Source organism: Rattus norvegicus, chromosome 6 (assembly GCF_036323735.1).
Source record: "Rattus norvegicus strain BN/NHsdMcwi chromosome 6, GRCr8, whole genome shotgun sequence".
Taxonomy (NCBI): Eukaryota; Metazoa; Chordata; class Mammalia; order Rodentia; family Muridae; genus Rattus; species Rattus norvegicus.
This window is the reverse complement of record NC_086024.1, coordinates 116911463-116983551: the sequence shown is the minus strand read 5'-3', so window position 1 is coordinate 116983551 and position 72089 is coordinate 116911463.

Sequence of the window (72089 nt, the reverse complement as noted above, 5' to 3'; positions counted from 1 at the left end):
ATTTCTGGGACCTTTTCAATACAGAGACTATATAAAATTTGTGAAACACACCACAAGTTTTATTTCTGTTTACATTTGGATTCATTTTTTGTGTGCCTCGTTGCCTTACTTCATACTGATGTGCTTCATAACTTTTTCTAAGTATTCTTCCTTTGGAATATCACCCAAATTTTTCAAATATTTTAAGCTGCCATTTTTAATAGAATATAACGAGCCTTTGGGAATATTTTATGTCATCGCTAGAATGTGTTTCGTACTAAATATGAAATTTTCAAAAACTCACTATTTTTTCCAGAGAAAAGACTCCAGTCCAGTAATTTTTGTCTAAAGAAAATTGTACGTGAAATAATTAGAACTTCTCGAATCAAGATATGAGGTAGAAAAATAAAATACAAGTAATTAGCTAGAAAAAATAAGCAGTCTCATTGGTAACATACCAGAAATATAAGCATCTAAACCCCATCTTGCCTAACACATGTACATAGGCATCCATAAATATAAGAGGAAAATACTTATGTTGATTCTTATAGTTGTAATTCACCTTTGAGCTGATCAAGTACCATTATCAGACCTCAGTGGACAACAAACACCACTTTTAGAAAACAAACGTGCTATTCTGCAGCACCTATTTCAGTTAGTTATCAGACATTGACCAAAATTCTTCTCCTCAGACAAGCACAACTCTGAGTGTGTAGCTAATGACAGGAAGAGAAAAGGGATAAGGCCTTTCTTTGCCTGTGACAGAAGGCTTTGTAGTAGATGGGAATCCACAGTGATGTGTGTGCAGAGGCACACTGAAGCCCCTTCAGAGCGTTCAGTCTAGGCTGCATTACTCAGCTCTCCCACAGTTCTGTGAGCTACTCAGCACACTGGACAGAAACTCCCTTTTTACTTTGGGATTTGGTGCTCTTTGGTTGCAGTGAAGAGTTATAAATTAATTCCTTGCTGCCTTTGGTCCACATTTGCTACCTTCCAAGCAGGACGTCATCACCTAGCTCATTATGCATCTTCGAATTCAATCTTCCCTTGTAAAGCAACTAATAATATTCGGCTTAACATCATCTACAAAATGGTTGTGCCAAATCAAAACTGTCAATTCACCAAAGACAGAAAAAAAGGGGAATATAATTCTCTGGGCTCTCTTTGTCATGTCTCCCATGGGGACCTTTCTTTTCAACCTAACGGAACTGCAGGGCAGGTGAATAAAATGAGGTTAACCCAACCTACATCCCCAGTTTTGCCACAGAGCAGGACAGTACACATAAATACACACAAAAAGCCACATGTTCCTCCAGTTCCAACACTGTCCTGTACCAGAGTGAGGCAAGGGCATGCTCATCACTTGGAGCCACCACACTAAGTAGTGCTTAACAGTTTTCCTTAGAGTTTTCAAAATAAAAGTAAATGCTTGATAGGAAACTAACACAATACATTATTTCTAGAATGGTGATATCTGTGGGACACCAGCAAAATTTTCTAAAACCAGGAAGTTAATCAATGGCCACACCATAGAAAACAGAAAGAAGAAGTCCCAGACAGAAACATCCTAATAAAATCAAACTTAGCACAAAGGATGAGTTTAATGATTAGCTTAAATACAACAGATATTAAGTCAAGAATCTGAGAAGTAATCGGTGAAAGGTTTATATGATCTGATGACAATGGGGGTGGGGGCTGGAAATTATTGCAGGACATCTCTGGGACTAGCTGTGGACCTCAGAACAGTGAGTCCCCCAAGACTCTACTGGGTGATCCTAGTTGAGACTCCTAGCACCTGGGGATATGGAAACTGAAGTAGCCAGGCAGGACTTACAGTGGAGGAAGGGAGACATCAACCAACTCACAAAACCTTCTACCCAAAATTTGTCCTACCTACAAGATGCATGGGGATAAAGATGGACAGAGACTGATAGAAAGGGCAACCAATGGCTGGCCCAACCTGAGACCCATCCCATTGAAAAAGCCAACCACTGACACTATACTGATACTATATGATACTCTGCTATGATTGCAGACCAGAACCTGGAATAACTGTCTCCTGAGAGACTTCATCCAGCAAAGGATGGAAACAGATACAAAGACCCATAGTCAAACATCAGGTGGAGCTCAGGAAGTCTTGTAGAAGAGTGGGAAATAGGATTGGGCAGGTTGGTACCCATTGAAGGCTTCCCCTTCTTTGAGAAGGGAAAGGGTTAATGGGCTGAGGAATTGGTGAGGGTGGGACTAGTGGGAACGAAGGGGGTACTGCAATCAGGATGCAAATTGAATAAATAAATAAAAAGAATCTGAGAAGTAAAGGGACTTTTGGAAGGTATTTATCAGTATCTTCTGAATAAATTATATTTGAAATATTCTGTGGCAGATAAATAGATCATCTCTCCCTCTACCTTGAAATTCTACCACCACTTCTGTCTCTTCAAACTTGTAATCACACCCTCTTTTCTTCCCACCCCCAAATATGGAGCAGACACCTTCCAGAAGGTAGAGTCTGTTATGCTGTATTTGAAATGCTTCATTCTAGCATTGCTCTACAATTTAAACAATAGCACTCAGTGTCTCTCCAGTGGCGTTCTCAAGAGTGGAACAGTAGCAAGAGTTCTAAAAGAGGGATTCTGCAAGGCTCTGCTGTGTGAACCAATGAGCTCAAAGCAGAGAGAGCAAACTCCACTTCCCACAGTCAACTGAACAATGATAAATGCTGTATTTTCTTTTCCGAAGCATCATCCTTCAAGAAAGCAGCCAAAGAAGTAAAGATAGGGTATCTCAGCATAAATAATACTGGAGCTCCACCTGTCACTGATACTCACTGCTGACAAATTGGTATAAATATTTGAGATGCTAAAAAAAAGAAGTGTTGAAGTCATTGTGCTCAAACAAGCTAATTCATTTTTGAGAATTTAGTTTTAACCTAGGGAAAGACATACTGATACAAAGATTGACAGTAGGACAATTTCTATAATTCTAACCTTCATCAGAAAAAGAGACAGAGGGCAATTACACACACACACACACACACACACACACACACACACACACACACACACTGGAAACAGGATGATTATTCAGAAGAAGAAAGAGTGATGGTTTTGTCTTCTCCCTAGAACAGCTTTCTTCCAAATTATTTATTTGAATAAATTTTTATATTATCTCCAAAACTGACATAATTTTGATTTAGTCTAGCCACAAAAGGTGCAACCTTCAATATTAGTTAAAGAGTAAGAGCCTTATGCCTTGTTGGGTAATTAATGAATGCCTTTGATGTTCTCAAGTTAGATAAAAGGAATAAGAAGCTAACAGTAATAAGAAGAGTTGTAGGAACAAAACTGAAAGAGGCGTCCCTTGTAGGATCTCCACAGTATTACAATCTCTTTCAGCATCTTTCTTCTCTTGAGGTTAATATCATGAATTTACACTCGCCTACCTGGGTAAGTGATATTTTTTTCACTTAGTAACATTTTTTGGCAAGAATATATTAGCAAATAAAAGAACCCAGGCATTCGAAAGACCTTCATTTTCACACTTAGATAAAGAGGTCACTCCTGGACTCAGTTCCCTCATCTGACAGGCGTCACATATTACCTGCTGTAAATGTAATTTCAGAAACATAGAGAAAGGCTTAAAAATGTTCAATTTTAGCAGTATCTCTCTCATTCCTCCTAAACTATGACAGCCTGTCCCAGGGTCAGTGTGATACTGCTTCAAGATCTGAGTCATCAACAGTGTGACTCAAAGTCAGCTACATTTCCCAAATTAACCATGTTATATAATTACTATCTCTTGATGTATGTATCTGAGGTATTTTTCCCATAATTATCTTTTCCTTTCTTCAACAACTACCACCCACATAGTTTTCAAATTATAGCCTTTATAGCCCTAGTTTATTCAACTACTCAAGTGTACCACCTTTTTTTATTCTTTTCTCTATCTAACCTTCGCAGTAGATATGACTGCAGTCCATCAAAAATATGCATATATCTTTAAAAATGCAACTCTACTCTTCAATCACAAAGGTCCAACTCAGGGCAAAGGGGGAAAGAACCACACTGGCCCTTGCTTTGCGACACCGTGGAATGTCCTATTTCCCTCCACATGCCTAGCAGCTGACTCAACTGCCCTCATTCAGGACTGTAGAGATTGTGAAATCTACCAAGTCATCATGACCTTTGACCTAAGTAAAGAGAGACACTATGATTCCAAGCCAATAACAACTCCCTAGCTTCATGAACACGGAGGACCCAGGGACTCTGCCATACTTACAAACAAATTTCAGTTATAAGGCATGAGATGCCAGACGATTCAGAAATAAATATAGCTTTCTCTCTCTCCTGTGACTATATGGACTTGGCCAAATTCATCAGCGGATATAAAGCATAAAGGGAACCAAAGAGAACTTTTCTTCATGTCACGAATTTACACATTTTTTAATTCCTTTTGATTATTTTTAACTACACGTACTTTGTCATCTCAATCCTTTAGATTTTGAATGACCATCAACACGGATGAAATCACTAATTTACGAATGCCAAAATTCCCTTCCCCATGCAGCTACTTTGTAAAGCACTGAAGGGTCACAACTGCCTAAAATTGGAAATTTTTAAGTGTTCCAGTTTTAATAAATTAAAATATTTTTTGCAAAACTCTTAATGGACACTTGAGCATACTAACTGGGACTGACTAATAATGGCAAAGTAATTTCACTCAATGAGCCCAGGATCCTGAGGAAAGTGTAAACTACTTTCTTCGTTCTTTAGCTGAGGTATCTGAGTTGTAACAGGTCCCAGTGTCCAGCAGTATTTTCCAGAATAAATAGAGAGACTCATCGGGTTCGATTCTCAATCCCTCTATTTAAGCACTGGGTTTGGCTTATTGTCAGCTAAGAGAGTATATCAGTACAAATCACTGACTAATATTTCTAAGGCTGAAACAGCCCGGCAGGAATTAATGTAGAAAGAAAATGATGGAATTGTGAAAAAATAACATCAGACAAGGATGAAGTCTATATATCAACTGCCTTGATCCCCTTTCAGTGTGAAAAATACCCACGCTGAGAACAGAATAAAAGACTCCTTGTTTCCATATGCACAAGACAAAACACAGGCATCTGAGGCTGAGTACTGTAGCTGCCACCCTCTTCCTGGTTCCCCGCTTGAGGGTCCAATTAAAATAGAAAAAGGATGGAGTTTGTGTTTATCTGTTACCAAGAGCTCTATATTATTCCCTTTGATTTCTCTAGGCATAAAGAGAGTTGGGCTCGTAGGAGGAACGAAGCAAAGACCAGTGACAGCCATCTGCTCAGATCATAAAGGGCAGCCTGTCAACAGCATGCTTAATAAAGCCATTTCTTCCCAGGAACGCTTATCAACTGGAGAGGTGGAAGGTCACTGAGCCCTATGCAGTCGAGACAGCCAGAGTTTCAGTGATATACTTTTACATACTGCCTCATCCACGGCTGTCAGAGTCACGGCCACCAGTGTTATGCACTAGGCATCAGGCACCTCTCTTATTAAAAGCAGTTTCCTAGAACAACGGGAAACAGTGAGGTTTCTACAGGCTAAATGAATAGGCAAATAAGCCAGCCTTTGCGTCTTGCACTGATTATGCTCTGCTTGTCAAATGAAGGATGTTGTAAGGCACAGCTTGCTCTAACAGACACTGTAGTACTGAGCCTCTCTGGAGAAGTTGCTTTTGTTGAGTCTTCACATAGTGTAGACTTCAAATGTGTCCTCACGCCTCTCAAAGCAACAGCTTGAACTCAAATTGTTTTCCTTCTAAGTCTAGCCGGTTTTCCATTATATAAGAGCCACAGAGGTTCGGGATTTTGTTGTTAGGTAAATGCCAAAACAATAACAACAAAAAAAAGACAAAAAAAACCATAATTGTGATTATGGTTTGTATAAGCCAGTTTCATGGACACAGATGTCTAGTTTTAGGCTATTATTCAAATAAATATAGCAGTAATTGGCCTGGAAAGATGGGTCAGTGATTCAGAATGCTTGAGGACCAGAGTTAGTATCCCAACACTTGCATAACAAGCCTCCAGTCACAAGGGATTCCATAACCTTTTCTAGCCTCTGAGCATACAGGTGTGTGTGTGTGTGTGTGTGTGTGTGTGTGTGTGTGTGTACACTCACAAAAATAAATGAATGAAAGATAAATAAATTCACTTGTATCAGCATAGCTGTGAACACTAACATACATACAAAGTACTCATGGTGACTTTGTGTTTGTGGTTTGTTTGGTTTTTTTTATTCTACCTGGACAAGAATTTTTTCATATCTGCATAGAGCCAACTTCTTAAAGCACCATATCCTCTTAATACTCTAATGAAAAAAAATCTGAACTAGAAGAACATATTTGATATCTCTGAAAGCCACTGTCTCATTCTCTTCAGCCACAGTCTTGACTCTGTTGCTCTGTCTTTATGTTTTAATCTCACTGTATTAAAAACTGTCTACATTCTGTGTACATTATTAAATCCAAGGCCTCTTGTCTACCTTGTCTTTCCAGGTGAGAATTGACACCTCTGAAATTGGAACCACCGAAATGCCAAAGCCAGACCTGCCTTTCTTTCCAAATGACTCGCGTATGTTCCGAACTGTTGGTGATCTGGTGCTGAGTGGCTCTTGGATGTCCTTGTGTGGTTAGCCACCACTCACAGCTATTGACTTATGGGCAATATGGTGTGAAGCTTACTTTTCCAATTGGAGGGTTTTCCTCAATCCCAACCTTAGCCAGTGCTGATGGAATGTCATCACCTATAGATTGATTTTTTTGAACCTACAACCTCACAAAAAGAAAAGAATTTTCATCTCAAACTTTTTCCAAGGAGGTGACCGTCTAGTCTGAAAACCCACTACCAGCAGCATGTTCCATCAATCAATATGTGCAACGGTTTCTTTTTAAATTTGAAAGAAATCCAAATTCTTCCAATCCCAAAGCCAAGTGCAGATGCATGGAAAATATTACTCATCCTTCCCTGACAATTGGCTCTATTTCAAGCATACTTTGTTAAGACTACATTTTCAGACAAGGTACACACAGTGATTTCATTTGGTAGCAACCAAAACCCAGATGAAAACAAAAAGGCACTGGCTAGATTCTCCTTTCCTTATAAAGATACGTTGGATCCTGATGATTCTAGAGTCTGGGCCAGAGGCACCCAGCATTAGTGAAATTTAGTCAACTGCTAGGAAAAGAGGTTACAACACAAGTAAACTGGATAATTGATCTGTAGTAAGGGGTGTCTGCCTTTAGAACAACGATTATTAACCAAACTACAAATCTGTGGACCCAAGACCACAGAGAGGAGCAGCTAGAAAGGGAAGTTTGCTCTTTACAAGTTTATTTCCAAGACAGGGCTGTTCAAATAGATGTAATCCTAACTGACACAGCAACTCTACAGTGTCTCCAGAGAAGGAAGGAGTTTTTATCATGCTATCTATTTTGTGGATTTCTGCATTTGAAACACAGTTTTGGTTCAGTTAATTGTTTCAACTAATTTGGTTCATAAATATTGATTGAAGATAATTGTAGAATGAGAGCAGAAATTAAACATTTTATTTACCTATGAAGATAATAACAATTCCTGAATAATCTTTTATAAAAGCTCAGGTCTTTTTGTTGGTGTTCATTATTTGGGATGGTTTTGGGTTTTTCAAGCTTGTACAATGCTATATAACATAGGCTAGTCCAAAATTCACAGTCCTTCTACTTCAGCCTGTGTAAATTGGGAATATAGGAATATACCACCATGCATGATTAGCATGCATAAAACCACATACATTATGCCTTCCAAGGCATTCCAATCTAATTTTCTCAATGGAAATAATCAGAACTTAAAAATTTTACACAGCAATTGCAATGAAACATCCTTCTAGGTATCTCTTTTCCTCCAGGCTCACAAAAGCCTAATTTGACTTTAAAATTTATTTTAATCCTAATTTTGATTTTACTTGTTTTTTAATAATTTATGTCTTTTATAAAATGTCCAACTTAGTTTTATAGAAGCATCTGTTTACTAACTTCCATAACATCAAGTATATCACATGATTAGAATAATGGGTACAAGTGACAAGGAACTGTAGGTAAAACAACGAGTGGCCAAGAAGACCAGGGAAAGCCAACCAAACATGTTTGTGCATGCACTTGTTACAATGCTGCTAGGATGCCATTGGATAAAGAAAGTCATATGGCCAAATCTAACCCCGTGCACATGGAACATAATAGAACATTCCCCTCACAATGTGACCATGTCAAGGATGTAGCAGATGAATTCATAGCATGAAAATAGTAAGAAGAGTAACTCTACTGAAGTTTTTAAATGCAAAGAAAAATTAAGATATCCCATGCAAGGATAGAATGATATCAAGAGGTATTGAATTATACTTGGGTTAATGTAGGATAAGTGGGGTCCTGGCGTCTGCTCCGTCACAGGGGTCGGCCACGCGGGAAACTGGATGTGGGAAACTTGACCCTGTTTACCCCAAGCTGCCATCCGGTGATGTTGGGCTTTGAAGAGAAGCTAACGACACTTCTCAGAAGTGGGAAAGTGCAGTCTGAGCTGGCTGGTGCTCCCTGGGCCTGTAAGGAGGCCAGGACCATCCGTTCTCAGGCTCTTGGGCATCCAGGCACCACTGGGATTCCCCAGAATTGCTGAGAACGGAGTGGGGGCCTTCGGGGCTGGTCCCACAGTGAGTAGTCCTTGGCTGGTCGGCCATGGGCTCGAGGCTTGGAGGCAGAGGTTCTGGGAGCGTAGAGAGGCTTTCTTCAGGACATTAGACAGCGGCTCTGTAGGCGAAGGCCTTCTCTGTGGCTCTCCGTGGTGGATTTCATGAAAAGAGGCAGTCCACGGTTTCAAGACGTTTATTGTCGCGGCAGAAAGTGGATGAGTAAAACCGTACCCCACTTCTCAGAGTGGGCCTGAGATTAAATACCTTTTGCTGGGAGGAGTGTCTGAGAAGGAAAGCTTCATTAGCTAAGCCTCCAGGCCTGTAGGTACCTCATTATAATGGAGAAATGTCTTGAGCCTATGTGACCTGTGGTCACTTTCCCTACCTGAGGAAGGACTTGGGGCTTTGCCCTTAAGTGTGTGACTGGTGGCCACGAATCTATGGAGGGCTGCGGCCTAGTGATTGGCCTGGTTTCCTGGGAGTCAGACAAAGCACCGAACATCCCTTCAGGGTCTCCGGAGTTCAAACCTCCTCAACCAGAACCAGGGTGTCTTTCACTGCCCCACAGGTTAAAATAAAGTCAGGTATATAATGAACTGCGAATTCATTTCTCCTATAGTTCATTCACTAAGCAGGTAAATCATCAAGGCAAATGGTTTGTTTTATGTGTCCAGTACTCTGAAGATTTCTTGTGAAAACATTTAATCAAACATTCTTTATTCTTGACTGTTCAACACATTTCCAGTGCTGAAGAGTGAAGAAGAATGTTTTAATGGAGGAACCCATGACTCCAGCCGCATATGTAGAATAGGTTGGCATTGACAGGCATCAGAGTGGGAAGAAAGGCCCTTGGTTCTATGGAGGCTTGATGCCCCAGCATAAGGGAATGCTAGGATGGTGAGGTGGGAGTGAGTGGATCGGGGAGCACCCTTATAAAAGCAGGGGGCAGGAGGTAGGGCGATTGTGGGGAGGGGAAACTGGGAAGGGGGACAATAATTGAAATGTAAATAAATAAAGTAACCAATAAAAATAAATTTAAGAAAATTACAAACATCTTTGCTAAAAACACAATAAACTTATATAAGTTTACTAAATACAGCTCTTTATGAATATATTATATTATCAATGAAATGTTTTGATTTTGTTAACAGCAAATAGTAAAACTTCTCTATATTCTTTTGCTTGTATTCCTTTATTATCATAGCAGATACATTAAGTATGAGAAACTTAAAGAAAGGCAATGTACTAAGAGACTAAGACACTCTGATGCTTTCTTCAGGGAGGACATCAAATGGACAACTTACTATTTGAGCTACCACCTCATAATTGTGGCAATGCACCCAAGAGACTAGCTTCAGGAGGTAAGATGCATTTTGGCTTATGGCTCCTGAAGTTTCACTCCGTGGCTAGTTTGATCAATTGTCTTGGACCTCTGGCAAGAAAGAAAGAACGATAGCAGAAAGGCAGCCAGGAAGCAGAAAAAGAAAGAAAGGAAGGTAATAGAGATAAGATATATCCTTCAAAGAAAAGTCCCTATTTCCTAAGAGTTCATTCAGGTACGAACTCATCAATAGATTGAGTCATTGGTAAAATTAATAATCCAATGTGTGATGGTTTGTATATGCTTGGCCCAGGGAGCTAAACTATTAGGAGATGTGACCTTGCTGTAGTAGGTGTGTCACTGTGGACATGGGATTAAGACCCTCATCCTACCTGCCTGGAAGTCATTACTCTGCTAGCAGCCTTCAGATGAAGATGTAGAACTCTCAGCTCCTCCTGCACCATGCCTGCCTGGATGCTGCCGTGCTCCCACCTTGATGTGGGATAATGGACTGAACCTCTGAACCAGTAAGCCAGAGTCAATTAAATGGTGTCCTCTATAAGACTTGCCTTGGTCACAGTATCTGTTCACAGCAATAAAACCCTAATAAGACACCATGATATAATGACTACTACATCACTACCAAGGTAGGGTAGTTGGGGAATAAGACTTCAACACGTGAGTCTTTGAGGTCATATTATATCTAAATCATAAAAATATGCATTTAAAATGGAAAGTTTTAATCTGGTCTCATAGGAGTTCACAGAGGCTTAACTGCCAACCAGGGACCATGCATGCACCTGATCTAAGCCCTCTGAGCATACATAACAGTTGTGTAGTTTGGTCTTCTTGTGCTACTCCTAACCACAGAAGCAGGGCCTTCTCTGACTCTGTTGCGTAATTTGGGGAACCTTTTCTCCTACTGTGTTGTCATATCTAGCATTTATAGGAAAGGACCTATTCTTATTGCAACTTGATATCCACAGCTGGTTGATAACCATGAGAGGACCACCCTTTTCCCTTTTCTGAAGAGAAACAGAGTTATAGTGGATGTAGAGAGGAAGGGAAGTAGGGGAAAGAGAGAATGTGTGTGTGTGTGTGTGTGTGTGTGTGTGTGTGTGATCACATTTGAATATTTAAAACACTGATTACAGATAGGGTTATAGAAGGTAAGTGAAAAAAATTAAAAAGAAAAGTTAAATGGAAAGTTTTGGCAATACAAGAAGAACACAATTAATGACTGTCTGGAAATATTTACATGTACCTTACTACCAATAGCCCAAAGCAAAGAATATACAGACAGTTTATGTTGGATAAAAGAAAGAATAATGTGTCATCGCATGTTCTTCTATTGTGTTTGTTTTCTATCCTAATTGTTTAAAGTGAAATGAGAACTTAGCCCCTCAAGAGAGAGTCTGACCATGAAATCATAGAGCTGACTCTGGTACTAGCTAGTGATGTGCTGTTGGGCAAATCACTCAACACCCCTAATCATTGCTTCTCTATAAAAGCATCCCTACTTTTCTTTCCCAAGGTTTGAATGCATGTGACCCCCTGGTTCTTTTTTTTTTTCATCTTTAACCTATAGCTATTACTTTGTCTAGTAAATTATGCTATAATTCCTAGGTTTATATTTATCCCTTGTTCTGCTAAGATAGTTGAGATTAGATTCAATATTTTTGATCTTTGGTGGAATAAATCTAGCAAAGAAAATAAAACTTTTGATGTTTGGTGTACAATACATCTACAGGCTGTAGGCTTCTATAGGCTTCTCTACAATTGTAGGAGAAACAGTTATATTCACTTTAGCTGAGGAAAGTTCTACAGTTTCCCTAAGCACAAGCTCTTTTCAGATCCCTTTAAAGTGTGATAATGTCTACTGTGAGACCTGAATCTAAATTCAACATAGCACTTGGTACTTTCACATTAAACTTAAATCCTCTCCTAGTTATATGACTCTGAGACCAGAATGGAAAGCCTTTGATGTGGAATCTTTTGCCCATTAACAAATAATAAAATTCACAAAGATGAAATCTTTGAGATTTCCTTGATTCAGAATACCTTTATGAATATATCAACCTTGAAAGAAGTCACCGGGATGTCCTAGAGAAAACAGTTGAGGCTTCATCTAGTCTCAGAATCTATGTTTTTCAATAGAGCTATTTGAGATCTTACATATGTGCAGACCAACCCATGTATGCTCTTTGATTAGTGCCTTAGTCTCTGGGAGCTCCCAAGGCTCCAGGTTAGTTGATACTGCTGGTTGATATTATGGGGTTGCCATCCCTTTAGGAGAGAAGGCCAAAGGGACTGAAGAACGAATGGAAAAATAGGTTGGGAGTGGGTGGGAACCTCTAGAATGTCCCAGAGACCTGGGATGTGAGAGGCTCCCTGGCCTCAATAGGGATGACCTTAGCTGAAATGCCCAAAAGTGGGGCGATGGGACCTGAAGAGACCACCCCAAGTAAATAGACAGGGACAGGGCCCCTGGTAGAGGGATAAGATCACCAACTACCTTCAAAATTTTTGACCCAGAATTGTTCATGTCTAAAAGAAATGCAGAGACAAAAATGGAGCAGAGAATGAAGGAAATGTCATCTAATGATAGGCCCAACTTAGGCACCAAACCCTGACATTATTACTGATGCCATGTTGTACTTGTAGACAGGAGCCTCTGAGACAGCAGCTGACTGAGGCAAATGCAGATACTTACAGCCAACCATTGGAGTAAGGTTGGAGCTCCCGATAGATGAGTTAAGGGAAGGATTAAAGGAAACATTTTTCTTATTAGGACATTTCCCAGAAGAAAAATCACCTCTCAAATTCAAGATCACATTGCAGTGGTGCATTTCTCACAAGCTTGTGGTGGTCAAGGAAATCTGGACTCAATCTGAATGTATTTTCTTTTAGATCCCTGCATTTTCTGTTTAAACAAAGTACAAAGCTCTTCTCGTTTCTGTCTTCTAACTCCTGGTTCAAAACTAAACATGCCTTTGAGGAACCACCATAAACTGCTCACTCACGAAGACCTATTTCATACCTCAACTTCTGAGCAATCATATTTTCTAAGCTATTATCCCACAGAGGGTTAAAGTAAGTATTTTACATGGCACTAACAGTCTTTCGCAAAGACCAGAAATCATTTCATGCAATGAGAAAATAATGGAGGACGCTCTGGAACTAAGCCACTAAAAGCCATCTTTTGAGGCTAACATGTGCAAATGGCTTGGCTGGGATCTACTGCTTTTAAGGCATAGCAATTTAGAAGCTTGTTTAAATCCTTTTAACTGCATTGGTATTTAAACTGCATTTGTATATCTGAAGACCAGAGGCCCTATTACAAATCTCTTAGAAACTTACTGCTAATTTATTAAATAAGAGGTAATAAGTGTAGTGGCTGTGAGCATTCGCGACATATATGAGACTGAGAACAAACTAGGAAAATCGCCAGACGACTAGAGCAGCCTATGACGGGCCATTTCCACTGTGTGAGCTATTAAAATAAACAATCATCCCAGGAAGCAAATGCTTCTGCTCCTTAAAGAGATCAACAGTATCACCTACTCATCTCTCTAAAGTTCTTCCTTTCCAAGTCCTCTTTTATCTAATCTGAAACCAGGTTAAGCCCTCTGGGTTATATACAATCTGCAGTGCAACCTGACAACAACTTAATATACACTCATCACCCAAAAGTCCTCGCAATTATCTTGCTCGCTTCTCCAAAGCTCCACCATCCACATGGACAGGTGTTTCCTAACCCTTCGCTGTTTATTACTCCTTCCCAGTATTAAAATATAAAAGCATCCAAAAGGGATGCTTTCCTGGCGATGATAGCTCATTTGAAATGCACTCTATAATTAACAACTTTCAAAGCAAAGAGGTAAATTTTGTCACATGTATTATTAAAGCAGATTTAAGTCCCCCAGGACCAAATTAAGCACTTGATTAAAAATGTCCATGTTAAAAGAAACAAGTAGATAGGGAGTTGGGCTCTCAGCAATTCCAAATTAGTGCACTGATTGAAGAGCCTGTTAAGACATGTAGAAAGACACAGATCGTGGACTGCCTTCCCGATGAGGACTCAAGTGCCCCAACATGAATGCCAGTCAGCCAGAGTCGAGTTTAATGCGGGTCCCTTGAAAGGATCAAGCATAAAGGATTGTAATGAAAAATCTAACGGGCAGATAATCCTAATGAAATAGAAAAATAATAACTGGAAACTCATAAACTTGGAATCATTCATTCTTAAATTATTTAATTTTATTTTCAAACAGTGGGTTATACACTAGATCATAGGTTTGCAATTTCTTTATCTGCCTCATTCCTAACACCCTTGGTCTTCACTTGGGATATGTCTGTTTCCATTTGTGTGAATTGAAAGGATAGAAGGATCACAAAAGAAACTCACATGACTCTAGGAAAAATTTGAAGACAAACTGCGGCCACACAACTTTCATTATGGTATATAGAAAAGGCTATTTCTCTTTTAAAGTATGCAAAATGTTTTTTGCATACATAGTAATACCGTTTAAGAATTTAACACATGAATATAATATATTTGGGTCAACTTCACCCCTTATTCTCTCCCCTTCTCCTCCTCCTTTATCCCCTCCCCACAACTATTTCCTCCCATTTTCATGTGAACTTTTTGGGTCACAAAGTCCCAGTCCTAGTTGGGTGAGAATGGCAATTGGTGGCTGCTGGAGGAGAGAAGATTAATTTCCATTAAGGCTAAGGATAAGGCCGCCATATCTAGTATATTTCCCTACACTCATGGCACACATTGGTAGTATTAAGTGCACTCAGTGGGTTTTTTAAAAAAATGAACAAATTGATTTTATACAGTCTTTTAAGTCTATTTCTTGCCAAACTTCTATAAATATTTGCAATTGTCTCTAAGAAGTATTATATATCCATCAACAGTCAAGCTGTCATGATGTTGTAGGAATGAGTCAGGGTGTAGAAGATACTCTCTGTAATTTCCAAGTCCTTGTGCCTTAAGGGGAAATAAAACAAAAAAGGAACTAAACCAAGGATACATGGAAAATGGTAGAAATAGAGACCATTTATTAGGAGAACACTTCCAAATTTGGATATAGTCCAGAGAGCTAGAAAGGTTAGGGGTTCAAAGGCCCTGGACCAAGATAGTCGTGACCCTTTTATTGGTTATTAACATAGCACTGTCTTGTACCACATTTGCATATCATGTATGTTCTGTTATTTAAATGATAGCCTCGTCTGTTGAATGATAGTCTTCCTGCAAACTGGCATTTCCCTTATGTTAGCCCTGAGGCCTCTCTCTCTACCTTATCACCAAGCCACAGTAGAACAGTTAGATAATGCCACCGTGTGTGTGTGTGTGTGTGTGTGTGTGTGTGTGTGTGTGTGTGTGTGTTTTAACAACATCACAAAAAATAGTGAAGTGATAGATATAATAGACAAGGATTCATGAAGAACAGCCTTAACTTGGTGATTGCAGGAAACAGGAGAAAAATTACCAAGCATGGTGAAGTAGCTCAAAATGATTCCATTAAGAAACATGAGACATGATGTCAGTTACTTTGCATTTCTTACTTTTCTTCTAAGCCAGTATCTTTGGTTGGGAGAAAAAGTTCTTCCCTCAATATATGCAACTACAAAGCTTATACACAATCTAAAATTCAATTATATTCTTTAAAGCTAAAAACAGAATGCATACATGCTAATGAATTATTCTACAAATTCTGTCAGAATGACAATGTGGACTGTGGCCAGAACAAAAACTGTTGGGTGAATCATAACTAAATTTCTTGCTTTGTTTAAAAAGTCCCCCAGGGCAGAACAACCACAGAGATCTTTTATATGCTAGAATTGTATTCTTTCGGAGAGTAAAAAACAATCTACCTAGATGCCCTACCTGGAAGAGAATTAGTAGTCCTTGACTATGTTGCTTTATCCTTCTGAATCTCCTCACTGCCATGATGGGTTTCATTTCTCTTAGCCCCATTATAGCACTGACATATGACTATTTTATGTTACACATGTGTGACCCAGCAATTAAGTATTGTAATAAAATCACATAAGAAGGAAAGGGATACTAGAGCCCTTAGAAAAGACACTTCATCTGTCCTTCAAATGTCAAACAATAAATTGTTTTCTTTGGCTAAATGCATTTTTAGTGGTCAATACCTACTACTGCTTCTCCTGTAGGATTTTGAAATAAAATAAAAGCAGTTTTAAGTCATCCAAATTCTAGCAATGACTTGAAATCCAGAAGGTTGAAATTTGCTCATGAATAAAAGTTAAAAAATGTTTATACGTTTAAAAATGTAGGTGCTGGGGGCTGGAGAGGTGGCTCAGTAGTTAAGAGCACTAGTTGCTTTTTCCAGGGGATCCATGTTCAATTAATTCCCGGCATTCACATAGCAGCTTACAACTGCCTGTAACTCTAGTTCCAGGAGATCCAACAGAAACATATATAGGAAAAGCACTAATAAACATAAAAATAACAATAAATTTTAAAAATTCAGGTTCTGTAGATGCAAAACAAGAAGGTTCACCTCAAAGATGATGAGATAGCTTATTCTGGAGCCAAATATGAATTATGCATAACCTTAGGACACAGATTTGGGATACTGTGAATTCCATGTTCCAACATGGAAGCAATTTCATAAAGTTTATATAGTATTAGAACAAAGAAAGACACTGTACAAGTACATTTGTGGAAACATCAAAGAGGTGGTTCCAGCAAAGTGGATAAGAAGCTTCTACTGTAGGCTTCAGACGCTATCTGATGCCATTGGAAGATAGTACATTCCAAATGAAAACTGACTGGGCATGAAAATAGGAAGGATGAGTTTGGGGGAGGAGTGGTGGAGGGAGAGAGTACAGGGACACAACTGTAAGTGAGGGCATTTGGGAGGTGATGTGGAAACCTTGTACAGTGGAAGCTTCCTAGAATCAATGAATGTGACCCAGCAAGGACACCTAGTAATGGAGGATAGGAACCTAAACCATCCATCTTCTGTGATTCAGGCTCCCAATGGTTGGGCTGGAACATTAACCAAGCCACAAAACCTTCGGCCTACAATCCGTCCTGCATGAAAGATGTGCTAGGACAGTGGTGGTGCAAAAGTTGTAGGAGTGGCCAACTAATGACTGGTTTAATTTGAGACCTGGAGAGGTAGCCCAGACCAGGCACTGCCTAAATAACCAGGAGCCAGAGGATAGATAGACCAGAGACCTAGGATACAATCAAACATTACAGTCCAAAAAAAAAAAGTCAATGAAATGATTCATAATGATGTTCTGCTATACTCATAGATCAGGGCCTAGTCCAGTCATCATCAAAGACGCTGTGTCTGGCAGCTGATGGGAGCAGATGCATTGACCCACAGCCAAACACTAGGTGAAAAGAGGGCTCTGGCCAGAGGTCTCCATCAGGTCCCTCCACACAGAAAAAATGTGGTAGCCAGAGGGGTTAAGGACACCATGAAAGCCCATGGAATCAAGTAAGGGGACTCACGGGGCTCAAAGGGATGGAAGCAGCAATCACAGGGCCTTCGTGGCTCTTTGCTAAGAACCCTCTGCATAGATGTTACAGTTGTTGGATGAGTATTTTGCAGACTCCTGACAGAGGGAGTGGCGTTGTCTCTGACTCTTTTGCCTGCTTTTAAGACCCTTTTCCTCCTGCTGGGTTGCCTTCGCCAGCTTGGAAGTGAGGGTTTGAGCCTGATGTTATACCTTGTGCTGTGTTCAGTGGATGTTTTCGGGAGGACGGCCTTTTTCTGCAGGAAGATGGGGATGGAGGGGTAGTGATACCAAGGAAAGGAGAGATGGAGGGGACTGGGAAGAGGACAGAAGGGAAGCTGTAGTCCAGTTGCATTGTATGAGACAATAAATTTAAAACTTTAAGTAGAAAACCAGGACTCCACTTCTACATTCCAAATGGTTTACATAATAATAGCAAAACTTTTAGGTCTAGCACAGAGAATAGCCATGATGGCTATGATGAGCAGTAATGATGCTCTAAAACAGTCTGGCTTGAACTGCAACATTCGCTGATGTTCCGATTGGTTAACGAGCATTGTGGGAGGTTCAGCTTCTTTCTAGGAACTTCTGTTCATACTCCTACTGTAATTCTATGACTTTTAGATTTCTTATTGAAAAGGATGGCACATTGCAGTCTTCTTCTCACATGGCAACCTATGCTTATTCAGTGAGGGAAGCCCTGCAGCATAAGTTAGGCTTTGATGTCCCAAATTATACACAAACACCTCCCTCCATGGGAAGAAAGTCTGTTGGTTTCTCTTCTGTCTTTTTAATTAGTATGTTTTCCTTCTCACACTTACAAACAAACTTTGTCCACGTGATTCAAATGGAGCCACAATAAAAACAAGGGAAAAAAACCAGGAGAAACAAAAGAGATAAAAAGAGAGTATGGGGAAGACCTAGAACAGAAACGTTCGTGCAAGGCAGTGAAAAGGAGAAGCCCTGAGAAACGCCAGTTTCGTAGTCATTAATGTGGACCGTGATCTTGAATAAATCAGGAGACCTCGCTGATCTTTGAAGCTTCATCTATAGGACGACTTGGCTGGATTACTAATGATTATTAATGGTGTTTACCTTCTCTTCTAACTAAACATGTTATGACTGTAAGCACTTGTAATTAGAAAATACTTACAAGCTGAACACCCAAATGGGAATGCAGAACATATTAAAGTCCCAATTTGCTATCTCATGATGATCAAAAAAGTTAGAGTTGGTTTGGGGAGATTAATGGTGACCTACTTGTTTTAACCTGTCGGCTCAAAGGTAGCATTTTACCATTAGCACCTCTCCAAAATTCTGAATACATAAGATACCTACCGGTCATTGACGTGCTCCCTTCCTTCCTCTGGGACCACCAAACTATTATTCAAGTGTTTTCACTTAGGTTCAACTGAAGCAGTTCTGGAAGAGCTAACAGGTTGCCTATAAAGCTCTGTGAACCTGGATGGAGGGGTAATAGGAGCCGTTGAAATGCAGATAACAAGGAGAGGACTGTTTGGAGCACTTAGAACGTCTAAAATGAAAAGAATTACATTAGTGCTAATGACTAGTATTCTATAAAAATTCCCTTTGTGTGGATGAGAAGGAGCTGAACCCTTCAAATAAAGCACTTAATTCACACCTGACAGTGATTTTCAGACTATGTAACAAGCAATGTTAGTCATTCCATTCTTAGCCCAGGGAAAGATTGTGCCGAGGAATTCAGTGCAATAAAATAAATCTCGGTGGCTCTTGAAATAGCAAAACTCTGAAGAGAAAGACCCCCTGGCTAAAAAGAAAAAGGAAAAAGGAAAAAATGTGAGCTTCCTCTTGCCACTCTAAATTCCTCGATTTTCAAATAGCCAGTTAACAGTACCTAGAGTTATTTCTGCATTAGTCATACCCACACCCTTGCACAAGCATGGTGTTGAATCTTGCTATTTACACCCTGGGCATTCTTGCTGACTATTCTATTATGAAGCACTTTCTGAAAATCTTTAAACCTATGTGACAGTTTTCTAAGACTCCAGCAAGAATAAAGCTGAGGTGGGAAAAGGGGATGCACTCGGTGTCTGCTTCTCAGGGTGTCTTCCCTATGCTTTGCTCCTCTGTCTGTTTGCATTAAAATCTATGAATCAGAGTGGAGAGTGGCCTGCCAAGCAGCAAAGCCCTATAAACAGCTGATTGACTCACAGACTTGGAATGCTGGGAACTTGCTGGACCCTGGAACTGAAGCTGGACCTTCAGATCCCTTCTGCCACCAAATGTCATATGAAGCAGATGGCATAGGCCAGGGGAGTTTTGGTATATCTTTGAAAGGCTGGAGAGATGCTTCAAGAGCATTTGCTGTTCTTACAGAGAACTGGGGTTCATTTCTGAACATCCATACCAAATCCAGTGGTTCACAACTGCAAATATATATATATTTTTTTTCAAGAATATATATATATATTTCAAGAATATATATATATATTCCAAGACATGTTGTGTCTGGGGTCCATAAGTAAAACCCACACATGCGTGTGAATACACACACAGAGGCACACTCATACAGAAAAATATAAATAAGTTAATTAGCTAATTAAATCAGAATATCTTTATTTATCAGCACATTAAAGATGAGCCCAGACATGGCCCTTGGCAGCAGTAGGGACTCAGACATCCCATGGCCTGAGATGGCACTGCCGACAGCTCACACCAGCCTGGTCCTAACTACTGTCAAGTCTCTAGTTCTACCTCATAGCACAGTATGGCTCTTTTTTGCTATCTTTGCAATCTCTTCCTCACAATTTGTTCATCATATCTGTGCCTGCCACCCATGCCTCAAGGTGGGGCAGCCTTATCAATAAATATATGAAGCTTTTCCTGTGTCTCCAGGATCCTAAGCCTGAAGAATGAGTAAATGCACGTTACAGCCCATAAAAACCCCACACATAGCTTGTTTAAGTAAGGAGCTGACGACAGGAGCCGGATGTAGATCGCTCCTGAGAGACACAGCCAGAATACAGCAAATACAGAGGCGAATGCCAGCAGCAAACCACTGAACTGAGAATAGGACCCCCATTGAAGGAATCAGAGAAAGAACTGGAAGAGCTTGAAGGGGCTCGAGACCCCATATGTACAACAATGCCAAGCAACCAGAGCTTCCAGGGACTAAGCCACTACCTAAAGACTATACATGGACTGACCCTGAACTCTGACCTCATAGGTAGCAATGAATATCCTAGTAAGAGCACCAGTGGAAGGGGAAGCCCTGGGTCCTGCTAAGACTGAACCCCCAGTGAACTAGATTGTTGGGGGGAGGGCGGCAATGGGGGGAGGATGGGGAGGGGAACACCCATAAAGAAGGGGAGGGGAGGGATTAGGGGGATGTTTGCCTGGAAACCGGGAAAGGGAATAACACTCGAAATGTATATAAGAAATACTCAAGTTAATAAAAAAAAGTAAGGAGCTGAATGAATTTTTTTTCTTATTGTCATAATGATTAGGTTTATCACATTTAATGACAACAGTCTTACCTAGGAGAAGAGAAAGCAATTCTTCATTTGCACCATTACCTACGAAAGACAGAACTTTAAAAAAAAAAAAAAAACACCCCCAAGCAAGTAATCCAAGCAAGTGATCCTATGTTTTTGAAATTCATACTGTACAAAACATTGGACCAAAGAGAAATTCACCCAATAAACAATTGCTTGACTGGCCAACACAGCTGGACTTACTTAGCTAAGGAAGCTAAAGCTTCAGGGTGCATAACTTACAAAACCTTCTTCCAGAGCTCTGGGAGGAGTCTCACAATGTAGTCACGTAATATGTGCTTGCAAAATTTGCTGAAAGGAGAAATGTTATCACAATTAGTTAAAACTCTATCTTCTTCTCTTCTACATCCACTATTGGAACTCAATAGTTGCTGACAAAGTCTGTATGTTCTACAATTTGGCTAAGCAGAAGTTCATTCAAGAATGTGTTGAGCTTTGATTTATGTACTATTTGTTGTTCTCGGTAACTCCTGCCTAGTGTAAGCCATAGACAGGAGGAACCTCTTGCCACCAGCAGTGCAAACTCAGCCAATGCAGAGGTGATGGACCAAAGCATTTAAGATGGGCATCAAGTTCTGGTGAGCATCAGCTAGGACTCCCAAGTTCTTACGCCCCTGGACAGTCCCAGAAGAAGGCAAAATTTATTAAGAGAAAGAAGCACTCTCTAGATTCAAAGTGGTCAAGAACTGGAAAAAACCCAAAGGCCCAGTGGTGCTCAGCAGATGGGACATTTGAACAGAAAACATTTCCTTATTCTGTACATAGCATTACATGGCAGCCTTGAAGGGAAGGAGTTTCAAGGCTGACTTACATACTGATTATAGTAGTGTTCTCATCATTATTTTATGTGCATCTGTGAACACACTTGAGTGCAGGTATCCTCTTAGGCAGGAGGGATCAGATGTCCCTGGAACTAGAGTTACACATGGTTGTGAGCCTGTGAGCTGCTAAATGTGGATGTTGAACTAAACCCATGTCTTCTGCAAAAGAAGTACACTTTCTTAAGAGCTGGTCAGTCTCTTTAGCCCCTTCTGTTCACAAGCTTTAGATATCCCTCTCTGGCTTACCCTCCTGCCTCAAAAGTGCTATTGTGATGTGAACGTGTGGTACTCAACAGTACTAATAACAGGAATAAAGGGAGAAACATACAGGCTTTTAAATGGCTGGATCGAGAAGCTAATATGTGCAATGATGTGCGCATCCCATGGGTAAAATTTTAAGTAGATTCAGTTCTTAAAGATGCATAAGTTCTTAAAGATGCACTTTTCTTTACCTTCAGTAAAGGTATAAGATACAATAACATCATTATGTCTTTACATTTTAAATGGAAATTGTACAAAAGTGAACAGAATTATGACGGTTAAAGGTTCTATGAATAACTTTATTTACAATATCAAAAAAAACAAAAAAATCTTTCCAAAAGACAATTATACTCATATTCAGTCAATAAAAATACTGTTCAAATGTTGTTATAGAAGCCATCAACATTGTATTCAGAAAGAATTACAAAGTGTCAGGCTACCAAATAAGATGAAAATCATATTTTCTGCATTCTTCTTATATTTACGGTTGTGTTATCTTTTTTAAAATGTGTATTTGCAACCTCAATGTTTAAGAGACATAGTCAAAAAGACCACTGTGAAAAAGTGGCCAACCTATACTACATAAAGATTTATAGACCAACCTGGGCTAAACACAAAGATCTTGTCACCAAAAATAAATAAATAAATAAAAATTAATTAATTAAGGAAAGTGGACACAGGTAATGTGACAAGTGTAATCTGTCCAAAACTGCAAATTTAATAACTCAAGTTTCCTAAGACTATCACCTAGCACTTGTCACCCAGAAAGGGGCTTTCATTAAAATCGATAGTCCTCATCCACAACCATTTGCTAACTGAAAAGAAGTCAGTGGATTGCTCCATACAGTGACTTCTGGAACATTCCTCTGTATTATGGAAACAGTGTAACCCAAAGCACATCCGTACATTGACTGCACTTCCTGAGATTCCCCAGCTGTTTCTTCTTAAATTCGATTATCTTTCCAAATTGCTGATACACCAACCCCTTGATTATCTCACTTGTAGCCTACCTCCTGCAATCTACAAACTCTTTTGTTTCACTTTTTTTTTCTTTATTAACTTGAGTATTTCTTATTTACATTTCAATTATTATTCCCCTTCCCGGTTTCCGGACCAACATCCCCCTAACCCCTCCCCCTCTCCTTCTATATGGGATTCCCCTCCCCATCCTCCCCCCATTACCACCCTCCCCCCAACACTCACATTCACTGGGGTTTCAGTCTTGGCAAGACCAAGAGCTTCCCCTTCCACTGGTGCTCTTACTAGGCTATTCATTGCTACCTATGAGGTCAGAGTCCAGGGTCAGTCCATGTATAGTCTTTGGGTAGCTTAGTCCCTGGAAGCTCTGGTTGGTTGACATTGTTGTTCATATGAGGTCTCGAGCCCCTTCAAGCTCTTCCAGACTTTTCTCTGATTCCTTCAACAGGGGTCCCGATCTCAGTTCAGTGGTTTGCTGCTGGCATTCGCCTCTGGATTTGCTGTATTCTGGGTGTGTCTCTCAGGAGATATCTACATCCAGTTCCTGTCAGCCGGCACTTCTTTGCTTCATCCGTCTCATCTAATTGGGTGGCTGTATATGTATAGGCCACATGTGGGGCAGGCTCTGAATGGGTGTTCTTTCTGCCTCTGTTCTAAACTTTGCCTCCCTATTCCCTGCCAAGGGTTTTCTTGTTCCACTTTTAAAGAAAGAGTGGAGCATTCGCATTTTGCTCATCCTTCTTGAGTTTCATGTGTTTTGTGCATCTAGGGTAATTCAAGCATTTGGGCTAATAGCCACTTATCAGTGAGTGCATACCATGTGTGTTTACTCTTTTGTTCCTCCATTTCTTCCCATTCAGCTATGACAGACTCCACTGACTTTATCTAAATGGATTAGCAAGAATGTGTTTTACCCAATACAAATGCAGATATTCAAAGCCAACCATTGGTTGAGCCCTGGGTACCCCAATGGAAGAGCTAGGGTAAGTACTCAAGGACATGAAGGGATTGCAACCCATAGGAAGAACAATATCAACCACCCAGAGTTCCCAGATACTAAGCCACCAAACAAAGATTATGCATAGAGGAATCCATGGCTCCAAATACATATGTAGCAGAAAATGGTCTTATCTGACATCAGTGGAAGGGGAGGCCCTTGGTTCTGTGGAGGCTTGACACCCCAGTATAGGGGGATGCTAGAGTGGGTGAGTGGGTGGAGAAGCACCTTCATAAAGGCAAAGGGAGGGGAAAGAGTGGAAGTGGGATAGGGGATTTGTGGAGGGGCAACCATGGAAAGGGCATATCATTTGAAATGTAAACAAATAAAATAATAAAAGAAGAAGATTGTGTTTTACCACATGGCTCTTAAAAATTATCTTTCTGGTAGAGAAAGATTATAGCTGGATCAAACATTATTTAAATTACATATCAGAATTGAACATTATTTTGTATTGTACATAATTCAAAATTATCAAATAAGCCCTACCTCAGACTGACATCCATCCTCTAAAACCATTCATTTCCTTAGGACCCAGGTATCCTTTAGTTGGGGAGTTAGTCTCCTCAAGCCTAAACACTCTTTTTTAAGCTTCCCAAGCACTTTGGCAAGCCTACTGGTGACTTCAAAATTTTAAGGTATATACATATATATATATATATATATATATATATATATATTTCTGTAGTAAATATTTATGCAACATATGTAGGGCTCTGAGATCAATACCAACACTACAAAAAAGAGAGAGGGTAGAAAAATTTTACCTACCATAATATATTCATCCATTCTCCCCATGGAAGCAAAACACTCTACTTGACATATTAATTTGATTATATAGATTTCTGTCTTCTATTTATGGGAATGAAGATGAGAGGCATAAACATTATCTTCCTTAAAGACACAGATTTCTTTTAAACAAGACAGTGATAAGATTCTAGGAAACCTTAGAGATCATTATGGTATGAGCCTTCCTCAAAGGTAAGAGAAACTCAAAGCTAAAAGAAACAGAAAATGTGGTACATTTACACAATGGAATATTACTCAGCTATCAAAAACAACGAGTTTATGAAATTCGTAGGCAAATGGTTGGAACCGGAAAATATCATCCTGAGTGAGCTAATCCAATCACAGAAAGACATACATGGTATGCACTCATTGATAAGTGGCTATTAGCCCAAATGCTTGAATTACCCTAGATCCCTAGAACAAACGAAACTCAAGACGGATGATCAAAATGTGAATGCTTCACTCCTTCTTTAAATGAGGAAAAAGAATACCCTTGGCAGGGAAGGGAGAGGCAAAGATTAAAACAGAGACTGAAGGAACACCCATTCAGAGCCTGCCCCACATATGACCCATACATATACAGCCACCCAATTAGAGAAGATGGACGAAGCAAAGAAGTGCAGGCCTACAGGAACCGGATGTAGATCGCTCCTGAGAGACACAGCCAGAATACAGCAAATACAGAGGCGAATGCCAGCAGCAAACCACTGAACTGAGAATAGGCCCCCATTGAAGGAATCAGAGAAAGAACTGGAAGAGCTTGAAGGGGCTTGAGACCCCAAAAGTACAACAATGCCAAGCAACCAGAGCTTCCAGGGACTAAGCCACTACCTAAAGACTATACATGGACTGACCCTGGACTCTGACCCCATAGGTAGCAATGAATATCCTAGTAAGAGCACCAGTGGAAGGGGAAGCCCTGGGTCCTGCTAAGACTGAACCCCCAGTGAACTAGACTATGGGGGGAGGGCGGCAATGGGGGGAGGGTTGGGAGGGGAACACCCATAAGGAAGGGGAGGGGGGAGGGGAATGTTTGCCCGGAAACCAGGAAAGGGAATAACACTTGAAATGTATATAAGAAATACTCAAGTTAATAATAATAAAAAAAAAAAAGAAAGAAACCTTTGTCAAGAGTTGACATCAAAATACATCTCTCACCTCAAAGGAAACAAGAGGTGATTTGTGTTGGGGTTAAATCAGAAATACCGTATTTTAATATGGTAATGATTCCATGAAGTTTGTAGAGCTACATATTAAAAGAAGGTCATGAATCAAATACATTGGTGGATACACCAGGTGGGTGAATTAAAGGAATGTATAGAAATTTCTGCTATAGAGCTCAAATGTTATCCAATAACACTCTTGAATTTCTGGTTGAGAGAAACTAGTGATTTGATAGTATATTTAACAAGGGTTTATCTAACAGCAACAAGTCTCAAATCAAGCACAGAGATGTGAGATGACTGGCTATAGAGGACACTGAAGAGAGAGCAAGCTAATTTGGTTAGAAACCGGCAACATTCCAACTTCACACAATACAGAAGTCCCAATAAAAGGATCAGACATATACAATCTTTAATTGGCAATCTAACCTCGGAAATTCACTTCACATATGTGTAGAATCATGACCTTGCTCCATGTCAACCCAGGCACCAATCTGCTCTCCTAACATAGGTCATTGTCGCCTCTAAACTGTAGACGATGTACCTGACCTTAGAATACTAAAAAGGTTTATTTTTAAGTTTTAGTTGTTCAAGGTACAGATTCTTTGGGGCATGTCCAAATAAAACATGAACTCAAAGTATCACTCTTATGCTTACAACAATCAACTTGTTACATATGTTTTATATAAATCTATTTGACATACCTACCATCTCTCTTATTCCCCTCAGAAATAATGTTGATTATTAACATTATTAATTATTATTAATTAATATTAGTAAACACCTATTGTTATCAGCATTACTTGCACATGGGTTAATAGTGAAAGTAGGAGGAAGATTTAAGAAGGAGCTCAATCCCTTTATTATAGGGCTAATTTCTCCAGGTTTGTTGGTATGTTTTATTTGCCTTGCAAAACTGGACTGAGCCCTCTGCTTCTGAACAGGGATTAATCAGCAGTTTCTGGCACCTGGTCAAGGTCATTTTCAAAGGAAATGGGAATGAGTGCAATCACCACATGTACTTGCACTAAAACAGATCTCATCCAAGTCTACATTTCTTCAGTCTATTGCTCTTCCAACTGAACTCTTGCAGCAACGTCTCAAAGTCTGCATTTCTGGGAAACTCTACCAGTCAAGGTCAAGAAACCCATTTACAGCTTTGGTACAATGGGAACAACATTGGAAGGATACTAAAGTATCTTGCTTAAGAACTAGAAGGAAAGGAAATGCAGCAGAACTCACGGACATGAGCTTCTCATCTCAGCTTCTTTGTGCACGTCTATTTTATCCTCCAAGACTATGTTATACCACAGTGAAGTTCATGACTGCCAACAACTCCCCTACTCTATCCTCTAAGTATTCAGAAGCTCTTCAATCTTTGAAGGTCTCAGGGAAGAACATAATTAGCCCAGCTTGAGTACACAGTCCTTCCTAGACAACTCAATTGCCATTAGGTGACAGGATACTACAAATTTTTCATCATTTAAAAAAGGAAGTGCTGCTTCCAGCAAAAAGGGAGAGTGCTTGGCCAATTAAAGATTAAAAATAACTTAATATCTACTAAGAATATTTTCAATTAGGAAGGCCATGACTATATCACTGGAGACAGCAAAATATAAGTGAGGCTGGTCTCTGTTTCCAAATTTAATAGCTCTGAGACCTTGTGCCAGTAGCTTAATCCATTAAGCTCCCTTGACCTCAGTAACTAATTCATAAAACAGGAATAAATATTTTAAATCACTGAAGGCAAGAGACTAGAACAGGCATGACGCAGCCATGAATATGTGCCTCACAGGTCTCCCAAAGGGACTTGACTTTATCTTCTGTGCTTTAAAACCAGTGACTGTGCCTAAATAATGATGCAAAACAATGGGGTTAGAGCATTCTGGGAAATGCACCATTTTAATGCCACCCAACATTGGCTCAGAGTCTCCCAATAGACTTGCTGAGTCTTTTCTAGACTGTGAAGCTACCCACAATGCTTCAGCCCAGATTTTTCTCTCTACTTCTCTTCGGGTTGAATTTACATTATGAACTGATAGACCTTTCGAACTATCTTGGTTTCTTGGTTTCTTTGTTTCCTTTTGCACGAGCTATTTCTCTTAATAAAATCTTCACATATTTAAACTTGTCTTCAAACCTATATGTTAAGACCTGTAAAGGCACATGTTTATAACTATATATAAAATTATATAAAGTTTCTTTCATGACCTAGGAGGTAACTATTCTTTTTGCCTAGAACAACAGTTCCCATTTGAAGAAGTGAAGTAGGAGATTAGGGGAGAAAAAAGTAAAACTACCTTTTTCAGATCTACTGTACCAGAGTCCTCCAAGTTTAGGTCAAGATAGAATTCTGTATTTTATATAAAAATAGACTACTGAACAGTTTAGAGAATAGATATATTTCCTTTTTATTAACCATTTTCTTCATTTACATTTCAAATGATATCCCCCTTCCCAGTTATCCCTCCCCTCGAATCCCCATCCCCCTTCTCCTTTTTCCCCTTTGCATCTATGAGGGTGTTCCCCCATCTATTCATCCACTCCAGCCTCACTGCTCTAGAATCTCCCTATGCTGGATTATCAAGCCTCCACAGGACTAAGGGCCTCCCCTTCCATTGATGTAAGATAAGGCCGTCCTCTGCTACATATATATCTGGAGCCATAGCTCCTTCTATGTGTACTCTTTGACTTTTTGGTTAGACACTGGGAGCTCTGGGTGGTTCCTAGAGTTGATTTAGTTCTTTGTATGGGATTACAATTCACATTTTCTTTTGAAAGTACCCAAAAGGAGTAAACTCTCTGGATTGCCTATCATTGAAAGTAGACACACATGACTAGTTTTTGTATGTGAATATGGGAGGAAACAATTATGCATTATGTCCAGGTCAAAGTATTAAATTGCCAGTCTGAGATCAGTACTACTCAAAATGACAGACTTTCCATTCCCCACTTTTCCCAAAAAAATATGGCAAGACAGGTATTAAAAGTAGAACCATGCATTTAGAAATGTATATAGTAATCTAGCATTATTAAGTCATACATGCATGTGGTCAGTAATTTATTTATATTTTCCTAGTATACAGAAAATGACAAACTATAAATAATATAAATAAAAATCAACGCTGTTTCATGCGTAGTGAAGCATTCTTTACCTATTGAGACAATGCTCAATAGGTGGTCTCTCTGTCATCCAGGGTCAGATAATAATTAATAATTGGAAACTCATACTACTTTCACTGTACAAATAACTCTTGTTGAGGATGGAAATATAGTTTGAATGAAAATAAAACTTTGAGCATGTCAACATTCTAAGATTTACAGACTATGTCTGATGCAAAATTTAGCCAATCCTGATACAATTACTTAGGCTTAGGAAGAAAACAGAAAAATATGTTTATAAAATCATGGATCAAGGTGCTAAAAGTCTAATGTGTTAAATGTAAAAAGGCGAAATTTGGAGTCAAAATTGTTCAGTGAAGAGATTTCTTCCTAGATAGTATTTCCTTTAACACATTCTCACTATGAGAAATTAATCTTCATAAGACATGCCTTGCTTCAACTGTTGGCAAACTGTTCATAAGCACTGAATATCAAGTATGATCTAATTATTTTACATATATTAGCATATTTAAATATAAAAGAAAATCATAAGAGTTTTCCTACTTTCATATTTATTTAAAAAATGAGGTCTAGAAAACCTAAGTAAGTTCTTCTAGGTCAGAAAGCTAGTAAATATGGAGTCAGGTTGAATTTTATGTAACTAAATCCAATGAACATTATGTTATCTGTGTTTATACAGAGCTGCAATAAACCATGTTACCTCATTTGTTTACTAGCCCTACATTTTTTAAATAGAAAGGTATATTCAATTTAATGCCTTTGTGGGAAGTCATTCAAGTACAAAAAGTGAACAGAAACATAAGAAAACTAATAAATTAAACGCCTGTTCTAAATACTGTAATGTTTAGTCCTCATAACATAGCCTTGTTTTATATATAATAAAGTAAATATCAAAGCATTTAACAATTGTCCTATGATCCAAATCAGAACTGGTAGTATTAGAGCTCAAAAACATGGTGTTTACTGTACTGAACATACTCCTGATTGTAGTCACAGTCACCCTGATTCTTCTCTTTGACAGTTCCTACTTCCAAATAACTTGGCAATTATTCTTGCATGCATATGTTTATTCTTTTTGCTTACAGTAAAGTCCATCTATTAGACCTTATATGTCCTACCATTTGTCAACAGCATTCTAAACTCATCTCCATTTTCTCTTCTTACACGCACTCAATTTTAGTCATTCCAGATGCCCCAGGTACTAGTGTCACATAAGTAATCATCTCAGTCCTTAGTGACATGAGCAATCTACAAGTCTTAATGTACTCACAGACTCTGAAGTCAGGAACAGAGAGTACGGCAAAGAGACTTGATTCTCAGTGTATAAGATTTTCTGAGAGATATGTAAAGATGAGGTATTAGCTTCAAGTAGATGGAATGATTTGACAGTCTTGACCTAGAATTACCTGCAGTCTTTCTCCTTCAAACATCTAGGAGCTTATGCAGGCTACCTGTAAGTCTTCATGTGAGCTGGGTTTTCTGACAACATGCTGACTGACTCCAATAATTAACAACCCAACATAACATGGTTCAAAAAAGACCTATCACTCAAGCAAATGAGCAACAAAACCGCATGGTAAAGTGTGTCGTGAACTTACCGTAGTGTCAAACATACTGGCTTTCTTGCTTTTGCCTTCACTCTATCAAATAAATTTAGCTTTTTGGGTTCTTTGATTTCTTCTTCCAACGAAGCATTCAAAACTCAAACTTCAACTTTTCAAAAAGACCTACCCTAACCAGTGACAAAGTTGCTTTCTGTGACCAAAGTTAGTCCTTCTTCTCAACTCTTCCTTAATTCTTGATGCCTTACATTCTTTAACCGGACTGCCTAGTTTTGCATGATTCTACTAAGTACGAACATTCAGTTACAGTTATTCTTGGACCTTGACTACCCTATTCATTTCCTTTGGTGCTTCAGTTTTTAAGCCGAGTCTCAACTGCTAATGTCTCCTACTAATAAAATGTCCATGCAGTGATCTTTTCCTCTGCTCAGTAACTATCTATATGTAACTATCTTTATTTTTCTGGAATTGTCCAATCTTTCCTATTGTAACACATTATAATATTGTTGGGTAATAATTCTTTATTGCTCTAAATAGCAAGATTCTTTTTCTTTGGTGTGATTCTACTTTCTAATGCTATCTAAGCAAACATTAACTCTAATTTACAACTTTCTAAAAGAAAGTATTTTTGCTACTTTCAATATTCACAATTTGTCTTGTTACCCATCTATCAGGTCAAAGGCAAAATACTCATTAACTCAAGGAACAGCAAAGTTCTAAAGTTATCTAAAATTCAAATCTCATTCAAAATTTTTCAGTATACCCATCTTTAAAAAGTCAATAAACTTATTACTAATGATATTTTACATACTTGTAGACCAATACCTTGCCAAATTGTCATAAGAGAGGCATCAGCCAGCAACTGGTGGGAGTAGATACAAAGACCCATAGCCAAACACTAGAAGGAGTCAAGGGGAACCCATAGAAAAGGGGAAAGATTAATTTAAGATCACCAGAAGAATATGCCTCACAGGATCAACTAAACAGGACTCAGGAGCTGACAACATGGACCTGTATGGGTCTCTAGGGCTTCTGCATAAATGTTATGATTATGTAGCTTGATATTCTTGTGGAACTCTCAACAGTGGGATTTAGGGTGTGTCTCTTACTCTTTCGTGTGTTATTAGGACTTTTTTCCTCTGACTGGGTTGCCTTGTCCAGTCTTGAGGAAAGGGTCTGTACCTAGTCTTAATGTAACTTATTAATCCGAATTTGGTTGATATCCATAGGAGGCCTGCAATTTTCTTTTGAAAGGATATGGAGGAGGGGAAGAGGAGTGGATCTAGGGGAGACAAAGGATAGGGGAAGAGAGTAGGGAAAGAGAATGAGGGGAGTGAAACCACAGTTCGGATGTAATAATACTTAAGAGAGAAAAAACAGCAACAATAACCAATACCAGTAAGCATTAATAGGTGAGGTCACAAAACCTATGAGAAGTATTTCTATCTTCTAATTTTTAAGCCTGAATGTGAATTTCTACAGACTCTGAAAATCTACTTTTAACTTTTTAATAGAAAAGAAAAATGTCACAACCTACTGCTTGCATAATTAATCATTCAGTCATCATCTTGATCAGGCCTACCTGTCCTCCAGCATTCGGAATGACTAAGCAAGCACAGAGGAGGAATAGCATTTGAAAACTCTTTCTAAGGCCTGGCATTTCCTTTCTGTGTCTAGCGACTTGCCTAGCAAAAGCAGAGGACTTAATTTCACAATCTTAAAATATCTCTACAGTCAGTAGAGTGAATGATCATGTTATGAAGCTAGGTATGGTTGCGTGCTTATATTCCCAGCACTATGGAGGCATAGACCGTACACAAATATTGTCTAGCGGACCAAATTAGTGAGCTTTGAGCTCATTGAAAAATTCAGTCTTTAAAAATAAGGTGGAGAGCAATTGTCTGAAAGCATCTGACATCACTGGCCTACACACACACACACACACACACACACACACACACACACACACACACTACTCAACACATATACATACACACAACACAAATGTGTACATATGGTATAGGATAAAAGAGGTCTTAAAAACTGATGAATAGGGAATAGATCTTACACATCTCAGTAATAGTTCATCATACAGGGAACGGAGGGCAGGAAATCATTTAGGGAGAGAACTTGGAGTCAGGAGCTGAAGTAGAGGCTATGGCGAAGTATTACTGTTTTGCTCCCCATAGCTTGCTCAGCCTGATTTTTTATGCAACACAGTAATTCCTGCCCAGGGTTGGTACCACCCACAGTGTACAGGGCTCCCCTATATGAACTATATTAATCCAAATGATACCCCACAGACTCGTCTACAGGCCCATCTAATGGAAGCATTTTCTTAGGTATAAGTCCCTTTCCAGATACGAGTATGTGATCTTATCAATGCTATTTTCAGTTCAGCAGTTAACAGAAGAAAAAATTTATTTACAAAATCTCCATTTGTACCAGCAAATTAGGTCCTTATGATGAATATGATCAAAAGAAAGACTTCCAATTGCAAATCACTACAGGAATTACAAATTAGTATGTCAGATGTTATGAGTTTTCCTTTATCTCAATAATTGATAGCTATCTTGATATCAAAGGTAGTTTATCAAATCATAGGTTCCAGTACAGTCACTAAAACAAAGAGATTGAAAAGCTATTTAACAGTTTTATTGAGTATAGACTTTTGTAGTAGTATCTGATTTTTTTAATTTCCTCAGTTTCTGTTGTTTTTTTTTAAGATTTATTTATTCATTTCATGTATGTGACTACACTGTCACTGTTTTCAGACACACCAGAAGAGGGCATCAAGGTCTCATTACAGATGATTGTGAGCCACCATGTGGTTGCTGGGATTTGAACTTAGGACCTGTGGAAGAGCAGTCAGTGCTCAAAACCACTAAGTCCAGCCCCAGTTTCTGTTGTTATGACTCCCTTTTCCTAATTTTATTGATTTGGATATGGTTTCTGTGCCCTCTGGTTAGTTTGGCTAAGGGTTTATCTATCTTGTTGATTTTCTCAAAGAACCAGTTTCTAGTTTTGTTGATTCTTTGTATAGTTTTTTTGTTTCTATTTGGTTGATTTCAGCCTTGAGTTTGATTATTTCCTGCTGTCTACTCCTCTTGGGTGTATTTGCTTCTTTTTGTTTTGTTCTAGAGCTTTCCGATGAGCTATTAAACTGCTAGTATATGATCTCTCCAATTTCTTTATGGAGGCACTCAGAGCTATGAGTTTTCCTCTTAGAATTACTTTCATTGTGTCCCTTAAGTTTGGATATGTTGTGCCTTAATTTTCAATGAATTCTAAAAATTCTTTAATTTCTTTCTTTATTTCTTCCCTGACCAAGCTATCATTGAGTAGATAGTTGTTCAGCTTCCATGGGTATGCGGGCTTTCTCTGGGGGGAGCTGGCAAAAGGACGGGAAGAGTGGAGGGGGATTGCAGCACAGCTGGAAGAACAACATAGACTGGCCTGACCACCCAGTTCTCCCAGACTCTAGAACATCAACCAAGGAGTGTACCTGGAGGGATCCATGGCTCCAATACATCTGTAGTAGAAGATGGCCTTGCCTGACAGCAACTGGAGGGGAGGTCCTTGGTCCTGGAGAGGTTTGATGACCCAGGATAGGGGGATGCTGGCACTGTGGGGCTAGAGAGTTTGGGTGGGTGGGAGGGTACTCTCATACAGGCAAAGAGGGGAGAGGGCAGATGTGGGATGGGTGCTGGTGGAGGGATAAATGGGAAGTGGGATATCATTTAAAATGTAAATGAATGGAATGATTAATAAAAAAGGAAAAGCTATTTAACAAAATAAATAGCCAAAAATTTAAAACAATGACAGAAAGGAAGAAAGAAAGAAAGAACGAAAGAAAGAAAGAATGAAAGAAAGAAAGAAAGAAAGAAAGAAAGAAAGAAAGAAAGGAAGGAAGGAAGAAAGAAGGAAAGAAAGACAACTGAAAGAAGCCACATTTGTCAGCATTTATAAAGAAAATTCGGTCCTAAGAATATATGTAATATAGTTTTCCTTTAAAAGTTCAAATACTAAAACTTAGCTCCCATAATATGATATTAAGACATCATATTATAGATGTGGTTGTATGTGGATAGATGCATCGGAGACTGGTGTTAAGAGATCTTCTGTCTCTATGAATTACGAAGTAGGTCTTCAACAGACATCATGTCTTTTCCATCTAGATCCTACAAATTTGGCTTCCATGGTGGTTACAAATAATTTTCCATTGGCTATATGACTCTTGATCCATGGTATTCTACTCTGGAAGCCCGAGTAGATTCACAGCCAGACAAAGAGAAATCCCTAATGATAGGGGAGATTTCTTAATTTTAAACTCTGTGCCTCTCCTCATGCATCGCAGAGTCAATGTTTGGTGCCTTCTCAGGCACGAAGTCAATGGAAGGGTAAGGTAACATGGGATTAAAAATTAGATGACACTCATTTAGGTGAAGCATCCCCAGAGAAAACTGAGAAACATCAAAGCACTTCTCACTTAGGGAAAGTTCAGTTCATTCCTTAGTCTTCTAGAAGCACAGAATTCCTTCTCAGCATAGCTTGTATCTCAGCATCTCTAATAACACGGTTGAATGTGTGTAAAAACCCTACACTAACAGGTCTAAGGACTTGATTTCTCCAGCGGCAAATTTATGTTTCCTTTGTAGAATATCTTTTCTCACTTTTCTTAGCTTTTCACATTTTTCCAACTCTGTAAATTGGACAAAATTACATTATGATGGGAAAGATTTGACTGTGAACATAAAATAGAATGCTTGGTGGAGGGAGTGCTTTTTTACCAACAGCCAGCTTTGTGTCATTTCCCAGATAAATTTCATTGTTTCTGATCCATAAATCTGTGATTTTTATGGTTCTTTGCAATGTCTCCTTGGAGCCCATTGAAACATCTACCTGATTTCCTACTTAATAAAAAGTAAGTACAATATTAAACAGATGTTCTTTCAGTATCTACACGAAAATCATAACTTTATTTATCATTATCTCTTTTTTTGAAAGTACTTTCCATGAAGTCAAATATTGTATTAAATAGTTTTCTCTTAGGGTGTGTCATTTATGCATAATAATAGGATTCCTTGGGTTGTTGATAAGTTTATATGTGTACACAACGCATTTTAATCATATTGACTCTCTATTACACTTTCTTATGACTTACCACTCTTGTCTACCTTTTCCTAACTGACCCCTCTCACTTTCATTTATTTTTGTAATGAATCAATGATTTCTATTAATATTGCATACTTAAGGTAGTTAAGAACTTTCTTATAGGTGCACAGGAATCTAAGTGCATACACCAGCTGAGAAAAATCTCTCTCCCTCTGTCATCAACCATGATTGTGTATAAATCCTTAGAGGTTTGCACCATGAGCCCCTCCCTTCTCCATGACAGGATGGTGAGAGACACAATCTTATACAGATTTGTGCAGTAAACCACAGCTTTTATAAGTTCAAGGGCGCAACAGTCATATCATACCTGGAAGGCAGAATTCCACAGCCACCTTTCTCCTTCCTCCAGCTCTTATACTCTTCTCATTCCTTCTTCCACGGTTTTCCCTGAGTTCCAAGGTAGGACATTGGTATTGATGTCCCATTTATGGCTGAAAATGTCAAATCACTTATTCTTGTCACAATGGCCAGCTAAACTTGTAGGTCTTTGTGGTCCCCACTGCCCACTACAGAAAGAAGCTTTTTGGCCCATGGTGAAAGCATTTCTGTGGGCATAAATGCAGTTATTTGAAAAGCAAGTTGGAAGGCACATCATCTAAACCCCTTCTCAGAACCTATGACCTCTCCATACACAGGCGTTTGACTTAACTTGCCAAATGTGCAATAACCCCCGTAAAGCAGGTCTCAAATCTGTGCTAAGCCTTCTATAGGTATCATCTCATATAATCTTCCCAACAAATAAGGAGTTGGGTATAATTTGGTATTTCAATTTTATAGATCAGGGTCAACAAATAATAACACAGCGATTCAATCAGGCCTAAAGCCTGTTGCTTAATCCAAAGTTTAATTGGATGTATAATGCCCCTTGATATGGTTCATAATGTATGACTCTTGCCCTGAAACAGCAGAGCTGAAAATAATGTCATTGCCTAAAAGCCCACATTCTTGGCTAACACAAATACATGAAGAAATGGGTTTTAAACGTCTATTAATAATTATTTAAATCTATCCTACTAATGGATAACCCAAAATGGACCACTTACCTCTCAATTCTACAAAGGTCAAATGAGTCAGTGTTTCATTTCTCCCACCAGTATTAACTATATGAGATTGTATAAAACACTAAACCTCCTGCCTCCATCAATGTACACATATTCACGAGGTATTCCCTCATGTTGCAAAATAAATTTTCAGTGTGTTGGTTTAAGTTTTGATTTTTTGGGGGGGGGACGTTTGGTTTTTGTTTTGTTTTATAGGTTTTTTGAGACAGCTTTTTTTCTGTGTATCCCTGGTTGTCCTGGAGCTTGCTCTATAGACTAGAACCAGTCTCAAAACTCAGCAATCTGCCTGCTTCTGCCTCCTGAGTGATGGGATTAAAGGCATGAACCACCACCCCTTGGGCCAAAGTACGTTTGCAAAATACACACGCCATAGGACAGAAAATTAAAGAGTTAAGTTTATGTGAAAGTCATAAAGGCTAGAATAAACCTTATTTCCAGAATAGGGCAAGAGGCTAAGTTGTTTATTTGTACCTAGAGAGGGGGGAAAAGTGAAAGTTCAAAGGGAGGTTAACACAAAGCAACACTGTGGTTGCCTAAGGGCAGCCAGGCACCAAGCTCAATTCATCAGCATGGTTTACTCTTGCTTCCCACCTATGATCTGTCTTGTACTTTGCTGTCACAGTGAGAGTAAAATGTGTTGTTACAACAGTAACCTCTTATCAGCCTATGTCAGCTTCAGAGTGCCCGATTGCAAACAGCAGGAGTGATTGTTATAACTAAAACTGTTCCAGCAATGGTATTTAACAAGCTCCCTGCTAGAATATTGTCCTGACTTCTTTCCCTCATTTCTTATTCCTGGTTATTGGATAACCCCAATTAGTTTGTGTTTGAGAGAGAGAGAGAGAGAGAGAGAGAGAGAGAGAGACTGTTATGATTCACAGAAAAAACATTGCCCAAGTTGATAAAATAAATAAGGACTGTTTAGATTTCATATATATTTTTTAATAATTTCCAGAAACCCACCTAGTAGCCCAAGGGCCAAAGGGTCAATGAACAGGTTAATCAGAATTTAGAAGAGCAATAGGAACCATATAAATGAGATTCTACTTGAAATTCTGCAAACTGCTAAGGGTGAAGTGTTCCAGCAATTAACTCACTAACAATTGAAAACAACCCTGAAGGGGAAGGCAGTCTATTCTTTTCCAAAAGAAAAAACAAAAAGTCCACCCAAGAACACTGCTCTTTTCCTACCTCAATCAAGTCCCGACAACACAGACAAATCTCTCTAAATAAACCAAATAATGGAAACCCCAGCCACAGTAAGAAAATTAAGACAAGGATGGCAATGGTTACCAGGCGGGGAAACTCATCAGTTTGGGCGTGTCAACACTGTGAAATAGATACAGTCGATTCTCATTATTCACAGTGCATAGGTTCTATAAAGTCATCACAAGAACCGAATTAGCAAATACTGAATCACTGCCCCTAAGGGAAATGGAGGGGTAGAACCTGCAAGCACTTTTTGTCAAATGATCAATACCAACCTTTCTATTATATATAGCTCTGAATCAGGACACTTAATTTAAAATATATTGTTGATTTACTGCCATTGAACTCTCATGGACAACTGCATTGGAACTCATGTTTGAACAAAGCTTATCTAACACATATTTCCCCATATAGGACACATCACACTTAGGACCGTAGAAAACCACTTCTGTACTTAATGTGGGGTTATTTCTATCAGCAAAGTCACTAACGTGCCGAAATGCACAAAAACACTACTCAATCAGCAATGAGAAGGGCATCAGTTTATGGTAGGAGAACTGAAAGTAAAGATTCTTTTTTTTCAACCTCCATGGAAGACACATATGCCAGGTACCTCCATTTTTTATCTAGATATATTCCATATAGTCACTATGAAAACACTGTACGAATTTTAGAGTTAAAAATTACTTTTAGCAAATAGATTTCTGTCCGTTAAATGTGTTATCCATTTACTTAATGGTTGCCCATGCTAGTTAATAATCAATGTAATAGTATGAAGAAGTCACTTACAGGAGGAGGTGGTTAAGCCATGGAGGCAGTTATCCTCATGCAGAAGGTTGAACCACTGTGACACTTATGATAAAGTAAAGGACTGAGTGGCTAGGTTTACTCCCTGTTGTTTTTCCTCCATGTGAGAACCCAGATGTTACTCCCTCTGGATGGTAGAATAGAAAAAGCTCCATTCCAAAAACACACTAGCTTCACCACACACAGAACCTGCTAGCACGCTGATCTTGGATTTCTCATCCTCTAAAAGTTTGAGAAGTAAATCTGTCATGTTCATAAGTTAGGTAATGTTTACTGTTATAGTAAGGCAATACAGTAGGTAAAATGTTAAAATGAGGAAAAGAAAAATTGAGTACTGCTGTCAAAAGCATCTAAAGATGGCTTTCTACTGTCTGTAGAGGATGTATTCTAGTGATCTTATTGTATGCCTGAAATCATAGGTCATAACTATCCCAGGATATATATTTTATGCATAGAAATGCATATTTAACTGTATTGTATGTTAAATAAACACTTTTAATACATAGCAGCTTAAAAGCCAATGCATGTGACATGTGAAAGCTAAACTGGGATGATTTTCTTTTTCCTCCTTCACAGTTTCATAGTCAAGATATTTGTTCTTAAAGATGTTTCTTTTTTTCTCTATTACATTGAAAATACTCATCTTTTTATTTCTACAGTTATGTTTGCATGTTTTCAGTGTGTTTGTATAGGACATGTCTAATTCTGTGTGTTAGAACAACTATTAACTAAAATATAGATTTATGGAAGACAACATTAGTAGTATTATGACAATTGTTATGAATAAATGAACAGAGAGATAGCCAACATATAGTATAGATAGTTTTGAAGAAAGAAAGACCCAAATTGTGTCTGTGAGACAGATGGCAAGAAGTCCCATGATATTCTTCAAAAGAGTATGTAATTAAAATTTAAAAACTCTTTGCTTCTGGAATTTTTTATTCATAGTTGGACATGGGAAACTGCAGCTGTAGAAAACAATGTGGCAGACAAGGAGTGCATTGTCTAGTTTTTATTGCTATAACATAATATGTGACAGAAAGTGAAGAAAGGTTTGCTTTGGCTCAGATTTGCGGGGTCAGTCCAGTATGATAAGAAAAGCATGAGGACAGGAACATGAGGCAGCTGGTCACGGTTAGGAAGCAGAGATGAATTCTGCTACTTACCTTGCTTTCTCCTCTCTGTTCAGTCCAGGCCCACAGTCCATGTCGTAGTCCCAGAGAATGTGTCTTATCACCTCAATTATGTTTATCCATAAACTCCTTTAGTGACAGGCCCACACGTTTTCTCTTAACAGATTTTAGATCCTGTCAAGTTGACATCTCTATTAACATTTACAGTAGGCAAATAAATATATGGTAAAATGAGCTATTAAAAATCCAAAGTAAGGTAGTATTGATCAAGACAGCAAAATAACATTTACCATTTTAAGGACTGACTGTCACTCTCTTCACAAGTCAATAGTGACAGAGCCTTGAAAGCAAGATGAAGGGAGATGTCTCTGAGCGCCTGTGGAACCTAGAGGTGTGCTGCTCAGTGCTACCTCAAATCTTTGTACTCAGGATTCTGTCTCATTAACCGACTCAACTGTGACACCTCAAAGCTCTGCTGCAGAGAACAAATATGATAAACTTTGTTGACAACCACATAGTGACTATTCTGCACTTGAATACTGTCTAATAACTGTGGAAATCTTGCCTTACCTCCACTTAGAATTTAAAGGATGACCCAAAAAGCCTCAGTGACCAGGGATGATAGCCACTTGGTGAAGGATCACTGCAAAGGATCCACTCTAAGGAAATGCAAAGCAGAGTCTCCACCCAGGGTTGCTGAAGAGGAACTCTAACATGTGGGTCTAGTGGAGCCCTAGGAAGAAACAAAATCTGAAACTTATCTCTTTAGGTTGGTCTGGTATGGCTATGTATTCAAATTCTAGATTCTGTACCCCAAGATCTGGTTGCCCCAAGACAAGCAAATTTTCATGTATACCAGCTATTTTGTTGTACAAAACTTGCTCCCCAAGTTAATTGATCAATAAAAGGCTAAATCCTGTGATTGGGCAATAGAGAGTATAGAGAGAATATTTTGAGTATTGTATGGATGCATAATCTGTTAATTAAAAAGCCTATGGCCTATGGCTTAGGTCAGAAACAGGCAGTGGGATATCTAAAAGGAGAAGGGATTCTAGGATAGAGCCAGAGGAAGAAGATTCACACAAAAAGATGTAATAAGATAAATGTGTGGTACCTAAGCACAGATAACCAGCCACATGCCAGAATGTAGGTTAAAATAAATGGGTAATCTTAGTTATGATCTAGTCAGAGAGGAGCCTAGCTATGTGGCCAAGGTATTTGTAGATATATTTTGAGTCTGGGTCTTATTTCTGGGAGCATGGGACTAGAAGGAAGAATCGAGACCTAATATTTATAAGAGAGGAAGGCAAGACCTCCTGAGAGGGAGAAACAAACTCGGGAGAAGAAAGAGACTTTTGCCTAGGAGACATGAGAGTAGACAGATATGGATGACTATGGGCCTGGAAGGTATAGTTAGCCACATGGCTGGAAGGAACTCTGGGTTGGAATAGTTTAGATGAGCTACTTTAGAGCCTGCCACGCTAAGGCCTAAGCTTCGAAATAGTAAAAGGTCTCCATGTGGTTATTTGGGGAACTAGCTGGTTAAGGAATAACTACCATCATATTAATTTCTAACATTAATTAAGATACACAAAATTTTAATTTTAATCATTTTACACTTTTCATATCTGAAGAGCCTCCAGCATTCAATTCCAGCCCTTTGGGCCTCTAGTTCTAATCCCTGAAAGGTGTCCAATTAGCTGTACACACCAAACTCATAGTAGTATCTTACCCTCCAGGGTCTTAGGGGCTCACTCCTTCCCATCACTATGTCTAGAAGGAAGAACATGAGTTCAAATCTTCTCAGGGCCAAAATCCTAATCTTGTTTGCCTTTACGGATATTTCATCTGTTTTGCCTTTTATTCTTTTATACTTTCTTACATTTTTGCACATTCTCCTTATAATGAAAGTATCTATCCTCATTTGATCCTACCATTGTATTTTCTAAGTCTAAATCTGCTTGTTCACAGCTTGGAACAGGAAACTTTCCCAGATGTAGAAGGTAATGGAAGTTCTCAGGTATAAGTGATATACATGAGATTCTGGACTTGAGACTTTTGAGATGGTATTGGGACAATGTAGGACTATGAGTGCAACTTGAATAGAATATGTTTTAAATGAAAGGATAATATATAACAGTACAGGGGCAGAATGATACAGTCTGAATCTGTTCCACAAAATTCATCTAATGAGATGAATGACTGATACAGTGGAATTAATTAATAGATGAACCTTGTTGAAGGTAGTTAGAGGATGCAGGAAAACGTCATTGATGTAACTAAGAAACTTATTTATCCATGATGGTATGTGAGGTAATAGCTTCACTCTGTGTTGTTCTGCCCTTATGTTGGGACAGATTATTTCCACCCCAGATGATGCAGAAACAAGGCTCCATCTTGTAAGTAAAGAATACCCTCCACTGAACCCTGAACATGCCAATCTAACACTCCCATCTCCAGACCTTAAGTAAATGTTATTTCCATTAGTTAGATGCTGAGGGAAAGGCAGACACAGTCTTTAGTTTACTGATACCCACCCCAAACTCATAGTCAAATAGATGGCCACAGTTAAATTCAGCCAGTCACAACACTACGCAAAGGAGCATAAACAGAGCAATGAAACTTGCTGAGTAGAATAAAACTTGCTGGGGAAATTCAGAGAGGGTAGGGGATGACAGTAACCAAAATGAACTACACAGGTGCATAAACTGCAAAGAGAAAATTTAAATAAAAGTTACTTATTCCCATTGTACATCACACAATCTACATAATTTTGTTATAATAACACAAAGGTGATAAAACACAGACAATTTTGCATATATAAATATAACAGGGATCAATTGTCTCATTTTCCCCAGTAACAACATAAACAGTAAATAACACCCTTGGAATAGTGTAGACAGGCATTGTTAAAATATGGAAAATAAATATTCCTTAATTCTAAAGACCTCAGGCATAAGTATCATACACAATGATTTCTTCAAGGCAAATGTCAAATTGGACAGTTGCTCAAAAAGATTATTGAATGGGGACACTGTTGACTGCTTTATTACCTGGCAGGCATTGTGAGAAACACTGGCCGATCTTGACATCCAGGAAGCTGGCATAGTAATTGATTTTTCTGCTTCTCAAAACGTAACACCTAAAAATCCAATCTCAAGCAGCCCTAAGGGTTTCTCTAAGTGCCCTTCCAAAAACCCTCAGACCTTTGAAGCATTGACCTTCAAAACACTAAGGTTTTCTAGGAATAAAACCCTGGTAAATAATGACCTCATGAAATGCTGGAAGCAAAAAGATATACTCAGACAGTTGAAAAGTATAAGCTATTTTGCATGTTTGAGAAAATTAATCAATTCCTGTAGAAAACTGCCATCTCGGCATGCAGAGGGTCGTTCCATGTTTGAGATCCTATACTTTAATTGGCCTGCAGTTACTATATTAAAGCCATTCAAGTTATTGGTAACTGAAAGACATGTATTCTGTCTACTTTCATTGATTTAATCGACTCTTCTACTCTCTAGAGAAAAAAAAAATAGGCTTTATCTCCCTTGGCAATTCATTTCAACATTCCTTTGTTTGCTCAATAACTTTGTGACTATTCCTGTGCCTTCTGAGTTTTCCTCCTAAGGGCTGGAAAATTGAGCTAACAAAATGCAGTTTAACAGGAGAAATGGCTGACCATTGTTATGAATATTTAGGTGCAAGAGAGTTCATAGAAAAGAAACAAAATTTAAATAATGGTTAGACTCCTGGGGCTTAAATCTCATTTTACTAAAGCAAACGGGGGCTTAAGTTTCAAAGGATGCCAGACTGTAAGAAAGTGATTACAAAGTAAATGAAAGACCTTGTGAAGGGTAACGTTTATTAGTAAGATCTGTTCATATAAACCACTCTGTCACATTTTTAATGCCTTGCTTCTAAGGATAGAAAGGACAGACTTTTTTCTACCTATTGATTCTCTGTTGTCTTCTAGAAAAATGTTCTTTATGCAGAAGAAGTGCATTTTAGAATGGCATAGTCTGATTTCCTTTAAATTAACTAACTAAATAAAATAAAATGTTCAACACATGTTGAGATCTTTATCTGTATATACTGCCATTATTTTACCTTTAGTTCTGAAATTTCCCTTTAGCAATGTTTACGAGCCACTTTCAGATTTGTACCTGTAGTCTTTTTTATTGGATATTTTATTTATTTACGTTTCAAATGTTATCCCCTTTCCCAGTTTCCCCTCCAGAAACCCCCTATCCCATCCCCCTCCCCCTCCTTCTATAAGGGTACTCCCCCCCCACGCACACCCTCCATCCTCCTTGCCCTGGCATTCATCTACACTGGGGCATCCAGCCTTTATAGGAACCAGGGCCTCTCCTTCCACTGATGCCCAACAAGGCTATCTTCTGCTACGTATGCTGCTGAAGTCATGGGTCACTCCACATGTACTCTTTGGTTGGTGGTTTAGTCCCTGGGGCGGGGGGGTTGGTTGGTTGACATTGTTGTCCTTCCTATGGGGTTTCAAACCCTTTCAGCTCCTTCAGTCCTTCCTCTAACTCCTCCATTGCAGAGCCTTAATTCCTCTATGGAATGTGAGAGGAACATGGATCAAAAAATGTTTGTTGCTCATAGCCAAGCATTTTACTGAGAGTGGGGTCTGCTTTTGAGGAGTTAAAAGGAAGGATTGAAGCAGCAGAAGGGGTTTGCAACTACATAAGAACAACAATACCAACCAACCAGAGCTCCCAGGGAAATCTATGCTTTCTAAATAGCATGCATGTAGCTATTCTGATCTAAAGAAATTTGTATTTCATATACCATTCCATTTTGTTTAACTCAGACTCAAATCCTGCCTGTTGCTAGAGCAGCACAGATTCAGTGACTCCTTTCCAGTAACGTTTTTTTTTTTCACTTTATTCTTAAGACTGCTCTCCTACAAATGTCCTTTTTATACATATGTAGTGGGTAGGTGCTACTTAGTGTAAAATTTTCTCTCCCTAGTTTTACTTTGATCTCCCTCATAGCTAATTTCTTTTTGATAAGAATTCTTGTTGGGTAGCAGTACTTCCTCACCCAAAGGGGCTATGGGTTATGTACTCCCTGGCCCTGCATGCCTGGGCGCAGATGAAGTGAACACATATTAAATCTGTCAATTAGATCTGTGACATGGTTTTGCTTTTGAGAATATTCATTTCTACAGGATGAAGGAGTGTGTAGCTTATTAAATATAGACAGAACTTTGAAGATGTTATGTGTGGTGTTGAATAACTAAAGAGCTTATTAAATATATCAGATCAAATAATGTGTGGTAAGTGTGAAAGAAAAGGGCAGCAGGTAAAGCCAGCATGGCAGTGCACACATATAATCCCAGAACATGGGAGGTGGAGGAGGTAGGATCAGGAATTCAGGACAGATTCAGCTACATGGAGATTTCAAGTGCAGCCTGCACCAGACAAGGATCTGTTAGAAGGAGGAGAATGAGAAGGATGAGGAAGAGGAGGGTTACAAGGAGGAGGCAAATAAAGTAATATTTGTATTCAAAAGGTGTTGGCTCATTATTCATTAGTACTTCCCATTCTGGCTTTAGATAGCTTCTGAAACCCATGGCTACTCATTAGGCCAAGTGGTTATCTCCAGCTTTTCTTATCTCTATGAGTTTCTAATAAAATAAGTATACCTGTGTCTCAAGGTGTGTGTGTGTGTGTGTGTGTGTGTGTAAACAAACAGACAGACAAAGAACGAGGGAGAGTCAGAGAGAGAGAGAGAGAGAGAGACAGGGAGAGACAGAGAGACAGAGACAGAGAGACAGAGAGACAGAGACAGAGAGACAGAGACAGAGAGAGACACAGAGAGAGAGAGAGATTATGTTCAAACAATGACATAGTGTTCAGATGTCGGAATCAAACTTCCCCAAGACTGAGTTCTCTGAACCCTGTCAACATAAAAGTTGTTTGACTGGTATTATCTACAGCTTGGCATTTCAGTTGTTCTTGGTCAATAGTAAGATTCGAACCAGTCATTTGAAAATCTCATGAGAAGATACAAGTTGATTTATCAAGTTCCTTCTATTTGCTTGCTGTTAGAGAGTTGCAAGTATAAGAGATTCATTGACTGTTCCCTCAGAGCACAGAGCATAAGCTGGTGGTGTAGCTTAGGAAGCCAAAGTTCTGACCTGATGGACTACAGTTCAAAAGCCCCAAGCTTTAGGATTACAAACCATGTCGCAAAGTCTCATTTCTGTCACTCTGAAATAGGTGTATGTTGCCCAGGAGCCTGCACATGTGCCACAGATCAATCTCTTAAATAAATACTACAGGAATGACAACATATAACTAAAGAAGGGGATTGGATGCTGGAGAGATGGATCAGTGGTTGGTGCTTGCTGTGCAACCACAGGATCCAAGTTTGGATTTCAGCAAAACAGGGTAAGCCAAACACCTGTAACTACAGCTTTGAGGGATCTCAATATTTTCTGAGGCCTCCGTGCAGACACAAACATATGACACCTAAATACATATGTATGCTTACACACTTCTGAGTACACACACACATGAACACACGTACACACAAATGCCCTCCAGAATATAAAAAAAATGGCAGTTAGGATTTGAGGTAGATATAATCTTAATAGAGAAGAGAGAAGGGTATTGATAAGAAATCAAATATCTTTTAAGAAACATAAATAGATGAGACATGAAGGATATGATAGTTAGTGACTATGATTTAGATAGGATATGGAGACTTCCATCTCTGGTTATCAGAGTCCATCTTCCCTGGGTGCTCCCTAGAAGAAACTTATGAGAATTACGTTCTTTCGAGGTCTTTTGGGAAGTTCTGTTTGGAAGAATTGGAGACCTGCAAATATCTGCCTTTGCATCAGCTTTTAGGCCATCATGATAGATTTTGGAGTCCTGTTATGGATTCATCCTGTTATTAATCAATCCCTACCATTGGAGTTTCTGGGTCATAAAGCTTAGGAGACACTGACAAAGAGTTCCCCTAGCTCATACATCAATGTGTGCTTCACAGCTATGGCCTGGGGACCTTCACACCCTTTCTCTACACTGTCTCATTTGTTAGCGTCCATCAGCATCATGAGAAGTCACTAGCCAATCACTGTGGTTTAACTCTACTTTGATGCCAGTGAGGCTGGACATCTTCATGTAGTTGCCATCCCTTCAGTTTCTTGTCTAATGCATATTCAGTTCTTCTATGCACATGGCAAATTTCGCAATTGTAGTAGCTCCTTGTACATATTAGATCTCAGCCATTGGTTGCAAAGTGTACCAAATAACACTTCCTTCTCTGTCGTTTTAGTCACTTAGAATTCTTTGGATGTGGAATTTTTATTTTAACTTGTTAGTAGAAAAATATGACTTTTTCTTTTTGGATGGTGTTTTGGGTGTCTGGTAAGGAAATCCTTCCCAATTGTGATTCCATGAGATATTTTCCTGCAGTATCACCTAACATGTTATAGTTTTTCCTTCAACATTTAAGTTTTTAATCCACTGAGGGTTTTTATGTATTTTTTCCAAACTGTGTTTCTCATCCTCCAATCCGTCTATAAGTCCCCAGTAACCTTACAGTAAATCCTTTTTGTTTCTTCCAATAGGCAGCATATGTTTCTGCTGTTTCCAATCAAAATCCCTGGATGATAAAGTGGAGTAGTACCTTGAACCCTAATTCTGGGGTCCTGTGTCTTTTCCCCAGCTCTGCGCCCTGTGACTAGCTACAGACTGTGGTTTGGACTGTGCCCAAAGGTCAGCATCCCATGTGATCTGACGTCTTACCCAGCAGACTGCTTCATATTTCAAAACCCACAGCTGGATGGATTCCACCTGCCTTGCTGCCCTGTCCTGTTTCACTACAAGTAAAACTCCATGCTCCACTAGCTCTCAAGAAACAACATGAAACTGTAAACCAGTCCATAGACGCCCAGCTGGACGAGTGAAAGGCCTACAGTAAAGCGGTTATAGAGATAGCATTCATCAGCCATCTCTAAATGACGTCATCTGCTGAGCCAGACAAGTGAAAACAGGCTTAACTCCCAGTTGGGGATTTCAGATCTTATTGCCTTTTTTTTGTTGTTGTTTCTCCTATCAGGAGACCATGCAGAAAGATTCACACTTTGCTTCTTTCCGAGTGGTTTATTGATTTGTGGATTCAGTGAAATGTGCATCAATTGAACTAACTATTCCTTTTAAGTAAAGGGGAGGGGGGGGAGCTCACACTGTGCTGAAATTAACAGGCACCACAGCACTGCCTCTTAGGTTCAAGCACAGCACAATGGATGTACACAGTGTGAGGGCAATCTGGCGATTAAATAGCTGCACTTTATCCCGAGCAATCAAAAGCCAATGTGCTCTTACTTCTTCCATTGCCTCCCTCGTCCCTGCCCTCCCAAATACACACACATCAAAGAGAGTCTGTGTACTATTTAGCAGAAAATAGAGTGCCTTTCCGTCTTCCACTTTTTCTTTATATCCCTGGGTTTTATATTTCTTCACTATTTTTAAAAGTGTGGAAAAACCTTGATTGCTTTCTTCCTGGATAACTACTAAACTTTACATTTCTGGTAGATTCAGGATGAAAACAATGGCCAAGATAAGTCAGAATGCCAAATATCTGGTCCATTAAATCAATGATTTTTCCTTGCAAGGAGTATAAGTGCTGTTCTCACACATGGGAACATGTAGCTTGGACAGACTTGTTCTGTTTTCTCTTTATAAGAAATGATTTCTTCCAACCTCCCCTGTCTCAGGACCTTATGGTTAATAATTCTAATTCTATGACATTTAAAGACTCACAGTCATTTAGTACGATAATATCATTTTATCTAAAAACTATGAATAGGTAAGAATTTACCACTATATTCAGCTTCCAAATAAGAAGACTGAGAGCCAGAGTAATTAATGAATGATCTAAGACACTGTTAAAACTCAGTTTTCCTCGATCTAATTTCTGGGCCAGTGCTATTTCTAAGAGGATTGTCTAATGTTAAAAGGTTCTCTAGGAGGCTGTTATAATTCTTTTATGCAAAACTAATATTGCTGAGTATCAAATCTACAACACTAAACAGATCCACATCTTTTGCCCTTAATTTAATAATTATTCTTCTAGGGCTAGGGAGACAGCTCAGTTGTAAAGTGCTTGTTATGAAAGAATTAGAACCTGGGTTTAACCTCCAGAACTCATTTCAAAATGTCAAACATGGCAGCCTAGTTTTGTAATTCCAGAGCTAAAGAGGCTAAGATGGACAGGTCTCTGGTTCTCACTGGCCAAATAACCTACCCTAATATCCCATGAGAAATACTATCTCTTATATTTTTGGTTGTGAGCCTAGCCTTTAACAGCTGAGACATCTCTCCAGCCCGAGAAATACTATCTCAAAGAATAAGGTAGACCTGTTTCTAAAGGGTTGCATCTAAGACTAATTTCTTGCCTTCACATGTAACACCAACAATCCACAACCTCTACATACCCAGACATACTTACACAAACACACACATGCACATATTAAATAAGCTTATGATAGTTTATGATAATACATATACTTTTGCATTCTGACATGATCAGTACAGAATGTTTAAATATATTCCTATCTTTTCAATGATATGATTTAATTTCTTGTATAGTTATGCTATTTGCATGAACTTTAAAGACAAATTGTAAGGCAAAATTAATAAATTTCCCTTGTTCTAGAATTTTGAAAAGATTGAATACAACCTAATTTAACGTGTGAGCTATAATTTCCAGAAACTAAAATTTAAAATCATCTTTCGTTATTGAGATTTTTAAAGCTGAATTTATTCCAATAGAATGTATTTAAACAAAAAGAGGTCAAATTTCAGAGTTCTGTCTTTATTAGCACACACATTAAGCAAACAACCTTTTTGAAAGTACATTCAGAACTATAGAAGAGGCATAGGATGTGGCACAAATCTGATGAGACAAATATCACTATCTCTTTAAATGCTTAGCTATTAAATTTTAGGCTGGGTATAGTTTTACTCTTTTAGTGATAAGAGCTCATTTAAATATGGTTACCTTAAGTCTTCTAAAGAACAAAGAGATTGCTTTATTCTTGTTGTATACATGGTTCCATTCACTTGTAAATTCTTCTTCCATTTTCATACAATAACTTCTATTTTGCTTGTGTCAGACCATAGGATATATCAAGATGGGCAAGAAGTATAACTTCTGGGCTGAACAGAGCAACGTAAGACAAAGAGAACCAGTCCTGACCTTGAAACTCTAGGAAACCTGGCCAGAGATGATTCTTAATTCAAGGAGGTATATGAGAGCACATGTTCTATTTTGTAAGAAATGGTAATTTTTAAAAGCATGCACAACGCACTTATGTTTTAAATGGTTCTTGAGAGTTTGGCCCAGAATACATCAGAAGATAGCATTTAGACAAGACCTAAAACCCTCCCTATCATTCATAGAAATTACTCCAAACATGATTATCTTGCCTCAAAGAGTGCAATTCTTTCTATTTTGTATTTACTCTATCTATCTATCTATCTATCTATCTATCTATCTATCTATCTATCTGTGTGTGCATATACATATACATGTATACCCCACAGTGTACATGGGGAGAAGTTGGTTCTTCATTTCCACCATGTAGGTCTTGAAGCTTGAACTCAAGTTGGCTGTCTTGGTGTCAAGTGCCTTTGTTCACTGACCCATCTCACTGAGGGCTCCTTTCTTGCTCAGTTTAAACTGAGGTTTAGTGTTGGGCTTACTTCCCAATTCTTCTTTGAAAATGTATGAAATGTCTTTTTATAATATTAGTCTATCATTTTAAACATACCCACAACCATATATACACAAGAGGTATTCTAAGAATAAATTAATTTAAATTTTAGAAAAGAAATATGTTTGTGTAAAAGAACAGAGTAAATAAATCACATAATCCTCACTGAAAACCAAGATTCTGGATGCAGCAGATGCTCTTCTCCTGGTATAAGCCAGCGTCTCAACTTAATCATTTGCAAAGAGACAGACAGGAGCAAGGACATACTCCATTATCTATGACTTGAGGAACATAGATATAAATTATTACAGAATATCTTTGAGGGAAGAGAGAAGCAATTTAAAAAATGAAATATGTGCATTTTTTTCTAAATCCTAGTAATTAAACCTTGGAGAATCACTCTGAAAATCTAGGTACAGATGCTTCTCAACATACAACGAAGACTTGTCCTTACAAACACATCATAAATTGAAAATATTGCAAGTTGAAAGCACATTTGATAGACCTACCCTACCAGCCATCAGAGCTCGCAACCCAGTGCACTGTGGAGAATCAGTTATTTCGCCCCATGAACAAATGGCAGATTGGAAGCAGCCCAACACTGCAAATAAGTGTCAGACCACAGTATGCTAGCTGGGGAAAAAAATCAAAATTCACAATTCAAAGCATGGCTTCTGCTTAATGGCTAAGACTTTCATAGAATCATAAAGACAAAACTACTCATTCAAAATACCCTAAGTTAGGAACTGCCTATATAAATTTTGGGTTCATAGGAGGAATTTGGAAGCCGTGCCTTCCTCAAGACCTGGTCAACTGGAAGCCTATGACAAAGGAATAGCATTTAGTTCCAGCTCTAAGTAACTTGACAAATTAAAAAGAAAGTATAAATCCAGAAAAAATGATATGATTTAGAAATCTATTTGTATAGCTATTTGTATATACTGGAAAGTATTAAAATAATAAAACTTAAAAGAAAAAACCCTCATAAGTAAATTACGTGGGGTCATATAATTTAACTCAATAATTAAAGTAAAACTTTAATATTTTATTACTAAGACTGAGAAGATTGCACAGTGTGTAAAATACTTGATATGTAGATATATGGAACAAAATTTGGATTTCCAACACACACACACACACACACACACACACACATCAATGTTGGACAGGTATAGTAACCTTACTATCACAGAGTTCCAGAGGTGGAGACAGCGAGTTAGACAAACCAGAGAGCTCTGGGTTCAAGTCTGTCTCAATATAAAATATGGAGTACAATCAAGGAAGACACCTGACATAAATCTCTGGCCGTCATAAACATACATTCACATACATTAGTACCATACACATGTGAACACACATACCTGCGTACAAAAATATTTTATTAGCATGTAAAATACCAATTCATTATACAAAAGACAAACTGTGAGTAAGAAACATGTAATGTGATTGTAAGTACTTAGGTTTTCATAAGACTACATATAGATAAGAAGAGAAAAATATTAGTAAAACTTAAAAAAAATGGACAACTTTCGAAGATTTTTTTCTTCAGTGCTTTTTTAACTTCTCCTTCACAAAAGCTTACGGGCAGCTAAACTTAAGGTCATGGCCACATTTAGTTGAGTAAGCAGTTTCGCTTCACGCACAACTCAAACCTGGGTGAGACTTGATACCCCTCCCCGAAAAAGCATCATCCATGTGTATATAAAATATCCAAATAGATAAGAACTTGGAAGTTTCCAAAGAAACAACCCAGGTATTCTTAATCCTGGGACGTTTGAGGGAGAGCAAAGTAAAAACATCAAATCTTGAACTGTTCCGTCTTGCTTTCCTCGTGAGGTTTTGGATTTAGAAGAGCTTAGTGTTGAAAACCCTTAGCTGTGGTTGAGAAACAAAGCAGGACACTCTAGCAGAGGAAGCAGTGATTCGAGTCTACAATAGGGCAACTAATTGCTTCCAACGGAAGGACCCCAACTGCAGTATAAGCACGTATGGGGTAGCCGCTATCTGGATACCTCTACTGGGCCAGAGTATAGCTGGAAATGTTGCCACTTAAACCGGCTGGAAGGATGGATGGGTTTCATAGAGACTCTCTTCTATCCTGTCTTCAAGGACTGGAAAGAGGCACTTAACCAAGCAACTGGGACTAGGGGTCCTAGAACAGGCACCTGCTCCTCGGCTGCAGCCTGATTCCATGGAGAGGTGCCAGCATATTAACATCTAAATCACCGAGGAGGGAATTGGGCCTCTCTGACTCATTTCTACACCATGGAGGCGATTTCTAGTTATAGCTGTGAACTCCCGAGGGAATAGAGAACATCAGTCTGTCAGCATCAGAACCGGCTTACAGGGAGACAGCTGCAGCATTCCGGGATAAGAATTAGACAGGGAATCGGGAAGATTCAGCACTAACTCCTGGTCTGCTAGAAACAACTTTGACCTTAGACAATCCAAAAGCCCACAGATTCCTCATCTACAGTAATTTAGTGAGTTACTCCTTAACACCTCAGTGATTCTATATTCTTCTCTTTCAAGGAAACCCAGATGCCTTCCTTCTCTCCTCCCAGAAGTGCTGTTTATCATAGTGTGTAGGAACTGTAGATCTTTCTTATATCTTCTGTTATTTCTCTGAAAACATGCCTACAGCCCCTCCTGCTGGGTTTACTAGAATGGGCTTCATTTTTCCTTTCCATGTACGTGTTCTCCTACATGCTTTAAAACCAGCAGCATTCACATCTTTCACCCCACAAAAATAGCCCTCCTCCCTCTTGTTTTATATTTCCTCTATCCATTGCCTCCTTCCCTCAAACAAGAAATGCATATTCTAGACAAAATCAAGAATTGACAACAGACACACATTTTAGGGAGGGATTGGGAGTTTTGGCCTTGTTGGAGGAAGTGTGTTCACTGGAGATAGTGAGCTTCAAGCTTCAAAAACCAAGGTCATGCTGCTTCTAATTCTCTGCCTCCAACTTGGGAATAGGATATAAACTCTCAGCTATTAACCCAGCGCCATGCCTGCCTGTGTGCCTGCCTGCCTGCCTGCCTGCCTGCCTGCCTGCCTGTGTGCCTGCCTGCCTACCTGCCTGCCTGCCTGCCAGCCTGTGTGACTGCCTGCCTGCCTGCCTGCCTGCCTGCCTGCCTGCCTGCCTGCCTGCCTGCCTGCCTGTGTGCCTGCCTGCCTGCCTGCCTGCCTGCCTGCCTGCCTGCGTGCCTGCCTGCCTGCCTGCCTGCCTGCCTGCCTGCCTGCCTGCCTGCCTGCCTGCCTGCCTGTGTGCCTGCCTGCCTGCCTGCCTGCCTGCCTGCCTGCCTGCCTGCCTGCCTGCCTGCCTGCCTGCCTGTGTGCCTGCCTGCCTGCCTGCCTGCCAGCCTGTGTGCCTGCCTGCCTGCCTGCCTACCTGCCTGCCTGCCTGCCTGCCTGTGTGCCTGCCTGCCTACCTGCCTGCCTGCCTGCCTGCCTGCCTGCCTGCCTGCCTGCCTGCCTGTGTGCCTGCCTGCCTGCCTGCCTGCCTGCCTGCCTCCCTGTGTGCCTGTGTGCCTGCCTGCCTGCCTGCCTGCCTGCCTGCCTGCCTGCCTGCCTGCCTGCTGCCATGCTACCTGCCATGATGATCATGAACTTACCCTCTGAAACTCTAAACAAGGCTCTAATTCATTGCTTTCTCTTATAAACTGCCTTGGCCATGGTGTTTCTTTACAGAAGCTGAAAAATAAGTAAGACATGACCCTGTAAAATGTCACTCAACCCTCTGTGATCATCTTTCCTCAAAATTAAGGAACAATCTGGTAAATATATCAATTTGTTTTTGTAAGTTGCTGAAGTCATCAAAAACAAAGGTCAAGGGGCTGAAGAGATGCCCGCAGTCAGGAACACTTGCTGCCCTTGCAGAGAACCAGGATTTGGTTCCCAGCACCCATGTTGTAGCTTACAGCCATCCATAACTCCAGCTCCAGGGGATCTGATGCTGTCTTCTGCCCTCCATGATTACTGTACATTGCATGATATACAGACAGGCAGACAGATAAACAGAGAGACAAAAGACTTACACAAAGTAAAATAAATCTTTTTTTATGATCAGGAGGTCAAGATGAAGTAAGAAACTATCAAATCCAAGAGGAGCTGAAAGCGATAAAACTGTTAAATATAATGGATTAAGGCCATCATTCAAAGCAATGAAGTAAACCAAGGCTAGTAATATGACCATCTTGTTTCCAAGTTATCATAAACTACAGAACTGCAAGATGTAAAATTTTGAGGAAAAAAGGCTCATCTACAGAAATGTTGCTGTGTTTGCAATTTTTTGGCAACTGGACTACTGTTCTGAGGTTGAAATGTTGTCTTTAAAACATTAGGTTCAAATTCAGGGGGCTGAATTTGGGGAAAAAACAAAGAAATTTCAGAAAAAAGAAAGAACAATGGAGATAGAATTGTTGCAATCTTCAGGCCATTTGTAGGAGATGAGGATTTACTCCAGGATGAAAGAGAAGCTAAGGAAGTACAGTCAGGAGAAAGCATTACTTACAGGGTTTTGCAAATTGATTGGTTCTTTTTTTTATACATGGTGTCTTGCAAGAAGTAACCCAGATGTCTGGAGAACTCTATTTCCTCTTTCAAAGCTGAAGATAAGCCTCCCTTTGGATGCTTATAATAGCACATTGTCCTTGAAAAGCTCTGAGAAAACCAGAAAGCTCTAGGGAAAAAAAATACACATACACATACACACACACACACACACACACACACACACACACACACACGGAGGAGAATGACAGTGACTGACTGGCTTGAACAATGAAAGATTAAGACTGTGTCTGAAAACAAGGTAACAGAAAAGTCTTTTGGGAATCCCTCTACAATTGCCTGCTGTCTCAGGAACAAACCTGGGTAGAAATGTCACCTTTTCACTCACAGTATTGGCTTCAGGCTCTCTCGAAGTCATACTGGCTGAACTTCCTGACAACCCACTTGTCCTCTTATTGTACCATAACTCTCCCTGAAAACCCTCCAGCGGCTAGATTTCTTGTCCTTGTACTGCCTGAGTGTGAACATCTGGCATGGAAACACTCCTCACATAAGTAGGTCAGCTGGGTCTGAGGAAGGGGAGTGCAAAAGGCCAGCTCATTTTGTCCTCTCATATATCCACTAGGAGTGGCATGTCAAGCTCCTACATATGAAAGGGACAAACCCAAAACCTATGTTTCCTCACTAATATGCCACCAAACAACAGCGCCAACTATAGTAGCTGTTCCTGATCCTCAGATCCTGACCTTATCCCAGCAACAAATAATACAAATTTATCCACTGAAACACTGCTTCAATCTCCCCACAGCCCTTCCTCCCTACCACTGGCTTCCACTGCACCTGCACTTAAACAATAACTTTGTTTTGCCCTTGAGATTTTCTAGTCCTTCCTATGACAACACATGGAGTCCTTTTTGTTTCTCTTTATTATTATTATTTATTTTATTTTCATTGCTTCTTATTGGCTGACATTCTGGGAACAGGGAACTATAGTCTTTCATAATCTCTAGAAAATCTCAATCATTTTTCAACCAAATTCCAACCAAATGTTCACGATATACTGCATTGCGTTTCTGCTATGGTCTCCTGGGAACTATATCTAGTTGTATCCATTCATCTTATACAGGTTGTATCTTCCATTGTATCCTTCATAGCTCTTAAAATCTCAGACCATCCAGTTCTTTGTAGCATGATATGAAATGTCTTTAGATTCAACTTTCCCTCAATTGTGACTACTGTTCATTGATTCTAATGTCATCTCAGTCCTTCTTTACCTTATGATTCAATTAAATTTTTGCAAATTAATAAAATCAATGTTGATAGTTTCTTCTTCGCCTGTTTCTGAAAGAATTAATTAAATATACTCTGGTTTTGTGGATTTTATACCTTTATGATGATAAACCTAGAGTTAGGTGTTATGAGACTTCTAAGGTAGAATTATACTTTACTACCTCAGGGAAGTTTGCATATGCATTTATTGGGACCTTGGAAGTGTGATTAATACTAAATATTAGGAGTTAGCATCAGGGCTGCTCAGACATTACAAATTCTGCACAAGCATGGGCTTGTACAAGCATAAGCTACGGTAAGCAATTCTCAGGGGAGATTTTATATTTTCTCCTACTTTCAAAGCTAAAGTCAACACAGATAAGGCCACTCAGTCAAAAAATAAGGTGCTTACCCACTATTCCTTAGGGTGTTCATTTTTACATACAACTTACAGATGCAACCTCCTACCAGGCTTGACTGTCCCCATTATACTATGGAGCACTATCCGCCAAAGACAGTAGAAAGCACAGGGAAAGAATATCAAGGCAAAAGTAATTTTTCTCTAGAACTCAGTTCACCCTGCAGATTTATGTGCATGCTGGACTTTGGAAGAATTTCACTATTTTCTTCAAACTTATTTAAAATTAAAGATATTGAATGGTCATATATATAATTTCAGGAAATGCTGTACATGAAAGGTTTTCTATGAACTGGCAACAATCTTCTCTAATCTGAAACAGAATTTATAATAGTCTGCTAATGGGACTCTGATCCTATACTCACTTCATCTAATTCACCCTTTACCCAACAGTCAGGTCTCTTTTTAAAAAAAAAATTCTAACAAAGAGATTAAACAACACCTACAAGGCTGGTTTTGGGATCCCATTCTCATGATCATCCCTTTCTTCCAAATTTTTTAATTAACTTGGACTGATTACACATTGCCCTACAGTGTGGGCTGTCAGTCTTTCCTCTTCAATAATTGAACTAGCTTTTGTCTTCCTCCTAATAAGTGGAAGCTATAAATTATCTCACACTTCTACTCCAGCACTAGTCGTTGGGAATCTGGAATGACTTCTTTCTCTTCAGCTAGTGATGTTCCAAGTCCCTTTCTTTTTTTCCTTTGTCTTTTTCCTTTGTCTTTTCAGTTTAATAAACCCTGTCTTCCATCTTTCCATCTGTTTTATTGTCCCTTCTTGTTCCATGTGACCTGGTTGGGGCGCCACCCATCTCTGTCATTCTCCAATATATCACTGATAACCCTGAAGGAAGTCAGTTACGGAATATAAGCATTGAAGTGAAACAGTACCCACAACGTCCCTATATTTAATTCAAATTGTCAAAAACAATGTTGATGTCAACATTTACATGTAACCTAAACATGACTTCTTAATATAGTTTCTATTGCCAAAATTAGAATGTTTAAATAAAATCAAGCCTTATCCCCCACTCTTTCAATATCTAAGGATATGTACACTGAGCCACTGAGCAATTCATTAAGTGTCTTACATAATAGATAATCCTAAAGTTTTAAGTCCAGTGGTTTTAAAGGTTGGAGTAGAGAACTTACACCATTCCTTACAAGCATAGCTTTAAAAAAACCTTAAGCCTATGAATAGATAACAGTAGTGAAGATCATTCTTCTACCATAGGTGTTTGTTTCCTCCTTTCAGACATCTCCCTAAACCTGAGTCTCAGCTGACACCCAATTATTATCGCTCTCATTCTCCTGTTGAAGCTTATTCATTCAACATGGGATCCTATTTTTCTTTTCTAATGGATAAGCTGCTTCCTCAGAGCACAATACATTCATATCATTATTGAAGGGACTAATCAAATCAGTCTTGCATCCACAAATAAAATCAAACCTATCTGTAAGAAGACTCACATTTAGTTGGCAATAAATAGAGACAACAAAATGAAAGTGATTATCTTATTCCAATTTCTATATTTTGAACTTACAGCTTTCCTTTAAACCTATTAAACTAAATATTCACATTTTCAGAGCTCTGATCTGCATGCACATCACACATACAAGCCCTGCAAATAAGCAATAAAATATCACATTCAAAAACACGTTTAATAGAATTTGAATCTCTATACCAACTCAGTAAAGAATTGGGCTAAACAGTTTAAAGTTTAGACTTTTCCACCTACTTAGAGTCAGGAAGGAAAACCCAAAGAAAAGGGTCCCTGCTTCTCACTCCTCACTCTGTTCCTTAATTCTGCACCAGCCTGTATGACACCTTAACTGAAATTGACAGGGTAAGTTAAGAGAGACAACTTCTAACCCTGCCAGAATTCTCCAGTCTTTCCCATTAGAATCTGGAGATGAACAACCCACATTATCAGCAGAAGATGGCATCGGAGTCAAAGAGTCTCTCAACAAAAGATCCAGAGGGAGGAGGAACTCAATTTGATATGTCTCTGTTTAACAGAAGAACTGGAAACAGAAAAGACACCGGGCAAAAGATTCTCTGAGACATCACTGGTCTCTAAGGGGAGGTGAGAGCTGCGAGTTGAGCTACAGAGCTGTGGATTCCCAGCAGGTCAATTCATTTGGGAAGGGATGTGGCCTGCTCCCCAGATTCAGAGGAAATTAAGAGCTTCACACAGTTTTCATGATTACCTTGTAGATATATTTCGTTATTCTCTTCTGCCTACAGAAGGCATCTGTTGTTCTTCCCCCCGCCCCATGTGGGATTTGAAAGATCCAAAAGAATTATAACACAGGAAAATTTTCCAGAGGAGCTTCATGACCTTTGAAAGTCCTTAAGTTTAATTCTGTAGAAGGTCCCAAAGTCTACAGTTCTTAGTTAGGCAATTATTCAGGTTTAATAATTTACCAGTAGCTGGCTCTAGCATTTTAATTGCAGAGATAATTTTCCTGAAAGCTCACAGTCTGCGCTCATGGGCAAAAGCAGAAGAGACAGGCACAGTTGCTCAGGGGCTAAATAAATAATAGTTCTCCCTAGCCAACTCTTGCTAAGTTGATGGTGACTCTAACCTTAAGGCACGGGTATTTCAACTTGACATTGACCGTTGCCTCATGCTTGAATATTTGACCTAGGAACTAAAATAGCAAAAATCATAACCTCCCTCCCTTGCACTGGATTCTGTTTTAGAGCTTTTATTGCCCTCCATCAACTTCATAAATCCAACCATGATTTTGCCTAATAAATACTACACTGTGTGTACACTGGTCACCTGTGTGTGACTTCTGCAATGCCACCTCTGCACATAGATAGGTGAGACCTTCTTCCTAAAATGCCCTGTCTTTATTTTACTTATTTATTTATTTATTTGCCAGATATCCTCATTTTTTTCAAACTAAAACCTACATATCATCACACACACACACACACACACACACACACACACACACACACACACACACACGAGCACAGTCTAGTATCCAGAGAGTTATTCTGAGGAGAATTATTTCTCCTTCATCTCTCCTTCCAAGAGATGTAGTTGACTTGAAACTTTTAATGATTTATATTTGTATCATACTCTGTTGGGGGGAGTGTACAAGTGTGCAAACTAGAGTGCAATGCTTGGACATGTGTACTTATGTGCACATGTGTGTTGAGGCCAGAAATCAAATTCAGGTCAACGGTTGAAGTAATTCTCACTCGCTCTCCATCTTCTTCCTTTATATACATTTTTATTTCCTCTGTGTGCATTTGCATGAGATGTTCACACGCATTTAGGTGAGCTTAAAGGCCTGAAACTGATGCCCTGAAGCCTCTCCATTGACTTCAAAGTTCTTGTTACCACAGTCTCCTAAGATGCTTGTTCTGGGAAATCCTCAGATCCATACTTGGAGTATTAGAGTTACTGATGGTTCACCATACCTACCTGACATCAGTGTGACTACTGGGTATTTGAACACCAAGTTTGACACTTGGGGAGCCTGCGCTTTACATACTGAGCTGTCTCCTCAGATTTCTCCAACTTATATTTGAAGACAGAATCCTTCACTGCTCCCAGAACTCATCAGGAAGCTAACATCCTCCTGAATCTTCCTTCACGGGGATAGAATTACAGAAGTGAGTCATCATGCCTGACTGGAGGCTCCAAACACAAACCCTCATGCTTATTTAACGAGTACTTTACTGATTAGGCTGTCTCCCAAGCCCCAATCCTCTCTTTTTCCTTAAGATTTCTTCAAATCCAGTGCAGTACCTGATACAAGGCAAGTACAAGGCCTGTGAATGCTCATCAAATACATTTGTGGAACTTTTCTGTTGGAGAAATTCTGTGAACAGCTCTCAGCACTCACAGCCAAAAGAGGTGCTGTAACATTTATTGCTCTTTTTAATGCTTGCAATTAATAGGCACTACCTGCCCTGTTTCAAATGGCAGTTTTAATGATTCAATTAGCAACTGAAGAAAAAAAAGTCTTCCTAATTTACTCCTTTTGCTTTTACCGTTTTAAACTTTGCCTCTCACTTTAAGCAAATCCTCTCTGGGTAAGTATATCAAACTCTGAACACCGATCCAATTATCTAGGAGCTCAATGGTGTTCATACAGGTCGTGAGCATGATTGCACAAGGGAGCCAAATACTAACCAGTGTCTGGAGACCCAGTAAACTTTTGCCTCTTCCAAGAAATTATTAGTGGGTAATTAAGTTTCATTCATAAGGAATAGGCTTCTCAACATCTATTTTCACGAGCTGAGGATAGAAGCAGACATTTTTATTTTCAAAGATGTTGAAAATGGAAGGATTCGTGCTACCAGTGTTCTGTTATGCAAAGTTCTTTCTCACCTTAAAAAAGGGGGGTGGACAACCAAGTGCCCCTTTCTACTTAATTAACTCACAATTATCTGACTCTTTCATTTAGGGCTGGCAAAAGTATTTTGGAAACCTATCACTGAATGAGACAAAGCTTTCAGGCTTCAAAGAGTTTCCAGCTATGTTACTAACCTCTGACAAGGTGAGCCCAGGGTACACAATCATCCAAGTGAAAGAAAACTTGGTTTTGATAGTATGGCAAGGACTACTCAAACATAAAGCCTCTTCTTATATCTTATATCAAACACAGTCAGTCACAGGTAAAGCTGAGCAGTAGATTAAGCTCCTGTTCTAAAATGTTGGGAAGCATGCTTTAAGGAAAGTATTTAACCAAAGCACAATAGAGCTTCTTTCTGTCTGCGCTGGACTAATAACAGTAATAGCCACCTCATGAACATTGTCGATGTCCTAGCAAGCACCTCTACACAGTGAATGCAAATATCATCCGAACCTTGCGAGTGCACCTATGTTAACAAACTCAAATGTTGCCTACTGAAGTGCAACATCTAACAGTAAACTCCATCCTGATGCAAAATTCAGAACTAACCCAAGGTAAGTGATTGTATCATTATTGGGTTTTTTCCCTTTGTTATCTAGATCACTCTGTCAGAAGGCACTCTGTGGCTTTTCGGAGCACAAGAAAGAACTATCAAGACAGAAATATGATCTTGTGAGACACACAGTTAACATAGGAAAAGAAATAATATCAAAAGGATCTTGACATGTCTGATGGAACATGTATTTGTTGCTTGTTTTAATAGATTAGATGGTGTGTGTGTATGTGTGTGTGGAGAGAGAGAGAGAGAGAGAGAGAGAGAGAGAGAGAGAGATTTGTTTCAGTAAAGATTCAAATTTACCTAATTTGAAAATAGAAGAGAATTGTTATTCAGTCTACATGTATTTAATTGGCTTCAATCCAACTTCTAATTCTGAAGCCTAGAAAGTGTACTCCTGGGTGCAGTTCTCTACTGCAGCTCTGTCTGCTTCTTCCCCATTTCCCTCATGATACAGAAGTCAATGAGACTTGCTGAACAATGGGGCAATTTTCTGGATCAATGGCAAAAAGGCAATCTCACACAAAGTAACACCAGTCTCCAAGATGGTGTGAAGCAAGCTATTACAAACCAAATAATTCATGAACTAAGGTCTATCCATAAGGAACAATTTACACTAATTGCACTAAATGGAACTGATATATTGTGAAGATTCGGGAGCAAAATTCTTACATCAGTGTAGAAATGTTTTCAACACTTTAAATGGCAGAATTTTCCTCTTAGGTGATAACCATTTTCCATGGAGACATTCCTTCCAATAGACAAGATCTCCAAGCAGTCCTGTTACTTGGAGGTGACCAGTAGTTTTCAGTCAGCCATATAGAACTTCTCCTATTCATTGATTGATAGAATAGATTATTTTCTGCACCCTGTCATTCCCTCTTAGGATTGTGCAAAATATATCAAGAAAAATCCCTCAAAGACATCTTATAACAGGGGTTTTTGTTTGTGGTTTGTTTTGGATTTTGTTTGTTTGTTTTTGGTCTTCCCCTCCCTGCACTGGAAAATTAAATGTGGATTTTTGACAGGTTGTTAAGCAATGTAAAATGGTGCTCTGGAGTATTTTCATCTTGGGTTTCCGATCCAACAGAGTTGAGCCTTATAACATAAAAACGAACTGAACAGCATTTATGACTGTGTGACTATGAGATCCTGGTTGCAAGAATGTGAGAAGGAATATGAGTGTAGGAAGAAATGGAGCTTGAGGAATGATCAGAATCTACTCTGTCCAGTGGTTTTCTGAGTAACTGCCATGACCCTTGAATTTATACCTATTAATCAGTGAATTAATAATATAATACTTAAGACAACTGAATAAGAAAATACATACATCTAACCAAATGGAAACATTATATAAATAGGATTATCTATTAAGATATTAATGCCCAGGTTATGGACATAATTTGGAGAGGAACTGGGTGAGAAATTCTGGTGACTGTAACTCGGCATGCCCACTATGAAGGAAAGAGACAATATGTTCCCTAAAATGGAGGGTCTGAAAAATTTTGTTCATGCAGTTTCTGTTTGGTTTACAAATGACTTAGTTCCTCTTCTGGCTTACTAAATCCAACTGGGAGAACTCTAGAGGTGAAGAAATGCGTCGCACACCGAAAACCTTGGCTTTCAAAGGGCAGATACAAGAAGACTGCCACAAGCTCAAAACCTCTCTGGTTTACACAGTAAATGCCAGGCCACACTTATTAGGGCTACAAAGTGAGATGACATTGGAAGGGATTAAACCAGGGCAAGGGGGATCCACTATCTCCGGGTAGAACCACTGTGTCCATCCAATGTTTGGAACATGAACTGTTGACAGAGGCACTCAACATTCAAACTATGTATGATGGCATCCGAATAATGGTATTTATGGCATTCAGGTAATATCTGTGGCTCTGTTAGCTTCCTTGTTGGCATTTTAACATTAATCCATACTGAGAAGTTGCATAGTTGCCTGATATAGATAGATAGATAGATAGATAGATAGATAGATAGATAGATAGATAGATAGATAGATAGATAGATAGACAGATAGAAAGGTAGGTAGATAGATAGATAGATAGATAGATAGATAGATAGATAGATAGATAGACAGACAGATAGCAAGCAGTATTTTAGAATTCATTTGAGAAATATGTCATATAGAAGAAACAGAAAAATTAATGAAGTTTTTAAAACCAGTTTCCTACTTACTCCTTGTCATAACTACCCAATATTTGAGTAGAACTGCCTTTGGCGATGAGCTAGTCTCCATCTCATTGGGCAGCCCATGCAGATTTCATGAGCTACAAACCACTCTTGTAGAGAAAAGAAATCTTCCTCCATATGATTTCCATACCATTTCTGTACTCCAAGATCACAGAAGGAAATGCTAAGCTTTTGTTACATGATTGTGTTCACCCCCAAATGATTGTTAGTACATCACTCCTCTGTCTTCTTCTACCTCCTTTATGTTGGGAAGTTCTTAGACTGTTCCACCACCCTGATCATTTTCCGTGAGCACTTTCCAGGGTGGTGAATACTACTATGTATTCTTTTAGTAATAGTATAAAAACTGTTATAACACATGTGGCCCATACATATACAGCCACCCAATTAGACAAGATAGATGAAGCAAAGAAGTGCAGACCGACAGGAGCCGGATGTAGATCTCTCCTGAGAGACACAGCCAGAATACAGCAAACACAGAGGCGTATGCCAGCAGCAAACCACTGAACTGAGAATAGGTCCCCCGTTGAAGGAATCAGAGAAAGAACTGGAAGAGCTTGAAGGGGCTCGAGACCCCTTATGAACAACAATGCCAAGCAACCAGAGCTTCCAGGGACTAAGCCACTACCTAAAGACTATACATGGACTGACCCTGGACTCTGACCCCATAGGTAGCAATGAATATCCTAGTAAGAGCACCAGTGGAAGGGGAAGCCCTGGGTCCTGCTAAGACTGAACCCCCAGTGAACTAGACTGGTGGGGGGAGGGCGGCAATGGGGGGAGGGTTGGGAGGGGAACACCCATAAAGAAGGGGAGGGGAGAGGGGGATGTTTGCCCGGAAACCGGGAAAGGGAATAACACTCGAAATGTATATAAGAAATACTCAAGTTAATAAAAAAAAAACTGTTATAACGTATTTGACTAATTTGAATATCTGAAGACAACAGAAATGAGACAAAAGTCAAGATATTTGAAGGTATTTTCTCTGTTCACAGTCTTACAGTACATGCCCTTACAGTGACAAGAAATAGTGGCACTTTGAGAGGATAAATTCAGTAGCAAAGTGAAATTATACCACAGAATAGGAAATGAAGTTCTATAGAAGAATAGCATTCAGTATCCGGGATTTGATGAGGGAACAGATAAAGTTTCTCACCTGTTTTTCATGCTTATTCCTCCATTGGTAATGGAATTCGTGATTTTAATCCTCTCTTCTGTGTCTGAGATTTTACTAGCTAGGCAAAAGGGTAGTCATGCACCATGTAGCAACTGGGGACGGATTGTGAGAGGTGTGTCATTAGTAATGTTCTTAGTGTGTTCACACTTGTACAAAGGTAGATGTCTTTGGGAATGTGGACTCACACTTTGCAGAGTGTCTGTATTTTTGGGTGTGATCGTGGTATGAAAGCTCCTGCGTACTGCTCTCCTTCACATGCATGCCATAACACCTGTGTGGGAATCTTAGGACAACGCTGGGCTTCATCCCCACATACATTACTTGAGACAGAATCTCCTTATAGTTCATTGGCACACACACCAGGATAATTCCCCCAGAGGCTTCCAAACAGAGAAGCGCTGAGAGTAAAGACATGTGCCTGACTTTACATGAGTTTTGTAGATTTGATTCCAGATTCTCACACGCCAAGCACATTAACCACTGAATTATCACCATAGCCCGAGGTGAGTTTTAAGTACAATCAAAAGATGCAGCCAGGACAGGATTAAGAATGACTGTTGCCAGCATAACATAGTTTAGTCCTCCGTATTACTCTTTTGCAGTAATAAGTAGAAATGCACTATCACAAAGAATGAAAGCATCGCATGCTAAATGCATAAACCAATAGCATCATCTTTTATTATCACTATCAAGTTTTATGTACTGTATATAATTATATTGCTATACCTTTATACCACTGGCAGCGTGAGAGGTTTGTTCACATAGACACAAACAAAAGTGTAAGGAATGATGCAATGTGCATGACATTATCGTACTTATAACATCATTAAATAACAGGAATTTTCAAATATGTTATCATCTCAAGGGGGTCATCGTGGTTGGGACTTTGCATGGTTGTATAATGTGTGCTATAAAAGAAAAAAAAGAGTTCTCTCAGCCAGTGAAAACTGAGCTCAAATTTTAACATGCTTAGCATTTCTTTTATAAATCCCTCCTTCTAAGCTACAGTTCTGTCCTCATAACACTGAAAATAAATATCTGGAATATTTATAAATATTAAATAAACATACTCTGAGTCTGACATTCATTCTCACAATGAATATTGTAAAACTTAAGGAGTTGGGAGAGGGGAGTAAATATGATCAAAATAAATCTTTATGAAATACTCAAAAATTAATGAAGTTCTTTTAAAGTGAAAAAACCTGATTTCAAACATTTATATATATTTTTCTTTTAACAACACTAAGGTTGCTGAGATCTTTCTGAAGCATCAGTAGCTGAAAATAGGAATTTCCATGAAAATTTCCGATTAGTCAAGATTTATAATTTTAATCACAAATCATTTTTGTTTTAGCCATTTGAGTTGCAGCCTGCTACAAAAGTTTGCCTACTGTTAGAAATGACTGGCATGTTTGTTTTGATGTTATTTTTATTGTCAACATGATATTCATACCACCGCAATAACATTGTGATGTCTGTAGGATAATTTAAAATAAATAGCTCTTCATTGATGGGTTTTTTTTAAGATTTCTTCCTTTTTCCCCTGCTATAGACAGTCATTCTAGCTAGTGAAGCCCTAGGTGATATATATTGCCTTACAGGAATTAGACCACTCACTCACTTCAACAATATTTTAGGAAGTATGATATTTGAAGAGTGTCTAAATCCTGATCAGTAACAGAACAGAACTCTGTACTTCCCTTTTCTAATGTACTGTTCTCTTCAACAGACTGGATTTGCTCAGAAACCCTGGGCATAAGAAACTGTACTGAAATATAATGCCAACATGTGGGAGACTACCTCATAGTGGCTGGCAGCTTGTGGGTAATAATGAAAACCAGAATAGCTCATGCTCGCATTGGCTAAAGATCTCATGTCACAGAAAGTACTCGCTGTCTTCTAAGATGTTCTGCTTCCTATCTTTGAAAACTACAGAATAGAAAGACTATAACTCACAATAATGTGTTATACATTATATGAATAACTATAAACTCCCTTATTTAGAGGTTTCCAACAAAAAAGTAATAATAATTTAGGATATGGAAATACTAATTATTATTCTGGCTTAACCATCATCTATTACATACATATATGTAGTTGTATCAGAGTATTCTTAAGATAAATTTAAAAGTTGAATCTTTTCTAAAATGAATGTCCTGACCCTTAAGGGAGTCTGATAAATTCTTTTCTCGAATATAGCCCAGAATTTCAACCTATAAATCTATAAACGTCCTGTCTTCAATCATTTAACATACTTGTACAAAACAACAATTCATAGTTGGTGGGAAAAGGAGTAAATAGGTACTAAACCAAGTCATGCCAGTTTTTCTTGGCCTCTGAAATAGATATTGGTTCGCTAAGTGTATCATTAAGCAGTAAAGAATCGTTAAATGGACATTGAAAGCTCTCATTGTGCCATTTAAAGCTGGTTTTAATAGATTGGTTCATATCAACACAAACACATATGTGGGGGGATGCAATGAAGTTTTAAAACTACAATGTGATATGTTTATGTAACTATCCAGGACTATGACAAACTTTACACTCTGAAAGTGAGAAAGAGTCTACTAAGAGAATTACAGCTCTTTCAGCATTCTTAGGCTCTTTAAGCAGCAGAAACTTGATTTTGAGACCAATAAGCAATCGTCCGCAGCTTGATAGTCTCTCCAAGGCCCTATCTCCTGTAATATGAATGTTTATGATATTTGTTATATAATTGCATAACTATGGTAAGATTAATTATAAATGGATGTAATTTTAAAGAACATTTGAGCTGAATTATATGAGCTTCTAGGCTGAAATATTTAAACATTACATGATTGAATTAAAACATCTGGTGGGCTTCTATGGCTTAGGAAGAGATTTGAAAAGCTAGTGTGCAAGTTTTATGTGCATTCGAAAATGGTAATTGTTTTAGGAAGCATTTGGTTTTAAATTATTGACCCTGTGATGAAGTCATCATCAATAAAACTGAGATCATCCATAACAAATTAACTAAGCATTTATTGTGTGAAAAGCTATTTTTCTAAGCATGGGTAAATAGAGAAGGACACAGGCAATCTGAAATAAAGCATTTCTAAAACTTTAGTAATGCCAATATAAATAGATATCGGTACTTAATAATGATCCCTGTTACTACATCATCCAGAAGACATGTGAATTTTTATTTATAAAGTTAGAAGACAAGTTAGAGTGAGTCTAGGAAAGTGAGTAATCCCCAGTTCTTTGCTTAAAATCTGGTTTATAGAAGGAAACAAAAGAGAATCAGTAAACAAATGACTGAATGAAATCCGTGTGTGTGTGTGTGTGTGTGTGTGTGTGTGAAAGAGAGAGAGAGTTGTGTGTGTATGTGTGTGTGAGCTGTATGTGTATGTGAGCTGTGTGTGTGTGAGCTGTGTGTGTGTTTGTGTGTGTGAGCTGTGTGTGTGAGTTCTGTGTATGTGAGCTCTGTGTGTGTGAGTTGTATGTGTGTGTGAGCTGTGTGTGTGAGAGAGAGCTGTGTGTGTGAGAGAGAGCTGTGTGTGTGAGAGAGAGAGAGCGAGAGAGAGAGCTGTGTGTGTCTGTGTGTGTGAGAGAGAGAGAGAGCTGTGTGTGTATGTGTGTGTGAGAGAATTGTATGTGTGTGAGCTGTGTGCGTGTGAGCTGTGTGTGTGTGAGCTCTGTGTGTGTGAGCTCTGTGTGTGTGTGAGAGAGAGAGAAAGAGCTGTGTGTGTGAGTTGTATGTGTGTGTGAGCTGTGTGTGTGTATGTGTGTGTGTGTGAGTTGTATGTGTGTGAGCTGTGTGTGTGTATGTGTGTGTATGTGTGAGTTGTATGTGTGTGTGAGCTGTGTGTGTGTATGTGTGTGTATGTGTGAGTTGTATGTGTGTGTGAGCTGTGTGTGTATGTGTGAGTTGTATGTGTGTGTGAGCTGTGTGTGTGACCTGTGTGTGTGTTTGTGTGTGTGTGTGTGTGTGTGTGGGTGGGTGGGTGTGACTGTAGAAGCTACATATACTGATTCTTAGGTCTGTGTTCGAATGTAACCTTTCACTTCGAACTTATAAAGCTATAAGTTTCTTGCTTCTACTAATACTTTTTGTTTACAGACAGCTGTAGATGAACATGCATTAATAAGAAATAATACATAAAGAACATGCATCCTCTTTGAATGAACTCTAATTGTAGCATCTTTCAAAACCGTAATGAAGTCTACAAAGAACATCGTCATTGAAAGTTAAGTTACAAAGCATTTAAATCCCATGATGTCGCCCGCTGCAGTAAATAATAAAAAACACCTGAACCTTTTATCCAGCGCTAGCACCGGCACCCGTGAAGCCACATGGCACTGCTGGTTATCTTTATCTCAGCAGATCCACGCTGCCCCCAAGTACTCTCTGACCCAGGCAGTCCGTAGGCTGTCCCAGCGTGGCAAGCCATGCTGCTTTCACTCACAGTTCCCTTGGCGGGTTGTTACCACACCAGATATGCACATCCCAATTCTATCATGGGCTTGGTGCATCCGGCCACCTCATCTTCTTTTGAACTCAATTAAGTCGCCCCATGAAAGAACACACCACACAATAACCTCTGATCCAATTAATAAGATATAACTTGCCCAACTGGACAGCACAGAATCCTGTACACCCATCTCTTAAAAATATTCATAACAACCTGTATCTATGTGCAGAGAAGAATCTTAACATCTGTCTCCATGTTCTCCTAGCTCCTTCTCCTCACTCCAGCTTCTTCTCCTCTTTCTAAAACTTTGCTCCCACCCTTCCTTTTAGCCCAATGATAGGCCTCATTCTATGCTGTACCTGCCTTCCTGCATAAAGACATCAACCTATACTTCACCCTTTCTGTACAATTAAAAAAGAACTTTTCTATCAAATGTAAGCTGAGCACAACTGTTGTCATTTGTAACTTATGAAGTGTACAGTCTCCTGTATCACACATTTTCTTCACAGAGTCTCACTGTGCTGCCCAAGCTGGAATTGAACTCACGTACCTCCACCTTCAGCCACCTAAGAGCCCAGGTCCATATGTATGTCATCAGCCCTGGTCACTTGCTACCTTTCATAGACTCACTCATCTCTTGCTGCCATGCCTTCTCAGACCCCAGAAACCAAAAGTCTATCATCTTTCTTGCATTTGTAAATGTTGAGGTTCATCTTGATTATCAACTTGGCTGGACAGATAATTACTCAGAGATGACATGGACCCCGTCCTAGATGTGTTTATAAGGAGGCATCCAGATAAGATTAACTTAGAAGGGAAGACTTACCCCGAATAAGAATAAATAGATGGCACCACCATATGTAGGCTGAGAGTCCAGATAAAATAAGAACAATAAATCTCTCTCTCTCTCTCTCTCTCTCTCTCTCTCTCTCTCTCTCTCTCTCTCTCTCCCTCTCCCTCTCCCTCTCCCTCTCCCTCTCCCTCTCCCTCTCCCTCTCCCTCTCTCTCTCTGTCTCTGTGTGTGTGTGTGTCTGTCTGTCTGTCTGTCTGTGTCTCCAACTGCACTTCCCCTTTACAGGATGAGAAAGCTCTGTCACATGTTCCCTCCTCCATAATCTTCTCCCTCATCGTTAGGTACTGCAGACAGATATCTCTGAAACTGTGAGCCAAAACAATTCCAGCCTTGATTCTTCCACCCATTCCATATTTGACCCAGGAAAGAAAAGAAGGCTAATAGAATAATTTTGTCATTTTAGAAATGTCACACTGCGTTTACCATTTTAGGATGCCTCTTGTTACTTGGCTTAAAGCTACAGTGATTCAGAGGGGTTGGTGCATTAGCGATAGCTTGCTTGTTGTTGCTGCTTTTGAACCGTATGTTGTTTGGAAAAATGAGTTTGTTTAAGGCTGAGTCGCTTGAGAATATCCAAACTGTCTTCAGTTTGAAGCTATTATAAATGCTGCGATTTTACAAATTAACCTACAGTTTTCTCTTTTATTCTGTTTGTGTGTGCATGCCCGCCCTTCTATATAGGTGTCTGTGAAGAGAAGACAAGGATGCTGGAGACCGCCTTACAAGGCAATTGGGAGATTTGATGGGAGTTTTTCAAAGGAAACCCTAGTTCCCTGCAAGAGCACCAAGCATTCCTAACTGCTAAGCTGTCTCCCCAGCCCTGACGTACAGGTATTTCTCAAAATGAAAGCATTAATTCCTCAGAACTGAATGTTGATTAATACTGGGTTCTGCAGTTCATTGAATGTTTATTCTCCTAGGAAGCCACATATGGGCGTGTGGCTAAGTAATATATCATTTGTCTAACATGGCAGATGCTGGGTTTAACCCCCAGCACCACAAAAAGGGAAAGAGTCATGAAAATTTTCTCACCTGCCACATGTAACTGACCTACTTCTCATGATCGTCAGGTGGTTAGATGTACAGTGTTAGCTCACTGTGGTCTAAATATGCATTGCCTGATGTCTTATGATGGTGAACATCTTCTCCCACGTCTTTGAAAAGATGCCATGACCAAAGCAACTTAGAAAGCATTTAATTTGGGGATTGCTTACTATTTCAGAGGGTGAATTCTTGATTATGGTAGCAGGGAGCATGGCATGGTGCTGGAGCAGTAATTATGAGCTTATATCCAGATGTACAAATTGCAGGTACATACACACACACACACACACACACACACACACAAACAAACACGGGGTGCATATGTGAGGTCTTGAATCTCCTACCCCTAGTGATAGACCTCCACAGGC